Source organism: Gossypium raimondii, chromosome 11 (assembly GCF_025698545.1).
Source record: "Gossypium raimondii isolate GPD5lz chromosome 11, ASM2569854v1, whole genome shotgun sequence".
Classification (NCBI taxonomy): Eukaryota; Viridiplantae; Streptophyta; class Magnoliopsida; order Malvales; family Malvaceae; genus Gossypium; species Gossypium raimondii.
In genome coordinates, this window is record NC_068575.1 from 31,058,490 (window position 1) to 31,130,578 (window position 72,089).

The 72,089-nt window shown below is 32.8% G+C and overlaps 4 protein-coding genes across 15 annotated transcripts in view; 3 read left to right on the top strand and 1 right to left on the bottom strand.

The window, feature by feature from the left end:
• Window positions 1-5,840: 5,840 nt before the first annotated feature.
• LOC105804207 (wall-associated receptor kinase-like 22) lies at window positions 5,841-8,376 on the bottom strand. The gene is made up of 3 exons (XM_012636709.2): window positions 7,473-8,376; window positions 7,271-7,384; window positions 5,841-7,135 (listed from the first exon to the last, which is right to left on the bottom strand). Exons 1-3 carry the CDS (start codon window positions 8,368-8,370, stop codon window positions 5,934-5,936), a joined length of 2,214 nt encoding a protein of 737 aa, XP_012492163.2. The 5' UTR covers window positions 8,371-8,376; the 3' UTR covers window positions 5,841-5,933.
• A 12,156-nt stretch (window positions 8,377-20,532) lies between these two features.
• Window positions 20,533-21,108, top strand: LOC128034778 (ATP synthase subunit alpha, chloroplastic-like). The gene is made up of 2 exons (XM_052623621.1): window positions 20,533-20,644; window positions 20,732-21,108. The coding sequence occupies exons 1-2, from the start codon at window positions 20,533-20,535 to the stop codon at window positions 21,106-21,108; spliced, it is 489 nt and encodes a 162-aa protein (XP_052479581.1).
• A 19,563-nt stretch (window positions 21,109-40,671) lies between these two features.
• LOC105804205 (vacuolar protein sorting-associated protein 29) lies at window positions 40,672-47,590 on the top strand. 6 transcript variants are annotated; one of them, XR_008190984.1, is made up of 9 exons: window positions 40,672-41,100; window positions 41,242-41,571; window positions 42,077-42,191; window positions 45,073-45,104; window positions 45,188-45,342; window positions 46,311-46,448; window positions 46,668-46,755; window positions 47,043-47,105; window positions 47,193-47,590. XR_008190984.1 is itself a non-coding variant. In XM_052623954.1 (6 exons), exons 2-5 carry the CDS (start codon window positions 45,211-45,213, stop codon window positions 47,045-47,047), a joined length of 363 nt encoding a protein of 120 aa, XP_052479914.1. In that variant the 5' UTR covers window positions 43,231-45,104; window positions 45,198-45,210; the 3' UTR covers window positions 47,048-47,105; window positions 47,193-47,590. The 6 variants fall into 6 exon arrangements, 3 of the variants coding, with proteins under 3 accessions (XP_052479914.1, XP_052479916.1, XP_052479915.1); XR_008190983.1 differs by having other exon boundaries at window positions 42,077-42,183; XR_008190985.1 differs by having other exon boundaries at window positions 42,077-42,183; window positions 45,198-45,342.
• Window positions 47,591-68,169: 20,579 nt separating this feature from the next.
• The window catches only part of LOC105804206 (MADS-box protein SOC1), a 4,039-nt gene continuing 119 nt past the window's right edge, over window positions 68,170-72,089 (top strand). Inside the window, exons 1-5 of one of the 7 annotated variants that reach the window (XM_052624406.1) lie at window positions 68,170-68,433; window positions 69,855-70,053; window positions 70,977-71,055; window positions 71,322-71,445; window positions 71,882-72,089. The exon at window positions 71,882-72,089 is cut by the window's right edge and continues 119 nt beyond it. In XM_052624406.1, the coding sequence (XP_052480366.1) occupies window positions 69,872-70,053; window positions 70,977-71,055; window positions 71,322-71,444 (384 nt within the window). In that variant the 5' untranslated portion in view covers window positions 68,170-68,433; window positions 69,855-69,871 and the 3' untranslated portion in view covers window position 71,445; window positions 71,882-72,089. The other 6 variants (XR_008191266.1, XR_008191265.1, XM_052624405.1 and 3 more) reach the window with 6 other exon arrangements.

Sequence of the window (72,089 nt, forward strand, 5' to 3'; positions counted from 1 at the left end):
CCAGCCAAGCGACTTTGAGACTCGGTCTCGACAGTAGGTGTAGTCGCAGTCTTGTTTGTATCCAGATTTTACATACTGCCCAAAGAGAAAGACTCAGCTTGAGTCTCCCTACAGCACTATAAGCGCTCATTGTTTCAAAGTTTTTATCTACATTTCAAAATTTTATGTATCAGTTTCAGTGTTTATTAGCAAGTATGTTATGCTTCAAGTATTTATCAGAAGTTTTTAGAAGTTTTTTCCAGAAGTTTTAATCTTAACTAACTCAGTATAGTTTCAGGCAATTCTAACTACAATATTTATAAGTTTAGAAGTACTTACAAGATCGACACCGGATACTCGGTGTACACAGTTTACCTATTCACCAACACAATTTGCCAACATGATAAGTGCATATATTTCATTACATATAGTATATCGGGTAAGCAACATGATACAATGACACTCTTCATGTCAAATTCAATCGCATACCTTTCATTGATGCGGACTTCAATTATAGTAATTATTTCTTTCATTTCCCTTTATTTCTTAACTTGCCAATTTCACATTTCATATGTTTCATGTTACTCAATAAACATCGTAAGAGAACTCAAAACATAAGTACGCTTCACATCAAAGGCTAATTCAAGCTAATCACATACAAAGATTTTAGGTTACCAATCCGGGTTAAACCTTTATTGACATAATGAAAGCTTGGCTAGGGCTGAATATACATGTAAGGTTACCAGTCCAAGCTAAATCTTTAAAATGACATCATATCACCAGTCCAAGCTAAATCTGTGCCACATGTATCTTCGAGTCTGCAACAAATGTTGGATCTCAGAATCATCAAGAAATAATCTGTAACCATGTGTATGAGCCTTTTACTAAGTTCATCGGGACACTTTCATTTTGTAATTCCATTCACATTCCTTCGTAACACAATACAACATCTCTACTCTATAACTTTAACAAACCAAATCTAAATTACCAAATTTTAATTATACAGTTTAAAAATGAAAAAAGAAAGAAAGTTTAATAATTTTCATTTGTATGAACTTACTTGGCTAAAGATAACTTGACTCAATAGAGTCTACTAAACAACTTTTCCTTTCCCGTGGTCTTGACGGATTCAAATCTTGATCTATAACATAAATTTAATTTAAATTTTATTAACCAACACCATTCATCAGGTTATAAACACATAAGTCAGTTCATTTCCATCACTCTAGCTTCCCTCAAACCCAACACTTAAATAGTCAAACCCTTTATAGCAATGTTTATATAAATCTTAAGCTTATTTCAAAATGTCTCAATTTTAGTTGTTATTCGAAACTAACAAATTATAATTTTACCAAGTAATCTTTTTTCATAAGTTTTCATATAATCTAAACATTTAACACTAGAATTTCAAGCATTCAACAATGGTAATCTCAAGAAATCTTGAACAGTTTTGGAAAACATTTAACACTAGAATTTCAAGCATTCAACAATGGTAATCTCAAGAAATCTTGAACAGTTTTGGAAATAAACACCACTATTAGCTTAGATTGAAGCATGACAAATTCAAAAACACCAAATTCAAGCAAAACAAACTTGAATTAGCTAACCATGCAAGCACACAAAACTTGGCCAAGTTTTCCTAGCTTAACAAAGAAGAAAAATGGTAATGGAGAGGATAAAGAAAAGAAAAATGAACCGCTTCCTTCCATCCGCTAAGCTACGGTATATATATGTGTGTGTGTGTGTGTGTGTGTGTCTAATCTAATTATTAATTAAGATTTGCATCATTACAGGTAAGTTAAAATCAACACCTGTGTGGCCATTAACTACGAAAATGGTTGAATTATCTATTCAGTTCCTAATCGATTATCATATTACCACTAGCGAAAGAAATCCATAGTGGTTAACTTTTATCACATTTACGATTTCATTCTTATACTAAAATAGATTATCCAATCGATCAAATTAACAAACCAGGATTTCATATAACACTATAATAGGCTAATATATATTAAATATTAAAACTTACGTACTCCATCATTGATAAACGAGGTTCCGAAACTACCATTTCTGGTACCACTGAAAATGAATTGTTACAATAATTTTAATATGTTGTTCTTTCACCCACATTTTGGGTGTCAAAATGTAATATTTATAAAACAAATGTTTTATATTTATATATTAATACTTAAATTCTAATGATATCACTAGTATATATAGTACTTTTATTCTTATTTACTTAAAATTAACATTTTACTTTTCAAATTTCATTTTCAGTTCATTGGGCGACTATTTTGTTGAATTCATTTAAAATTAGACATAATAAAACATTTATCTCTCAAATTTTACAATTTTATTAAATTGTCCTTTCTTTTTTTGCTTTCACAACTTTTATTTTTATCAAATTGAACAATTTCGTTACAATTTAATGGAACCATTGGAAATTGCATCAAATGCAGATGTAATAGTGCATATGTATTTCATAGCTAGCATGACATTTTTTAATTTTATATGTCATATTAACAAATAATTTAAAAATATTAAAATTTTATGAAAATATATAATTTTTAAATTATGAAGAGTAATAACTTTTCAAAATTATATATAAGTACATAAAATTCGGTCTATCTACTATTCGAATCACATACTATTCAAAATCTTAATTTGGGGAAACTTTTCCAATTAACTCTTCACAATTAATATATATATATATATATATATATATTGGTATAGCCAAATTTTTAAAGAAGGTTATATAAATTAATTGAGTTAAAATTTGTATTTATATCATTTTAAAATGAAAATCAATTTTTTGAAGTAATGGATAAATGAAGCGATTGTCGAAGTTAAAATTTGAGATATTATGTAAATAAAAATTTAAACAACAGAAAGTATTTACCACCAATATTATTTTAAAAATACTAAAAATGCAAAATGCAGAAAACTCGAAATAAAGAATAACTCTTTTAATAAAGCTATATAATCTTGAAAATTGTTAGAGTTGTGTGATATGGATCATTGTTAAAGAAATAAAATACAGTGACAAAACAAAGGGATCTGTGTACGAATAATACTGCACAAGTAGAATTCATATAGGACTACACTTCTTCTATTTAACATTGATTACAATAAGGTTTTTTAACCTTTAAATAGATATAGTCGAAACTCCTTTTGTATCATTTGTTTTTTAACATTAGTGAAGTTCTCTTCCTCTACCCATAGTTTTTTCCGAAAGAGTTTTCACGTAAAATCTGTGTGTTTTTTTTATTGTTTTGCGATCGTTTTATACTGCCATTATCGATGTTTATTTTCACAAAAATACGAGAGAGAAACAAACCTATGACTGTTTTGGAAACTATTAATTAATGATTTTGGAAAAAGTAACAATAAATAAGCAATTAAAATTTATTATATAACTTATTTAATTTATTTTAAATTTTAATCTAACAACAATTACTAAATTATATTCAAGAAAAAGCAATTTTTTTCTGAAATAACGATAAAATGATCCTAATTATAAACTTTTGACGGATCCCATACGTAAATTAACCAAATTAAATGTGGTTAGTAACGTTGCTCCTACGTTCTTTTTGGATTTTTATATGTTCTTGATACTTACCTTTTCGATTTTTAATCTAAGTTTGATTTTATTTTGATATTTTATTTTATAATTTTTGGAGATTATTTGGTAATATTTAAAAAATATGTTTTTAAAAATCTAATAAATAAAGGTAATCGATAATTTTTATATGATATATTTTAAAAAAAATACTTTTATTTAGATTGCGTTTTAGGTTGTGTCAAAATCCAAGTTTATTTCCGAACGTCTAAAGCCCTAAGTCAAATTTGCGACTTGGACAAACTTTACGATCCTCTTTCGCACTCATCCATATCATTTGATATACGGAAGAGAGTGGAAGGATGTAACAAGATCATAAGTTGTCCAAGTTGCTGATTTGACTTAGGGCTCTAGACGTTCGGAAAGAAACTTGGATTTTGACTTAAAATAAGTAACTAAGATAAAAAAATAGAATAATAAATCAAATATTAGAAAATTAAAGAAGAAAATAAAGAAATACATGGAAAATATAGAACATGGCATTTATATAGACTAGTTAAATAAATCTAAATAAAACTCTTAAATATATTAGAACTCTAATTAGCCTATATAAGAAGTAGTTTTAAACTAAACTTTCTTTTAACTTAAAACTCCTAAATAACTTAAAATATTAATAATTATTAAATATTTAGAAAAAAATAATAAAATAATAAGAACTGATAAATACAATATTGATCTCATATATAATAAAAATTAAGTGTAAAACCCAAATTCAAATTCCCGTCCTAATCCTGTACAGAAATTCTACTTGCACAGTCTTCACTAAAACAATCGTAACTTGAGTTCCCAAACTTGAAATCAAGTCATTTAAAGCGTGTTTCGAAACTAATAGATAGGTCTTCGAATGCTATGAGACATCTTAATCCATAAATGTCTGGATCCCATACAAATATTTGTTGCAAGTTAACTAATCTTTTCAATTTGAAAATTAACAGCTTGGTTGGACCTTAAGGTAGTGTAAGCCCATCACATCCATGGGTCTGAAATTGAGCCTTAAAACTTGTATCAGAGAGCATTTACTCAAACACCATGTGTATATTATTTTCTTGTGGCTTTTCTGTTCGATTCGTGCTTCTTTGTCTTTCGAGTTGGCTTCCACTTTATTTTGGTGTCTTAGAGAATTTCCATTAAGAATTTTCATCTTTCAAGAGTTTAGTTGACTTATGCGGATTTAAGAAAAGAAAAGAAAAATCGGTCGCGTGGTTTGCGAGACAAATTCTTGCCCTGTGACATATATACTTCATACATTTTGGAATTCAGTCCCCTTTTATTTTCAATAATTTAATCTCTCTATTTTTTGGATTTAAAAATCTACTTTCAAATTATATATAATTATGTAATATTTTAATAAAAAAATTAACACTATTAATTACATTAAAAATTAAAATAGAGAGATCAAATCTAAAATTTAAGTATAATAGAAAGTCCAAAATTTAAATCGAACCATTTATTTATAATTAAAAAAACACGAGTTATATAAAAGAATAGCATAATAAACAGCAATATGAATGGAAGAAGTTACTTTGTACCTTCCTTTAAATAGAGTTATATATAGAGAAAAAAATAGCATAATAAACTTATGAATGCAGGAAGATTGGTTGCACCTTATAGAGCTATATAAATTATATAGATATGACAAGACATTTATACAATTCTACCTCTGTTTTTCTAACTAAATATTTGGTCTTCACATTACTTTTTCTTTTTTCAATTTGGGAAACGTAGAGAATCCTCCGATGCTAACGTTGGAATATGAACACCGGAAATGTGCTTGACTTTGTTTCTCAATATGTTCTGCTGCACTCACTGCTTGGGTGGAAAATAATTTAGTTTTACAAAATTAATTATTTTGACTCCAATGTTGAATATATTTTTAACTGATAATATATATAATATCTAAAATAAAAATTAAACACGTCCCATAGTTTTAAATTAAGACATGTGTCGTCTATTCAATTATTAGACTTAATTCAAAATATTTCATATAAGTAATACAATATTTTATATTTATTTGTTTATGCTTTTAAGCGATTTACTCTTAACATGTATGTTAAATTATTTATTAAATTTTATTGTTTTAATTTAACATTTTAATATATTTATTTTTGAACAATGATCAACCCAGAAGTAGAGTAATTGGGTTTATAAATTTCTTGGCATAAGATATCTTTAAGGTGCAAGTTGAATTCTTGTTTAAGATCTTATAAAATAAAGAACAAAGAAAGAAAAGAAAATTCGTCAATTGGATGTATATTAAATTTCTTATTCTAATGGATATCTACTTTATAATAAAAACATTTATAACAGTTACATATATAATTTGTACTGATTGAAATTAAACTAGTGGTTCCTTTTCTATGGAACAAATATTTCTAGAGAAAAAACTTGAATTTATTGAAGAAGAAGTGGAATCCCAAGGGAAAGGTAAATCCAATTTTAAATCGACAATCTCTTCCTGGTTGTGATGATGATCAACATTTGAATCCTTTAGCAATGGCAGAATCTGGTCTAACTGAATTGCAACCTCTTTCATTGTTGGTCGCTTCTTTCCACTCAAGCTCAAGCATCGGTATGCAAGTTTGGCTACCATCATTAACTCATCATCTTTTGCTTGCCCAACTACTCGAGCATCAACAATTTCCATCACTCGATTTTCTTCCATTGAAGAAATGAAATGTGTGGCCAAACTTCTACCTTCTTTTTCCCTTTCTAGAGAAAAAATTGGCCTTTCGCCGGTTAGTAACTCCACAAGTACAACTCCGAAACTGTAGACATCACTTTTTTCTGTGAATTGACTTGATTGGAAATATTCCGGGTCTAAGTACCCGAATGTACCCTGCACATGCGTGGTCAAGTGAGTTTGATCAATAGAAATCGATCTTGATGTTCCAAAATCTGAAACCTTTGCCTTGAACTTTTCATCTAACAAGATATTTGAGGACTTGATATCTCGATGATAAATCGGAATGGAGGCAGAAGAGTGTAAATACCAAAGGGCTTCGGCCGTTTCTTTGGCAATTCTTAGTCGTGTTTCCCATGATAATGGGAACTCCTCACTTTTGTCATGCAGATATTGGAAAAGTGTACCATTGGAAATGAACTCATAAACCAGTAATGGAACCTCAGTTTCCAAGCAACATCCTAATAGTTTGACCACATTTCTATGATTAACTTGAGAAAGGATAACAACTTCATTAATGAAGTGTTCGACTTCCTCTACAACCATTGCTATGGACTTTTTTACTGCTACGATCCTTCCATCAGCTAACATTCCTTTGTAAACAGTGCCTTGCCCACCTTGCCCAACTACTCTATTATTGTTGAAGTTATTTGTTGCTTTATCCAACTCCTTGGAGGTAAATATCTTGGTTTTCTCCAAACTACCTTCGTGTGAATACATTTGTTGTTGTAACAACAATCCACCATTTCGTTTAAAGAACTTTTTCTTGAGCTTCACATTCCTCCTTTTCTTTAAAAGCTTGTATAACCACCATCCACCCATAACTAAGGACAAAACTCCACAACCTACACCAACACCTATATATCGAGAATGTGGTCATGTTAATAACCTTTCTGTGTGTGTGAGTGGGTGGGTGGGTGTGGGTGTTAATAACTTCAAATTATGACGAGTGACAAAGAGAGAGAGAATTAAAGGGAAAGGTAGTTAATTACCTAAAGCAATAATCCAAGTTTTACTTCCTTCACATCGATAAAACCCTGGTACATTTACACAGGTTGCGTCCCCACAAGATATCTTGTGACGTTCTTCCTCACATTCATCAATATCTAAATAATATTTCCATTATTAAAACAAATTTAAGAAACAATCAGTTAGTCAAACATGGGAAGAGAAGAGAATTTATTCTCTTTTTACCTTGGCATCCAATAGGGAGATACGGATTCCCCCGATAACCATCACTACAAACATATCGCCATGAGATGTTTGAGCTTTCAGAAGTATACATAACATATGACTGTACACTTTCACTTGAAATAAGTGGTGTTGATCCATTGGGTAGTGCCCAATCAATCAAAGCTGGAACACTGTCCATATTCAGCAAATCAGAAGGGTTTGTTATATTGAAGTTCAACCATTCTTCATCTACCACAAAGGCTAACTTGCATCCTTGTGGCCCTGATGAGGTTTTGCTCTCAAAGCTGGCGTTGAATGTTTGGAGATACGATGGTATTACAGTCTCGCAGCATGTACTACCATTACAAGTTTTGTTAGGATTAGAGGTACCAAAGAGTGTATCGCCATTACAAGTTGATTCACACCCAACAATTCTAGGCTTAATTCCTGCAATTAAAGCTTTGTTGTTGCAACCTGCAGCTATAAATTTGTTCCTCCCTGAATAGAAGAAAGGGCTACCTGTTAAATGCACCGTTTGGTTTTTGGTTTCTCTTTCCCTGCCTGAACAATTGTGTAGAATCACTGGACTCTTCACGCGAAGGTACTCCCAACCATAGCCAAGATCATAAGAAAAATTGAAGACTTCCATATTTATTTTTTTCAAAATTGTTGGAGGGGTTGAAGATTCATTGCAAGAGACCTCAAACCAAGAATTCAGGAAACAATCGGGTCCAATTCCAAAAGGGTAGGGAACGCTAACATTTCCGCAGCTGTCTTTGCACCAATCTTTTGCTCCAGAAATAGCTGTAGAAGTAGTTGCTAATACTAATGCTATGTTGATAATTAGCAAAAGCAAGAAAGTGAAACTTGAAGCAATTATCACAACCATTTTTGCTTCTTTTGGTCCTATTTTGGTCATTTAACCCTATTTTATAGGGAAAACAAATGAATAACAAAGGATGTTTCTTTGCACTTTCCCAAGTTAATCACCTTGACTGACTTAAAAGTATTGAAATGTCAACTTTATATTCTCTTTTTTATGTATGTATTGTTTTATTGAGTTGGTACTAACACCAACCTTATTAAGAAATTACTTAAAGCTCTCTTTTAATAAAAATTTAATATCTATATAAATTTATATAAAATGTTTTATTGAAATTGGTATCACAAGTTAAATCGATACCGATTTAGTTAAAAAATTACACTTTAAAAAAAAAGAAATAGGGCTTGAGATTAAATACACAAAAACAGGAACCGGTACAAAAGAAAACAAAAAACAAAATAAAAAAGGAAAATGAAAGCCCAAATACAAGCCCACAATAAAACAGCTCCAAAAACAAAAGCAAGATCAACATTCGAAACCCTAAAATGAGTTGTCATCCAAACCCTCCAAAAAGAAAAGCATTCTCTGAAGGGATGTCGTCACTGATGAAACGAGAAGAATAATTCCGATGACCACAGAAGTCCAGAAAACCAGCTATGACATCCAAGAAGTGAACAAACAATGAACGAGAACCTGTGCTCCAACAAAGAAGACCAAAATCCAACCCAATCCCGTAAAGCCCACGAACTTATGGATCTCCCTCACTTCCCAAACCTCTTCAAAACAGATCTCTGCAATGACTCATCAGCTTCCGCGCATATCCGATTAGAAAGCACCCCTGTTATGGTACACCGCCGCCAAAATAAAGAGAGGCTCTGCCCATGACCGGTAAATAGAACCTCTATCCATGAGATGCGCAGATGCCAACAGATGGGCCACCTGATTTGTGATGCAAGGAATATGCACAATGTGACACCCGCGAAGCCGCACAACCATGGTGTTAATGTCGCTGATGTAAGGACCTAAAATCAATGCATCAGGCTGAGGAGAGAGGAGTTTCCGGATCACCATCAAAGAATTGCCTTAAAAAATGACCGACTGGAACCCTAGCCTCAGAACCAGTAGAACTACATGGTAGCAAGCCCCCTGCAGTGAACGGTGAAGGTACATGCTTATTGAGTACTGATCGGTAACCTAACACTAGACCTAAGTGATCTCGAATGAAAATAACCGCATAGGAAATGTTTTCAGATGCACGAAAAGCAGTGTCAAAGTTTACCTTAACATAAGGTGCATCTTGAGGCCGCCACTGCTCGACATCGATTAGACGACCAGGTAACCTCTCATTTACTACATCTAATTCCAATAGCTAAGCCTGGACTCGGCATACAATGACATGCATTTGGATAACAACATTATTATGAAACCTTCTATTTCGCTCATGCCAAATGAACCACAACGCATATCACTAGTGGACATTGTGAAAAGAAATAGTAGCTGATATTGTAAAGAGGCATTTGATACTTCATTTGCCCACATGATGTGTAGGGACACCAAATATCAGAAGTCGATAGGCAATTGTGAAAGATATGTTCCAACGTCTCAATAGAGATCAGGCATCGGGGGCACAAAGCGGAGGCTCGTAATATTTTGTTATAGAGATTATAATAGCTAAGAATGTAATTGTTAAAAACTCTCCAAACTGTAATTTTTACTTTTGCTGGAAGGTCCAATTCCATAAAGTAGTATAAAATATCCTGTAAGAGTCTGGAATTCCAGTATAACCCGAAGAAGTAAAGAGTCTATAACTAGTACAAACAGTGAATTCGCCTAAAGGCTCAGCACCCTAAACTAGGAAGTCATCATAGGCAATCCGAGAAAGGAGGATACACAACACACGATCCGCAATGTCTCAGCCCAAAACACTGGTAAGCTTATTTTCTTCCCACTGCCTTGAATGAGGGTTAATGAATTCTGAAATAAGTAAGGTTGGAAAACTAACACCTATGTGTTGCAAACGTTTATTAGGCAATCTTGGAATCCAAGCATCATCCTAGACCTGTATATTGGATCCCGTACCAACACGCCAACAAAGTCCTATAGGTAGCAACCCCTTCGCAGACCAGATACTCCTTCATAGGTAAAAAGGGTAAGTTCCTAAACTAGCATGCATAAAATCACAACATGAGTAATACTTAGTCTTAAGGGCATGTGCTAGCAAAGAACCTGGGTTGTTAATTAAATGCCAACCTTGCTTTGCCAACAAAGTAATGTTGAAAACCCAATCCACCATATAACTTCATAGCGCATAAAGTAGACCAATCACACCAATACATCGCCCCTACCCCTTACTGTTTCTTCCAAAAAATGCTTTATTATTTTCTCCAAATTAGCATAGAAAGTTGTAGGTAAAAGAAAGAATGGCATAGTAAAGGTAGGAATAGCCTATAAAACGCTCTTAATAAATACTTCCATTCCACCTTGTGAAAACAATCGAACACACCAATTCCCAATCCATGAACGCATGCAAGCCTTCAAGCCTTAAAAAGCTCACTTTTTAGCACATCTCACCATATTTGGCAAACCCAAATACCTTCCAGGTTTAGTAGAGATGCAGACTCCTAAACTAGTAGAAATAGAAGTTGCAAGAGACTCCTCAACATTGGAACTAAAATAAATAACAGACCTCTCAAAATTAACACATTGTCCCGATGAGCGTTCATACTCGTTAAGAACTTGTTTTAACACCAAAGCACCCCCTATAATGGCCTCCCTAAAAAGTATACAGCCATCAGCGAATAGCAAGTGCAAAATAGGCGGGCTTCCACGGCTAATACAAGCCCTATGAATCAAACATCATGGAGTGTTTATCACAAAAGGGAAGGCAACCCTTCACAATAGATAATAAATAGGTAGGGTGATACGTACTCGTGTTCATTGATTCGATTACAAGACGTTAAGCTATCCAATCGTCTAATGTTGTATCGTTTCGAAATTGGCCTTAAGATGAAAATGGGATTAATGGTTATTGTTTTGAAGGAAAGAATGATAACAATGTTGGATGGATAACTTGTATGTAGTGGACACCTAGAAATGAACCAACGATATGAAAGATCGTGACCCAATTTCTATAAAGTGAAGAAACGTTCAAGTTTGTAGGAGGAAAATTGTGACCCTTTATTTAGCAAAACAGGAACCAACAGTATAGGGTTTGATGCCACAAGGAAAACCTTGATAAGTCCAGCTAAGTTCTTTCAAGAACAACCATGAAATTAAATGCCTTAACTATGCATGAAGCACACGAATAGTCACAAAACTCTCATCTTGAATGTTGGCAATTAAAGGGACTTTAGCTAGCCAAATGGTCACTTAAGATGAATATGAACCCGTTGGTATTCTGTCCTTTAAATCTAACCAAGAAATATATGAATCCTTAGGTCTTCTTTATACTAAATTCAGCCAATGAATGCTTGTGTCTTTAAATCCCCTCTCCATTGAATACGTCTATTCAAGGCTGGAATTTTAAAAGTTATGAGTTTGCTGAACAGTCACTTGTTTTCCAAATGTCATGTTCAACTTCTATCTTGAATGCTTCATTAAATTCGTCCATTGAATCTCCATTGAATGATTGAATTTTTTAATCTTCCCTCCATTTATTTCTGGTTTGGAGATGAAAGGTCTTCAACAAAAGTAACTTGCAAAACACTATAAATAAAACTTCAATTCATAATTTAAATAAACAAATGCATAACCAAAAAAAATGAATGCAACAAAAACAAATAATGAAGCATAATTAAAAACACCGCTTTATTTATGAATGCAACAAAACAATTAATAAAACATAAATAAAGAAAACACAACTTTATTTATGAATACAACAAAACATTCAATGAAACATAAACACAACTTTATTTATAAATGCAAATATGCTTAAAAGTAAATATGCTTAAAATGCTTATTGAGCAATAGATAAAATGTTGCAAAGTTGATGCTTTTTGTTTAATTCAGATTGAAATGTAGATTGTTCCAATTCAGCCTAAATGGCTTGTATGAAAACATTGAGCACCTCTTTAAGTAGATTGTTCCAATTCAGCCTAAATGGCTTGTATGAAAACATTGAGCACCTCTTTAAGCTTTCTGGCCCTCGCCCTTGTAATTGGTCCAATAGGTACGTGCAACACATCTCCAAGTATTGGAACCTTCAAATTTGGAACTAAGGTCGTTCCCATGCTCACATTCTCCCCTCCCTCTTCGAGAGGATTTGTCATCAAATCAGAATCTGCATAAAATAGAGATAAATCAGAAACATTAAAACTCGTACTAACATTGTACTCACCTGGGAGATCTATCTTATAAGAGTTATCGTTAATTTTCTCCACAACTCGAAACGGACCATCTTCTCTTGGAAGGTGTTTAGATTTTTTTGGGTAGGAAACTGTTCTTTTCGCATGTGTACCCAAACCAAATCTCTTAGTTTGAATACAACTTTCTTTCGACCCTTGTTGGCATATTCTATATACTACTTCTTCTTTTCAATATTATCCCGAACCATCTTATGAAGTTTTCGAACAAATTTAGCATTTTTTTCATCTAAATTGACAAATTCATTAGTAGACAAAAGAATTAAATCCAAAGGTGTAAGAGGATTAAAACCATACACTATCTCAAAAGGAGAAAATTTAGTGGCAGAATGACACTTCAATTGTATGCAAATTCAACATGTGGTAAACACACCTCCCATGTCTTCAAATTACATTGAATGATAACTCAAAGTAGCGTTGACAATGTACGGTTTACAAGTTTGATTTGTCCATCAAATTGGGGATGACATGTAGTGGAGAACAAAAATTTAGTGCCTAACTTACCCCATAATGTCTTCCAAAAGTAGCTCAAAAACTTGGTATCTCGATCAGAAACAATACTTTTTGGAATTCCATGTAATCTGATAATTTCCTTGAAAAACAAATTAGCAATATACTTAGCATCATTAGTTTTTCGATAAGGTATAAAACGAGCCATTTTAGAAAAACAGTCCACCACAACAAAAATAGAACCTTTCCTACTACTAAACCTTGGTAATCCTAACACGAAATCTATTGAAATATCTATCTAAGGTTCCATAGGTATATGTAATAGGGTGTACCAAGCATGGGGGTTTACTCGTGATTTAGCCTTTTTGCAAATTATACAATTTTGACAAAGACGTTCGACGTCTCATCGCATATGAGGCAAAAAAATGGTCATGCAATACATCTAAAGTTTTTGTAACTCCAAAATTTCCCATTAGGCCTCCCTCGTAGGCTTATTTTACAAGTAGCTCTTGAACAGAACTCTTTGGTATACAAAGCTTATTTTCTCGAAAAAGAAATCCATTGTGCCTGAAAAACTTACCAAAAGCTTCTTTTTCACAAGCTGTAAAAATATTGCCAAAATTAATGTCATGTTCATACAAGTCCTTTATCTGCTCAAATCCAAGCAATTTAGCATCCAAAGTAGTAAGCAATACATACCGTTGAGATGATGTGTCAGCAACTATGTTTTCTTTACCATACTTGTATTTAATGACAAAAGGAAAAGTGTCAATAAATTCTACCCATTTGGCATGTCGCTTGTTGAGTTTGTGTTGGCTCTTCAAGTGCTTCAGAGATTCATGACTGGTGTGGATCACAAATTCTTTCAGCCAAAGATAATGCTACCAAGTCTCTAATACTCTCACCAAAGCGTATAACTCTTTATCATATGTAGGGTAGTTTAATGTGGCTCCACACAACTTCTCGCTAAAATACATAATTGGTCGTGCTTCTTATATCAAAACTGCTCTAATACCTATTCCTGATGCATCCATTCTATTTCAAAAGTTTTAGTAAAATTAAGTAAGGCAAGCAATGATGCATTAACCAAATTTTCTTTAAGTAAATTAAAATCTTTTTCTTGTGGACTTTCCCACTTAAATCACAAAGTTTTCTTAATGATTTTAGTTAAAGGAGCAGCTATGCTACTAAAATATTTAACAAACCTGCAATAAAAGCTAGCAAGACCATAGAAGCTTTTAACATTACTTACGCTCGTGGTTGTTGGCCAATCCTTGATTACACAGACCTTTTTGTCGTCCACTTCGATTCCTTTTGAACTCATGAAAAAACAAAAAAACACCAACTTATCAGTACAAAAAGAACATTTCTTAAAATTTGCATACAATTTTTCTTTTCGCAACACCTTCAAAACAAGTTGTAAATGATTAACATGATCTTTGAAATACTTATTGTAAATTAATAAATCATCAAAGTAAAATACACAAAACCTACCAATGAATGCTCACAAAACATGATTCATAAGTCTCATAAACGTGCTGGGTGCATTGGTTAAGCCAAACGACATTACTAACCATTCATAAAAACCATGTTTTGTCTTGAATGCGATTTTCCATTCATCGCCTTCTTGCATTCGAATTTGGTGATATCCAGTTTTAAGATCAGTCTTGGTAAAAATGTTGCACCCATGTAGTTCATCAAGCATGTCATCTAATCGAAGAATAGGGTGTCGATACTTTATCATGATTTTATTTAAAACACGAAAATTGATACACATTTTCCAAGTTCCATCATTCTTTGGAACTAACAAAACAAGAACGACACATGGGCTTAAACTTTCTCACACATAACTTTTTTCCATAAGCTTGCGAATTTGTCATTGTAACTCTTTGGTCTCTTCCGAGTGACTTTGATAAACAGTTCAGTTCAGAATTGTGGCTCTCGAAATAAAGTTAGTTCGATGTTCAATTCCCCTTAGTAGCGGTAGACCATAAGGAATCTCATCAGGAAATACATTTTGAAATCCTGCAAGAGAAAAACAATCAAACTAGGAATATTTTCATTAAGTTCGTTAGTGCTAAAATATGCCTCTTTGTACAAAAGTACAAGTAGTGGCTGGTAAGTTAAAACAGCCCTCTCAACCTCTCTACTTTTTGCATAAAAATTCAATTTATTTTTTCCTTTACTCACTTTTCTTACCACAGCCTGTTTTTCTTGTTTTATTTTTTCTTTATCGCTCTTTTTTTCTTTTCCCTCATACTCTTTTTTTTTTTGTACTCTCTCATGTTTTGTTATTTTTCTTTTGTTGTTACCTCATTCTCTTTTGTTTTTATTTTTCCACTCTCTTATTTCAAACATACTTGATCTTCATACACTTATTTGGGTGTTATGGGTACAAGTGTGATAAGTTTTCAATTAAATTTGAAAGAATAGTAGTTGGTGAATCCATCATGGATAACTCCCCGATCATATTGCCATAGATGACTGAGTAAAATGTGCCTCTCATGCATGGGAACAACATCACATAGCACCTCATCTTTGTACCTTCTGAAGGTAAAGGACAACATCACTTGTTTAACCATCTTGATCTTAACTCCATCATTCAACCATTATAGTTTGTATGGTTGTTGATGTTTAGTCGTGGCCAATCCAAGTTTTTCCACCAAAATCGAGCTTGCTACATTCGTGCAACTACTACCATAATAATCATGTTGTACATTTTTCCCTTAATGTGGCAATGAGTGTGGAATATGTTCTTCCTTTGCTCCACCTCTTCTTTAGCTTATGTGCTTAATGCACGTTTCGTTACAAGCAGCTCACCTTCAACTGGATACTTGACTTCACTCTCATCTTCTATTAGTGGCATGTCATCATCTATTTCACCCTTTGATTCAAACTCTCCCTTATCCTTGAGAATTATAACATTTCGATTTGGGCATTGGTTGGCAATGTTTCCTCTCCCCAAGCACTTAAAACATTTGATGTCTCAAGAATGACTTTTTTATTCTTCCACCTTGCCTTTATTTGAAACAAAATATTTTTTAGTATTTCCAAAAGTTTCAGATTTACCTTTCACTTGAGGCCTCACATCTCTTTTGTTTGCACTTTGGTTCCATGTTGAGGATGAACTCGAATGGTGTATCACCCTAGTAGAACCTTTTCTTTTAAGTTGCCTTTCTACCTTTATGGCCATGTGAACCATATCCGTTAATTCAACATAATATTGTAACTTAACAACGTTGGCAATCTCTTGGTTAAACCTGCCAATAACCTTGCGATTATGGCCTCACGATCCTCCTCTACATTAGCATGAATCATCGTAATTTCCATCTCTTTGTGATATTCCTCCACACTCTTGTTCCCTTGGGTAAGAGTTTGAAATTTTTGATAAAGGTCCCTTTGGTAATGGTTTAGAATGAACCTCTGTCTCATTATGGCTTTCATTTCGGTCCATGTCTCCACCGGACACTCTCCATTTCATCTCCTAAACAAGGTTAGTTGGTCCCACCAAATTATAGCATAATCAGTGAATTTAATGAAAACCAAATTTACCTTTTTCAATTCTGGATAGTTGTGACAATCAAACACCGATTCACTTTTCTTCTCCCACTCGAGATGTGCCTCCGAATAATTTCTTCCTTGGAATGGTGAAATTTTCAATTTGATAAATCCAAGATCACCATCAATTCGCTCCCGATCTCGTCTTTTTCTAGGCCTTTGTTCATTTCGCCTAACACTACAATCAAACGCTCTTTCATTATCATTGCCATAATATCCATCATTATCGGATCTGTCGGAAGCTTCACCTTCTCGAACACTAGGGGTTCTAAGTGATCTTCCTCTTCAAGTCCTCTCCTCCATACGATCAACATGTTCTCTAAGCTGATCAAACCCCTGTTGCAGTGTCCTTCACATCTCTTGCATCATGGCTTGCATTCGAAGATTAGGAACTCCACCTCTTTCACCTCTATTACTATTGTTAGTAGACATTGTTTAAAAACACACTAGAAAATTATTAGTAACTAAAAGGATAATTTAAAATAAAATATATACCTCACCAAATCAAACCTCATGATTTTCACTCAGAAAGGAAAGTCACTCCTTTCGTGTTTGCACACAATTCAGGCTCTTACCACTCGATTGATCTCACTCGCTTTTCCCTTTTTCCGCTCAAAATTCCTTTTAAACTCTTCAAGAACACTGGAAATGAACTTGGCAAAACTTGTAACCTTGTGGATGTTGATAAGATGTGACAACTTGAAGGAAATAAAAACAAACAGATGAAAATGACACAAATGACTTAAATACGAAAAATAAAAAAAATACGAAAGACTTGTACAACTTCGACAAAATGGACTCGAATGACTCAAAATGAAGAATGGAATGTCTTTTGGGTGTTTCGAACAAACTATAATTTTTTACACTATTTTTTTACTATTTCCAAATCTTACCAGAATGTGTAAGAAAGGTTTAATAACATGAATCAAATGAAATTTTTCTAGAGGGGTTTCTAGAATTTTTTTTAATCGCAATTCATTTTTTCTCTTTTTTTCATTTCCGCACTTCTCTTTTTGCTAAGGAATTTTTTTGAAGGTTTTTTTAAACCGAGAAAGAGAAATAAAACGATACCTATGAAGAACAATAGCTCTGATACCAACTGATACATGCTCGTATTCGTGAATTCGATTACAAAACGTTGAGTTGCTCAATCGTCTAATGTTGTACCATTTCGAAATTGGCCTTAATATGAAAATGGGATTAATGGTCATTGTTTTGATGGAAAGGATGGTAATGGTGTTGGATGAATGAATTTACATATTGTGAGATTTCTCTTTGAGTTCTTTAGAACATACAAACCAAACTTATCAAAGCTTTTTGCTTTGTGGCATTTTTCTTCATTTCCTATACCTTCAATTCTTAGTTCTTTCATAAACAACGAGTCGAGGTTTGTTCAATTCTAATTCTTGTTTCCAATTGTTTATCGTTTAGAAAATGGGTTACGTTTTTTAATGTAGGTTCTTTTCTCGTACAAACATTTGTTTTCAAGATTCCTATTTTATTTCTTTCGTAACAAGTACCTGATTAGAAAAACACGAGCATTTGAGTAACTTATAATTCTAAACAGATTACGAGCTCACATTATATGAGCTAAGAGGGTCACCCTGTCGAAAATCTCGACTCGAAGAGAACAGACGACCCACCTCCCCATTCATTTTCACCAAGCAAGTACCAGAGCGAACACAGTGAAGAAGAAGATGTTGGGAAAAAACGAGTTTGAAAAACACAGTGGAAAATAAATTTAGGAAAAACAAAGTTTTAAAAATTTTTCCAAAATAAGATATTTGTTGTGATATCTAAAATAATAAACACTTAATCAAAATTGTACCTTTTCGATTTGTCTAAGATGAGCACTTCGATCGAGTAGTCTTCTCCACTATCCTTAAGCTCACATCTACCGAGTGTAGACTTGCTTCGAATCAGAAACTTTTTCACAAAAATTACCAATGGGGTAATTTTGTAATTTCTTTAAACTTTTTGGTCAAGCTGTAAATAAAAAAATATCTGTATAAATTTTCTGAAATAATCTCTTCAAAGAATTTTCTCTACAACTTTCTCTTTAATTCAAGTGTGTGTAAAATAATAACCTAAGACTCTCTTTATATAGGGAGAGTTTAGAGGGTTCAACTATGATTAAACTTAATCACTTTAATATTAAATTTAATCTAATATTTATCATTAAATTTAATATTAAATGTTATTAAAATAATATAATGTTTATCTACATGATAAAAATTAAATTAAATTTAATATTAAATTAATAAAATACAATTAAGATAAGTATTAAATTTAATTTAATATTAAACTATTAAACTATTATTATTTTTAGAACAATTAATCTGAAATCAAATTCTCTGTTAGAGTCCCAGTAGAAGTATAACTCTTCCACTGTTCAACCACCAAAGACTAACCACCACCGGCTATCGAAACGCCGCCTTTGCAGCTGTTGGCACTGCCATGTCCGGTGATGCAGGTGCAACACCTTGATAGCACCCCGAGTCGGTTCGACTGCTGTCGGTTTGGTCTGGGTCAATGACGACCCGATCAGTCTGGTCTAGCCACCAGTTGGATTGTCAGCTTGGTGTCACATACCAGGACCGATTTAACTAGTTTTGGGGTCTTGGTCCCAGTTTTGAGCTCTCGGGCCCAATTTACAATCTCAGATCCAATTTTCAAGTTCAATTGCTCATTAGGCCAATTGCCTGACTTGAAAATTAATTTCCAAAAATATTATATTAATTTTAATTAATTTGATTAATTTGATTTTATTTGGTCAAAATTATATTTCCCAAAAGTCACTTAGATTTTCCAAATTAATCTTTCAAGAAAATTCTTTAATCAAATTCTCTAGTTGAATAATTCTCACGACCACCAAATTTAATTCCACATCGAATAAATCAACACAATTAAATTATTTCCAAAGTTGTAGAATTTTCTTCTGATTTAAATGCAGTCCGATCGAGCTTTTGTTGAGCTAGCAAGAGGACCAATCAGACATATACAAAATGTCTAGAAGCATTGTTCCAATAATTCACAATTACTTAATCATAGAGTCAGCCCACAAGAAGTACCATGATTGAAAACTCTTTATTGTATACTATTTACGAAAATAATTCATCTAACTGTTTTGTCCAATGACCTCGTCATGTGTGTGTTACCTCCGAGTGGAAGGGCTGTCGCTCAACGGATAAAAGTTACTCTAGGGATAAGAGGCTAATCTTCCGCAATAGCTCACATTGACGGGAAGGTTTGGCACCTCGATGTCGGCTCTTCTCCACCTGGGGCTGTAGTATGTTCCAAGGGTTGGGCTGTTCGCCCATTAAAGCGGTACGTGAGCTGGGTTCAGAATGTCATGAGACAGTTCGGTCCATATCTGGTGTGGGCGTTAGAGCATTGAGAGGACCTTTCCCTAGTACGAGAGGACCGGGAAGGACGCACCTCTGGTGTACCAATTATCGTGCCCATGGTAAATCTTTGGGTAGCCAAGTGCGGAGCAGATAATCGCTGAAAGCATCTAAGTAGTGAGCCCACCCCAAGATGAGTGCTCTCATATTCGACTTCCTCAGAGCCTCCCGTAGCACAAATTGAGACGGCAAGGGTTCACCGTCCTGGGATCAAGTGATGAAGTTTTGAGAATTCAAAAGAAGGTCACGGCGATACGATCCGCTTATCATTACGATAGGTGTTAAGTGGAAGTGCAAGGATGTATGCGGTGAGGCATCCTCACGACCCAGAGACTTGAACCTTGTTCCTACATGACCCGATCAATTCGATGAGGCACTCGCCATCTATTTCATTGTTCAACTCTTTGACAACACGAAAAATCCATTGTTCAACTCTTTGACAACATGAAAAAACCAAGAGCTCTGCCCTCCCTCTCTATCTATCCATGGGATACATTAGCTGTCCGCTCTCAGGTTGGGCAGCAAGGGTCGGAGAAGGGCAATCACTCATTCTTAAGACCAAAGAGTCGGAGGGGGGAAAGCTCTCCACCGTTCCTGGTTTTCCTGTAGCAAGATTCTCCGAAACCACAAGAATCCTTAGTTAGAATGGGATTCCAACTCAGCACTTTTTGAGATTTTGAGAAGAGTTGCTCTTTGGAGAGCACAGTACGATGAAAGTTGTAAGTTGTGTTCGGGGGGAGTTATTGTCTATCATTGGCCTCTATGGTAGAACCAGTCAGGGGCCTGAGAGGCGGTGCTTTACCCTGTGGCAGATGTCAGCGGTTCGAGTCCGCTTATCTCCAACTCGTGAACTTAGTCGAAGATCGGCAGCTCAAATTAAAGCTATGAAACAAGTCATTGGTAAATCAAAATTGGAATTGGCCCAATTCACCGAATTGGAAGCCTTTGCACGATTTGCTTCTGATCTCAATAAAGCTACTCAGAATCAATTGGCACGAGGTCAAAGATTACGTGAGTTGCTTAAACAATCCCAACACTCCTCTTACGGTGGCGAACGATAAGTACTATTTATACCGAAGCGAATGGTTATCTTGATTCATTAGAAATTGGACAAGTAAGGAAATTTCTCGTTGAGTTACGTACTTTCTTAAAAACGAATAAACCTCGGCCCAAGAAATCATATCTTCTACCAAGACATTCATCGAGGAAGTGGAAACGCTTTTGAAAGACGCTATTCGGGACCAAATGGAACGTTTTCGACTTCAGAACAATTATAAATAGAAAATTCTAACTTAATGGAATATAGAGAAATTGATTCTAAATTGCGTCCAATAGGATTTGAACCTATACCAAAGGTTTAGAAGACCTCATCCTATCCATTAGACAATGGACGCTTTTCATTACGATTTTTGACATTTTGACTTTTTTCTCTTGTTCGGTTTTTCTTTTCTCTTGGTTGGAAAAACTAAAGGACATGTGAAAAATTGTATTGTTAGAATTGCGTATTTATTAATTCAATTCAATGATGCTAATGCATCGTTGAATTGAATTAATAAATTTTCAAATAGATAGAATAGATAGAATTGAATATCGAGCGGGTAGCGGAATCGAACTCGCATCGTTAGCTTGGAAGGCTAGGGTTATAGTCGACGTTGATTCATTATTTTAGCGTCTCTAATTCAAAACCGAACATGAAATTTTGGTTTCATTCGGCTCCTTTATGGATGATGGATAAATAAAAAAAAGAAATAAAAAAATTGAATATAAATAAGATAAAGATAAGGCAGGAACGAAATGAAATAAGAATTCGGCCTATACCATTTATGTTAGCTTTTCTGTCTGAATGCATTCAAAACAATTCGCTTTCTAGATGATCCTTCTAGAAGAGTGGGATTAGATTAGAACAATTTTTCTAGTTACTTCGTTCTGATATCCTTGGTTCCTTTGAGTTAAATCCGTTCACTCAATATAATCTTATTTTATATCATTGTCACCATTGTGTCTTCTTAATGATTAATATGATCATTGTCAACAAATTACTGTGATAAATTATTTGTTCGAGAACAAGCAACACGTGGCCACGTTCTATATTTATCAATTCACATAATGCCAATGACAGGATATCATTAACTCTTTAATTGAGCTATGAGTTCCACTGTTGCTAGTAAAGCCATGTCATACACAAGCCATGTACTCAACATGCTAACTATAGGTTCGATCATCTTTAGAGCATAAGCCTCCACTTATATCAAAGCACATGAGTTGCATATGCATGATTAGTGACTAACTCAGGATTTAAGTAAATCATACCATGAACGTCACAAGTGAATTAATTCACAAACAGATTTAAAATTAATTCATCTTGGGTCTAGCCCAATGTATCATTCTACCAATGAGTACATTTATACCTCCACCCATGGAGTCAACTACTCTGACAATCATCTCCCCAATTGGAATTGTAGACAATATAATAATCCTTTTCAGTATTTGAATCAAATGCTCACTTCGATTCTTTTACGGGATTATGGGCTTATTTAGATTATTTACTGAAGTAGTCTTTCTTGCAATGTAAACTTTTTTACAATGCCACTTATTTTCAGTTTGAACTTAGACAATCAATGAGCTAATATTTGCTTATCACAATTTCGCTATGCATGCAAAATATAAAAGATACAAATTCAAAAGACATAATAGTGAAATGTGAAATTAGTTTTATTTATTTATTCATCTTTTAAATAAATATAAATTAGTTACATGTTTACTACAATATGGGCACATTTCCGAATAGAAGACTCACCCAGCAGTTGGAAAAGCCTATCCGCAACATCATGTGCTCAAGAAAGCCCACTCCACCCTATCGTAAGCCTTGGTCATATCCAACTTCAAGCCAAAGTGTCCTTCCTTCCCCTGCCGCTTGCGCCGAAACACATCAAGGATTCATAGGCCAAAATAATGTTATCTGTAATTAACCTCCCGAGAACAAATACACTCTGAGCCTCATCTACACACAAATGAAGAACTAGCTGAAACGGATTAACTAGGGCCCTTGAAATGACTTTGTATAAGACAACACATAGACTAATAGGTCGAAACTGTTGTATACAGGTCAAATTCGAAAATTTCAAAATCAGAACAATATGAGTACCATGAATTGCCACAAGAGGCATGCCCCTATTTAATACATCAAGACAGTAGTTGCTCACAACGGGCCCAACAATATGCTAGAATTTTTTATAAAACAAAGTAGGAAGTCCATCTGATCTTGAGGCCTTCGTTGGAGCTATGGATTTGAAAGTAGAAAGAATATCTTCACTCGTAAACCGAGCCAAAAGTGCAGCATTCATATCATTAGTAATCCAAGGAGCAACCCTTTCCAAGATACGGTGTGGACCACTGTCTCTGAGAAGAGAATAAGTCTGTAAAGTATAGAGTCACCACTTCAAGCATATCCTCCCTATCCAAAACCATTCAACCATCATCTTATATTAAACAACTAACTTTATTAGCCCTCTTTCTTTGTGTGGCAGACTGCTAGAAAAATCCTATATTCTAATCCCCCATTTTCAACCAATTAACTCGAGCCCTCTATTCCCAATACAATTCTTCCTTGTCAATCTCTAGATTCAACTCAAGTCTGGTGCTCAAAAGATCCAATAAAGAATCATCATCTCTGTCCTCTAAGGTAACAGTTGCTAGCCGAGAATGCAGGCGACGCAGATTGCCATTTCGACTAGTACCCAAACTGGCAACCCAACACTTCAAACTCTGACAAAGAATGAAAGACGATAAGGAATGTCACTCACACTACTTTCCCATAGATGGCGATTTTCAAAATCACAGAACTCCTCGAAAATCCACCAAGCTTTGAAACGAAAAGACCGAACACTAGGACCAATAGAGAGCACAATATCAATGAACAAAGGGCAGTGATCCGAAATAAATGTGGTTAGTAACATGAACCTCCCTGACATCCACATCAATATGGAACCAAAATAAGTCATTTTTCAGAAATCATTTTCTGAAAGTAATTTTTAGTGAAACAAACAAATTCTAACTTTTCCAAAGTAAATGTGGTTAGTAACATTGCTCTGACCTTCTCTAAAATTGGAGTTGATTTTGATTCCACTCACTTGAATTTTTTGAATTTTTGATATATAACCAATAATTTTTTTATGAGAATAACTCGTCATCCCTCCTCAATCATTAAATAGAAGTATAAATACACTTTAGCGCATTTAAACTCATGTCCTCTTACACTAGCAATAATGTTAATGTCATATGAGTTAAGACTCCATCAATAACAATCAATAACTCTTAAATGGTATTTTTTGAAAAAATATATTTTTATATAAAATTTTCAAGTTTTTTCACAATTTTAAATATAAAGTATTTATTTCACATAAAATTTTAAATTTATATATTAAATAAAAATAGAGTCTAATTCAATTTGGGTAACCACGATTTTTAATGATATTTAGCCCTTATACTTTTATTCTAGAATTTAGTCTTTCTAGTATTTAGATTTTAAAATTCAAATCTAACTTTTTTTGTTAAATTCAAGTTAGTTACAATGTTACTTTTTTTTTAATGGCTATCAATTGTGTGTTTTATTACAAAATGTCACATTAACAAATTTAACAAAATAAATTTAATAGTACCAATAGTTGACTAGAATTATAAAATCTGAAAATTAAGAGAACTAAATTTCTTAAAGTAAAATTATAGGAACTAGATTTAAAATTTTTAAAAATACATCAGCTTATAATATATTTTAACCTTAAAAATTAGCAAAAACTTTGGAAGAAATGAAGCAATATAAAACTCTTTCACATTATTTATTTCTAATTATTTGATATGGTAGTACGACCATGTTGACAACGATGGCGAAGGAAAAATTGAAGTCTTGTTTTTTTTGGCTACAAGTGAATTGCAAGTAAGATAAATTTATATCTAATTTTTTACTTTGGTTGGCTTACAAGTACAAAACACCTTTAACAAAAAGTGAAAACATCAAATTCGTGTACAATTAAATTTTTATATTATTACTTTTTTTATTTTGCCATGTTAATCGGTAAAATTATTTGATAGAACAGTCAAATAGCAGTACGTGGCAGGTTTTAATTTAATTTTATATTTTCTCATAGAAAATCATACAAATTATAAAAACACATAAAAATATTAAAATTGATATAAATTTATAACAATTATAAAACTTGTAAAAAATCATAAAAATTTCTACTAAATTCTAATAAATTAAAACATTTAAAATTTTATAGAAAATTTTAAAATTCATAAAACTTATAAATAATATAAAAAATTCTAATAAAATATAAAAGTTAGAAAATAAAAAATTATTTAAACCCTTAAAATCATAATCCGTGACATCGATTAACCATTGGATAATCTAGAAGCTAAAAGATGACTAGAACTAATGAAATTAAAGCAAAAGTACAACATTCCCTTCTTTCATGAACTTGATATATGATTCTTTAACCAATAATAATAATTAAGATCTCATCGGTTTCTTGACTAATTCTAATATGATATGACGAAGAACAAAGTAAAAGAATAAATGAGAATTGAAAAGAAACAAACTATATATTATTTCAGTTAAGTTCTATAAGCCATGACTAACTGATTAACTAACTTTCTTTAACTAATTAATAATGCGTGTTTGTATTTCTACAGTTTAGTATTTTTCTTTTGCTGATCTAAGAAAGAAAGTAAAGAACATGAAGATTGGCTTGGAGGTTCGTACAGAAAGAGACTAACCAAAAAGAAAATGCAAAGGTAAAGTACATACGAAATATACTATTTCAATCATCCATCATCAAGACATTTTTGTATATTTTAAAAATAATTATGATTTTTAAATTATTTGATGAGGTATGATATAAAATAAACCACGACTATGTCATTTATGAAATATTGATGGCCAACTAAAAAAACGAACGTAGGGGCTAATTGGTGGTTTCTATAATGGTTGAGGTTAAATCTATGATTATGATTAATTTTTAAAAGGGTAAATGGAAAACATTAACCAAATCAACCCCAAAGTGGAGAAACCAATTTTGAGTAAATAAAAATAAAAGGACCAAAATCATACCAAATCCATAAATACAGAGACTATCAGTAAAATTTAACCTATATAAATATATACCTAATATAGATATTGTACATAAATATTTTGTGAAAAAAGTCAAATCCAGATTGCAACGAAGAGTGAAAGTTCAAAGTAACCATAGAAAACGTGTATCGTAGACTGAAATAATGCCGACGCAAACTTGAAAAAGACAACAAAGAACTAACAGCTTTGAAATTTATGTAATTGGAAATTTTGGTACGTTTACTTAGTCACCTAAAATAAGTGTCTCTCTATATATATATTTGTATTTTTAAGTAGCATTTAGTTCTATACTCTCAACACGTACTATTTCGATAAACAAATAGAGAATTATAAAAGAATATAAATATAAATACCTATAAAATTTTTAAATATATATTATAAACATTTTAAGAAGATAATAGCATTCATTATTCCATCTTTTATTACAAATCTATTATTAGCGAGTAAAACATCTTTACAAATGAGTTTAAAATGATATCATGTATTTTTAAAGGATAGTAAAATAAAACATTTTAATCTTATACAGTTTTATAACTTGACCAATTGTGAATAATATATTTATTCATTTATTGAAATGATTTTGATTTTTTAGAAATATAAATTGAATCGATCTATGTAACACCTCAAACCCGGTCTAGACGTTATTGTTAAACTATATCAAGAAATGGAGAAAATAACAGAAACTTTATTAACCGAGAAGAATACATTTTGAAGATTTATATTCTGTACAGAGGCTACTCATGCTTTTATATAGCAAAACATGCTATCTACAGAGAACAAGTTAACATATTAACTAATAGCTAACTAATGGCTAACAGATTAATTGACTTATCAGTTACTCTAACATTCTCCCGGTTTCTTTGAAACTTGAACATTAAGACCAGCATCACTTGAAAGAACTCGAAGAGCATGTCGAAATGAGGCAAATTGTTTGGGTGTGATGGGCTTTGTGAGTACATCAACTATTTGTTTTGTTGATGGAACAAAATTAACCTGCAGTGTACCATCAAGAACTTTTTCACGAACAAAATGATGATCGATCTCTACATGTTTTACCCTAGCATGATGTGTGGGGTTTGTAGCCATTGAGACTGTGGAAGTGTTGTCGTAACAGACCACTGGTGACTGACAAATTGGCTTACCAATTTCACCTAGCAACTGTTTAACCCATAACAACTCAGATACGTAATTAGCTAAGCTACGGTATTCTGCTTCAGATGAGGACCTGGACACTACTGCTTGCTTCTTGGAACACCATGCAATAGGGTTAAGTCCTAGATAAACAACATATCCTGTGGCGAAACGTCGATTTTCAACAGATGAAGCCTAGTCAGCATCAGAGTAGCAGACTAATTCAAACTGACCTTTTGAGAAGTACAAGCCATGATCCATAGTTCCAATGAGATATCTCAACACTCGTTTAACTGCTTTCCAATGAGTGTCACTTGGAGAATTCATATATTGACTGAGTTTGTTAACATAAAACAAAAAATTAGGACGTGTAATGCACATATACTGAAGCATTCCAACTACATTTCGATACAAATGACCATCAGCAAATGGTGGACTACCATCTGAAGCAACCAATTTGGAAGTTCTTACCATGGGTGTAGGTGTGGCTGCTACTCCTATCATTCCTGTTTTGTGGAGTATCTCTAAGATGTATTTTTTCTAATTAAGTAACAACCCCCGAGGTATGTGTTGAACTTCAATACCTGAGAAAAAATTGAAGTCTTCCCATATCTTTAAGAGCAAACTTATTGTGAAGTTGATGCACCATGTTGTATATATCCTCACTTGAACTGCCTGTTATAACTATGTCATCTACATAAGCGATAAGCAATAAGAAATTTCCTGAAGATGCTCGAATGAACAATGAAGGATTAGCTTTCGACGCATGAAAACCAAGTTGATCAACTAGATATTGTTTGAGAGTGTGAAACCATACACGAAGAGCTTGGCATAGACCATACAAAGCTTTGTTCAATCTGCGAACAAGCTTTTGTCCATTGTTACCTGACACTTCAAATCCATGTGACTGATCCATGTATATCTTCTCAGTCAAATCCCCATTGAGAAAAGCATTATTGACATCAATTTGCCGTAATGACCACCCCTTCATGACAGCAATAGCAAGTGCAGTCCAAATAGTTGTTGCTCTAACCACTGGACTGAAGGTGTCTCGAAAATCAAGTCTAGCATGCTGAGAAAACCCTTAGCCTCCAATCGTGCTTTATACCTTTTCCACAGTCCCATTAGCCTTCTTTTTCACCTTAAACAACCATTTGTAGTCGATGGCCCTTCGATTAATAGGAAGTGAACAAAGACTCCATGTGTTATTGTGAAGAAGAGCCTGTAACTCACTATGCACTGCTGCTTTCCAACACTCATTACACATTACTTCATAGATGTCAGCAGGAGTATCATTAGAGAAACAAGTTGCTTTGCTCAGGTATGCCTTGGGTTTAAAAATGCCAGCTTTGCTACGTGTAACCATAGCATGAGAGTTAAGTGGAATAGAAGGTTGATGATGTGGCTGGTTTGGCATATCAGTACTAGATATTTTAGATGTAGAGTTATCACAAAGAGAATGTGCTGGACTAGGTGAGCTGGACAAAGGGCCATCATTCAAGAAGTTGACTCGAGAAGTGGTTGAAACAACAGTTGTTAGATTAGCATGTGGTATATGGCTTGGTGACAAGACGAGCAGTTTAGAACTAGACTGTGGAGAAGGCATGGAGGGAACAAATTTTGAGCTAATGGTTTTAAATGGAAACACAGTTTCATGAAATGTGACATGATGAGAAATATACACTCTACCATCATTATCTCGACAACGATACCCTTTTTGTAATGGGGAGTACTCTAAAAACGTGCATGGGGTTGATCAAAACTGTAGCTTGTAGGTGTTGTAGGGTCTAAGATTGAGAAAGCACAAACAGCCAAAAACTCGAAGAGATGAATATCTTGGTTGAACCTGAAAAAGTTTTTCATACTGTAAGATGTTGCCTAAGGGAAAAGAAGGCAACTTATTTATCAAGTATACTGCACTGCTGAAGGCATCATTCCAATAGGTTAAGGGCATAGATGCATGAGCCAGCATGGAAAGACCAGCTTCAACTATATGTCTGTGTTTGTATTCAACTAGTCCATTTTGCTCAGAAGTATACAGACACGTAAAACGATGCATGATCCCTTGTTGAGATAAGTACAACTTCAACACTTGAAATTCTCCTCCCCTATCTATTTGTAAAGCTTTAAGTTTGTAGCCAAGAGCTATTTCAGCTTGCCTATGAAACTGTGGAAAAACAGTAAGCACCTCTGACTTTTTCTGCAAGAAATAAACCCAAGTGTATCATGTATATGCATCTGTGAAAGCAACATAATAACGAAAACCATTGGAAAAGACAAGAGCTGGTCCCCAAACATCAACAACCACCAGTTGAAATGGTGTAGTATACTCAGATAACGACTTATGAAATGCCAGCTTATGTTATTTTCCTAAATGACAAGCAACAAAATTAAGAGATTCTTTATCTGTACCAAATGGTATGTTACAATGGTTTTGAGCCTTTGTAAGTGTGGCATTACAGGGATGCCCTAACCTAGAATGCCATATACTTAAAGGAATTATTATATTAACAGTAAAACACTGAGCTGAGCCAGAAGGCAAGACAGTCTTGGAAGAGCCATTTAAGTGAAGTTTGTACAACCTATTATGCACTAAACCTCGAAGAAGGATCTCCCTGGTTTTCGGATCACGAACCTGACACTGTGTAGAAAAGACTCAAATATTACCTTATTATCTTTTGTAAACTTGGACACATATAAGAGGTTTTTGGTTATACCAGGTACAAACAACAGTGATATCATGTATAATGGTCATGAATGAGTAAGTAAAGACGATTGACCAATAGACATAACAGGAAGTGCAGTACCATTACCAACATACACTTTACCTGGACCATTGTAGGAAGTACTTTCACCTAGTGAAATGGTGTGTTGCGCCAGAGTCAGGATACCAAGCATTGTTACCAACTATTTCAGGGGTTGCAAGATAAGCCTGAAGTTGTGGGGCTGCTAAAGTAGATGCACTAACATGCTGCGGAGAACTAATAGTAAATGGATTAGTCTAGGTAGGAACTGGGGCAGGTGGAAAGAACCAACCAGGTTGTGAACTTGAACAGCAGAAGGCGTCATGAGCATAGATGGTGGCACCCAGGATGCGATAGGAGATCCAATTCCGAACATACAGATATTCACTTGTGGGGAAGGAGGTGGTATGTAGCCTGCACTCTTATATGAGGCATGAAACCGATAGTAACATCGATCAACAAGGTAACCTATTTGTCCACACAATTGACATTGAATACCTGATCTAGATGAGCAACCACACTGACGACCTCGAGCAGCTGATGAGGGACGATAAGCTGGTGTAGGCGCACTGTTGACAACAACATCTGCGGGTTGATGTGAGACTATATTAGCTGAACTAGGAGCCTCAAGTATTGTAACTTGTTGTCGTGCTTCAACATCAAGAAGTATGGTAGTGACACCTTGAACATTGTAGGGTATTTGGCTTGCAGTGATAATCGTAATAATAGATTCATACTCATGCGACGACCCATTAAGAATTGTAGTAACATGTTCATGCTCACTAATAACTTCTCCACAACTAGCAAGATTATCACAATAACCCTTAATTTTCATTAAGAAATCTTTCATAGAAAGATCACCCTTGCACTGAGAGTGTAAAGCCCTTTTGTAAAACATCAACCGAGAGGTGGTTTTATTGTCGTACAAATTAACAAGAATATTCCAGATTTGAGCACTAGTATCCAGACCAATGAGATGTGGAAGAACCGCTTGACTCACCGACGGCAGGAGCTACGATGCAAGAGCACTATCTTGTTGTTCAAACCGACTAAACTCAAGATTCTCTTTAGGAACCCCATTATCATCCAGAATCAATTGAGGAGGAGGTATAGTACGAGAGTCAAGAAAGTTTTGAAGCTTATACGTCTTGATCGCCAAAAGAACCTGTTGACGCCATAGCAAGTAATTATTATCATTAAGAATAACACTGATTTTCTTGGTGGAAAAGAAATGACTCTCAATAACTCCATTAGTAAGATTAGAAGCCATCACTGGTGTAGTAGATTGAACAGCAGACAGACTAGAAGGAGGAGCCATGAAAAACACAGGGATTCAAGGGAATAACTCTAGAAAGAAATGGACATCTGATATCATGTTAAACTATAACAAGAAATGGAGAAAATAACAGAAACCTTATTAATAAAGAAGAATACATTTTGAAGATTGATAGTCTGTACAGAGGCTGCTCATGCTTTTATATATCAAAGCATGCTATCTACAAAGAACAAGTTAACAAATTAACTAACAGCTAACTAATAGCAAACAGATTAACTGACTTGTCAGTTACTCTAACAGTTGTGACCGAATCTTGAAAGTTACATTAACTTTCTAAAACTTCAATCATTTTCTTTCAAAACATATCTTATTCACGTATCAAACATTTTATAAACACTTGTCTAATGTATTATTAAAACTAATCTTGATAGTTGTTAAAAGTGTGTATTTCAAAACGTTGAACATTTTTCAAGTTTATTAAAAGAGTCATGTTATTAATCTTTGCTTATTTCTTTACTAGAAACTTGATTTATTGTTTAACATTTGCAGCGAAAAAATCGTTAGCTCATTTAATTTGAAAACGATCATTCAAATTTAGTTTAAGAAAAATCATCTAATGTATAATTTCAGCTTATTAAAACCATTAATGCCAACCAAAACCCAAAACATTAATAATGTCCAAAAACTGATAAACAGTCCCAAATAAAAGTCCATAAAGTTTATGCAATAGTTCATTTTTCAGTGGTGTCATAAATAGTAGTTTTAGGGTCACAAATCTGACGAGTGAGTCTATAAATATTATTATTTAATATTTACGAGTCAAAAATAGTATTAAAATAAATTTTGATTTGATAATTTATGTTGTTTGAACTAAAGTTTAAGTGCAAGTGACTTGTTCCGAAAGTCAAGTTATTTTGGAAAATGAGGTATTGAGACCTCATTTCTATAAATCGAGCCCGTAAATAGTTATTAAAATATTACCAAAGTGTTATTAGGGTTATATTAAAATTTGGTTCTGAAATTTTAACATTCGATAGTAAATTTAGTAAAAGAACTAAATCGTAAAAGTCACATAAGTTAATCATTATTAATTTATAAGGGCTAAATGGGTTAAAATAACTTGTTGGATGCTTTTATTTGAAAAATAAGCCATATTCATTTATGTTGGATGGTTTATTAATGGTTTAAGTATAAAAATTATAAGTTATATTATAAGTTAATAATATAAAAAGGTAATTAAAACAAAAACAAGACAAATGGCCATTTCATTATTTTTTTATTCACTTTCTTCAACCTTCATTCACCAAAAGCCATGGTTCAAGAACACCAAAGTTTCCGCCATGCTTAAAATTAATTGCATGGTAGGTATTTTTATCCCATTTTTAATGATATTTATGTTTTTGAACTTGTATTAGCTTAATCTAGCTAGCCCAGGGGTCAATTTGTAGAACTGTTAAAGGTTTAGGGATTTTCCATGAATGATGTTGTGGTGCTTTCTATTTTAATGGATGAATTATTAAAGTTTATAGCTAGATATAAGTATTTTGCTAAGTGATTTTGAATGATAGGGATTAAATTGTTTAAATGGTAAAATTAAAGGAAACGATTGTGAATTAATGATAAATATGAGCTATTATAATATTAGGTAAAAATCAGCTAGCATGATTTACGGTTAAAAATGGTGAAATTGTAAGTTTCGAGTTTACGGGCTAAATTGCATAAAAGGTAAAGTTTGAGGGAAATTTCATAAATTTCCATCATTGAGGATTATAAGCTAAATTGATTTTTTAAAATGCTGGAACGAGATTAATTGAATAAAAATATTTATTTAGATCAAGAAACGAGTTAAGCGGATCAAAACCGAGGAAAAGCTAAGTGTTGGATTAGTCGTCGACTTCGTTTTTACAACTGTTTTTGTCGAGGTAAGTTCGTATAGAGATTAAATTTGTCATTTGATGTTCTGGATGAATTACTATGTATAATTACGTGAACTAGAATCTTGATTTGATAATTGATATTATGGATATTGTTGGAAGGGTAGTTGACTTAATGTTGTAATTTATAAATGTGAAATTCATGATGGTATACAAAAATGTTATAATGCGATTGAAATAAATGATTAGAAATGTAAAAGTCACGTTTGAACCTTGTGAATACTTAGGATACGAATGATATGTCATTAGGGTTATACGGTTTTGGGTGTTGGTCTTGAATGTCCTACTGATGGCTAAGGTCCTTCATTTGTTGTAGATACTCCACAACTCGTGTGAGCAACATCGTGTAGCTAACATTCCGACCCACAGCTCGTGTGAGCACTAATGGAAAGGAAATGTTACAGTTACATGAAAAGGCACACTATGTGTGAGCATTCTCGAGTATCCAATGTTATTCTATACGGTTCAACGGGTAAGTAAAGGTTAATGGAAAAACATGTATAAAAACTTATTGTTGGTAATGATCATATGAAATAGAAAGATAGGTATGTGTAAAGGAAATAAAAAGGAAGAGAATTTATCATGTGATGAATGATAGATGTATGGAATTCATTTCATAATATATATTATATTTCATGGATGTTATATTTTCAAATTATCTACTAATTATGTGGATTGTGATGAATAGGAAATATAATGTCTAAATGACTTAATGAGCATGATTGAAAAGGTATGTATATGAAATGAGTTATGTCTTTGGGTTTATGAAATAGAAGTTTTAATATATATAAATGGTTTGAAAAGGTAATTAATTGATTATGTATTGGATGATTTACAAAATGAAATTCATTACATGTTATGTTCCCTTTTCACGTATAAACGTGTTCTTAATTATATCTACTAACCTTGTGAGGTGTTGTGGATAGGAAGGAAAAGTATCCTTAAGATCTCATGAACTATGAATGAATGAGTTAATCGTTTTATGTTTGGTAACTTTAACTTCCTGTATATAAGCTTACCAAACACTAGTTGCTTACGTAATTACTTTGTCTGTTTTGTAGATCATCGGAAGCTCGAATGATTGGAATCAACTTCTGAGTACGATCACACTATCCAATGATCCATTTTGGTAACTTTTAAATTTATTGAAATGACTATAAATGGAATGTATAGGTTGGTATGTTAAATTGGTATGTTTTGGGTTGTGCCAAGTTTTGGTATGCCTTAATACTTTTCTGTTAATGGTTGAGATGGTCTTTTCATATTAGGAAAGAAATGGTTGATTGATTTGTGTGTGGATGATTAAAGTGTGAACAAAATGTTCAAATGAAATATGTGAGTCTGGTATGTATAAGGCTTAAATGTAATAAAGGTTGTGAAAATGTTATTTGGCCAACTTGGTATGGTTATGTCTTTTGAGTATATGTTTGGTTGGACTTGTAATGGTTAGTAAGTACGTGTCTTATGGTCACTTTTGAATGATAAGTATATATATGACATGATATATGTTTATATGTGGTTGAAATGGTTGAAAGGTTGTGGTTGTAATGATGTACGTTTGGATTATATTGTAAGGTTGAGTTGGTATGAATTGAGGTGCCTTTGAGTGGCATATTGGTTAGAATTTATAGGTTGTTTGATTTGGTATATTTTGAGTGTGTTTAGAGAGTGTTATGGTCAACTAAATGCATATGTAAACGGTGCATTTTTTTGTGCAATGATAGGTATTGAAATGACTTGTTTTTATGGTCAAATTGTGGAGCAGATGATCTGGGACACCTATCACACGACCTGGCTATACAGTTATGTGTCACTTAATATTTCAAGTCAGTGAGTTACACAGTCTAGCACACGGCCTGCGACACGGCCATGTCACCTAACTTAGTGAGTTGGTTTAAGACACGCGCTAGGACACGACCGTGTGTCCCTTTGTTCGAAATCCACACGGTTTGGACTATGTCACACGGCCGTGTGACCCCTATTTTTAAAGTTTTCAACTTTTTCCCAAATTATCTTAATTCTTTCAAATTAGTCCCGAATTATTTCTAAACTATTTTTAGGACCCCGAAGGCTCGGTTTAGGGCCCAAATGTATATGTTTGCTAAGTTTATGATGAGTTTTATGTAATTATCACTAAATGTCATTGTTGTTCTGATTTTTTACGGTAATGCTTTGTAATCCTAATTCGACGTCGGAGACAGGTTATGGGTGTTACATTTTAATTTAAAATAAATTAAATCATCTTATGAGTATGATCAATCCGAGCTCTCAAATGTCGCCCAATCCTAAGTCTACGGATTAACTGAAATGATAAAATAATTGAGTGAGCTAGAAACTCAGTGTGCAATTTGGCCCACAACTATAACAGATAGCAGAAAAATTAATGCATAGATACAACATAATAGAACAGATACAGATGACATGACATGTTTAGCGATGCAAAAAGTCAAACAGAATAATTTTTACCCCCATCCACTACACACCATCTCCATCCCACCCAACACACCAATTAGGGTAATTAATACCCATCCAACCCTACACACCAATTTAGGGGACTTGAGCCACTGAAAAATCATGCAGTCGAGCTACCAAAAAGACATAATTGCAGTTTAACTGCTAGAATTAGATATCACGGGTGAACTGCCAGAAATACAGATCGAGGTCTGCCGGATCTTCTTCCATATCATATTTAGATCTCACCCCAATGCACATGCAACATCTCATCATATACATAAATTTATTCAAACTATGCGTGCTCTTTTATAAGCTTATTAGATCAAAGATGCGCTAATTAAGTATATGGTTTCACAAATCAGAATTGCACACAATATCCGAGTCAGAGTTACGAAATAGAAACATGCTCGTGCAAATACTGATATAGTAAAATTACGAGTTTGAAAAAATCCATTATGCTCACAGAATGTTTGCATCTAACGTCATGTAACCTATTAGTTTTAACATATATCAAACATAATCACATAACCAATTATAGAGTTTTACAAATTGCATGTTCGACCCAGCTTAACTTTTAAAAAGGGCCAACACGCCTTACTTGTCCAGCCCGTGTGGCCTACATGGCCAGGCACACGACTAAGCACACACTCGTGTGGCTCTGACTGCCAATTTTAGTTTCATGTAGTTTCATAGATTTTTCTCAAGTTTGAGTCACACACCTGATGATTTTCTGAATAGCGACACTACATCACACTTCCAAATCGTACATACGACATCCAAAACAAAGCCAATTAGCAACAATACACCAAAATCAAATCACTCATTTCGCCCCTACTCGATTTAGAGTATTCGGTCAAGGAAAACAACATTAGTCCCTAAGGCATACAGTGCTTACCCTTAATGTCAAGATCACCTAAATACTCAATTCGTTAGATGAGAGTTATACGAACTCGCTTCACCTAACAGAAACACAAAGACAATTAGACCAATCCCAACTTACCCACTCAAATAGACTACTTACCTCTGTGAAAACTGAAAGAATGAATCTACATCACTGAAAGAACGTACAAGCAATAGTTACCGAGATGTAACTGGCAATGACAAGGGATGACAAAAGAGATCTAAGAAGAAGAACACCAGCTTGCCAAATTTCATAGGGACTTATAACAACTCACTTAAACCAACATTTCATAATTTTAACATGAAATTTTACTATTTTCATAGATAAATCCCTAAATGCAATTTCATAAAAAATCACTTAACAAAACATGTTTATTTAACAACCAAAGTTAATAATTTATCAACTAACATCAAAACACATTAAAAAACATCCATGGCAAGTTCTTCAACTTTTAAAAATTTTGCAAATTAACCCTAGTGCTAGCTAGACTAAGCTAAAATGAACTCAAAAACATAAAAATCACTAAAATCGGGGCTTAAATACAAACCATGCAAGTGAAAACAATGCTTAGAAAAACCCTAGCTATTCTTCCATGGATGAATCGGTTATAAAGAAACAAATATGAGGAAGATGATGATTTTAGCCTATTTGATTTTAATTTTATTTACCATTTTACCCTTATTACTAATCAAAATTTTTAATAAAACCTTGTCCATAACTACCCACTAACTCATTAAATGCTATAATTACTATCTTAGTCCATTACTTTGATATTTCATAGTCATTTGACCCTTTTAACTAATAGAACTCAACTTTTTCACATTTTACAAGTTAGTCATTTTTACCGAATTAACCATTTAAACATCAAATTTTCTCGATAAAACTTTAACACGACCTTAATATAATCCCGTAGACATTAAATAAATAATAAATAATAATTCACTCACCGAAATTGTGGTCCCGAAACTATTATTTCTAACACTACTGAAAAAGGATTGTTACACTATGCGAAAATGGCATTCCATTTTGTTTGATAAACCTATCCGCCTTATAACCACTAACCCCAGTTTCAACAAGAACCACAATCTCTAGGTCATTCTCTCTCAAAAACTCCTTAATAATCCTATGAAAGTTAGGGTGCCCCGTACCTTGACAGTTTCATACCAGAATCCTTGAACATAAAAAAAGCATCAACAAAACTGATTTATGAAGCACATACCCTGATAGAGACCGAACAAGAAGCTATCAAGCTACCTATTGGTCCGATAACGCGAGCTAGAGCTAAACGATTCAAAGATGCCATCTCAGCAATGGTGGAACAAGTTGAGGAAAATGATAGCAAAGAGCTTAGAGACGAGCTGAACATTTTCAACTTCTTTGAAGTTGAATTTCGTTCCAGCTAATTCATTTGCTGCTGAAATTTTTGGACCATTTAAATAAGCATTTAATTAAGTCTTACTACAGCTTATAAATATGTTTTTATTTAGTACAAGTGTTTAATATGTTACTAAATGTGTCTAGATGTCATTTAATTGGTCTGAACATAAGACATGCTTTAATTGTGCCTAGCCGAATTAATATGTCTTATTTAGTTTTAATTTAATTTGTTCTAATGTTAATTAGTATGTTCATATTATATTCAGTTGAATTGGGATAAATTAATGAAGTTCATTTGTTTTGTTTAGGTTCAGCCGAATGTGAGGATGCATGGGGAAGGTTGGCCAAATGTGGAATGCATTAAACAAGATGCATGAATGTTTGATTCAATGCACCTAGCGATACATGCATGAACTACATTAAAAATGGTGTGCTGATTTTTGGAGTTCTTTAGGTGACCATTCGGCAAAAGAGATGATTTTTCATTCTTCAAAGCTGCTATTTACTTCTTTCACATTGCTGGAAATCTTTTGGCTATACGGATCATGGTGTTCACACTCTAAGACTCTTCAAAGCTTTGCTTTCACACTCCAAATGGCTGCTCATGTTCCTATTAATTGCTGGTCATTTTTTCAGCCAAAAGATGCAACTTAAATGAGTCTATTTATGCTCATTGACCGAACCTAGCCCATTCATGCACATCCAAGATGTTCAAGGTTCATTTTCCCATCTAGAAGATGACCATTGGAGCTCTCATTCAGCCGAACCTACCTTGGACTCCATTCATGAAATTAAAGCTGAATTTTAGTTCATTGTTTACTTAGAAATTAAGTCTTGAACTTGTCCATTCGGCTACTACTAGTAAAGACTATAAATAGTTGTTGAATTTCTTGTAAAAGGACTTTTTGACAATTTTAGTGAGTTAATTCACTCTCTTTATTCTCCAAAGCTCAAATTGACTTATCTTCAACGAGTGGCGTCAATCTGACTTTGTTTCAAACTTATCACCGTTGGTGTGGCGTTCTTCATACCGTAAATTCCTATTTTGCTAAATAGAGGGTCTCGGTTATTATCCTAATCCCTTTTTCTTTCTTTTAAACCTTAAGCCCGGGTCCTTATTTGCTAATAAGGGTTCGACTTGTTTCATCGAATTATCCAGCAAACAACACTCTATCAAACTCCTTTGTTTCCAAAGCCATTTAATTTTAAACACCAAAACTTGAATTTGTTTCAAAACCGTCACTACCTAATTTCGATCGGGAAATATTACGACTCGTTATTTCTTACGAAACGAGCTCGTATCATACCCGATCCTATATGGAATCATCCATACCAACCGTACCCCTTTCATCACTTTGGCCCAAATCCATCATTTCATCTGAATGCTACCCATTTTCCAACCGGTCAACACCAGTACCACTTGATTTTCCACCAATCAGACATTATTTTGACCCTCTGCCTCCATTCGCTTCACAATGCCCTAAACAACTTGCTGAATAGTAATTGAAAATTCTTGTTCGACAGATAAAATCGCTCCTTCACCTAAGCTGGTTTTCAAGGCATATTTGGTTATTACTTTTTTTTCAATGAAAATGGGATAATAGAGGGTGGAATAAGATTTTTAAAATCCAGGTTGTTATTCTGGTTTCCTGTGTTTTCAGAAAAAATGTTTGGGTTTTTGTTCTCCTTTAGGTTCACCACAGTCTGCTTGTTTCTATTTAAGAACTTTTGATTCCCCTGAACCCAACGTATCTGACCCTTTTGTTAGCCTGCAATGTGACAGCCTATCCTAGTTTCTCCAAGCCCATATTTTGTCTGCTTATGAATCCTTGTTTTGAAAAACATTGCGCTTTTCCTTACACCCTTTCCCTTACTTTAAAACCAATTGACCCATTTTCTGTCACTACTGCACTGGATTTTCCTCCATTCATTTTCCTCGAAACTTCCGCCTTGGATGCTGCGGTCGCGGTCGCGTTTTCTGTCGCGTCGCGTTTGTCGCGGTCGCGGACATAACGGACGCTATTGCGATCACTGCGGGTATCGCAGTCGTGAATTTTTTTAAAATTCGCACAACTTATTGTAAAACATAGTAATTATAATTATAATTATAAAAAGTCACTTTTAATGATTTTTAGAGTGTTTTCTAACACTTATGAACTTTTATTAATATGATATGAGAACACAATTTTTATAATCATTAATTATTCTTACATTTATTTATTTAATTTTCTAAGAATGTTATATTAACTAATAACAAATTAAAAAAGGAAATATTAAAAAAGTAAACATCAGTAACATGGAAAATTTAAATTTATTACATAATCCATACATAAAATTTAAATTTATATTTAGAAAAATAAGCAACTCATTACTTATATTATCAACTCATTACATAATTTATTGCAAACTAAAATCAATAGAGATTTATCTAATATTGAATTGAAGTCATCTATCGGATTTGATAAAGAAAACACAATGAATTAATTTGTCACGGACGTTATAATTTTTCATTAATTTTGTGTGTAACCCTAAACAAACCTTAAGTAATGAAAGTTATGAAATTTTAAAATAATAATAAATAATAAATAGTTATCATTATAAATCATAATTACAATATTAATTAAAAATAACATATAAACTAAAATTATAAATCTAATAACATATAAAGGAAATGAAACGTTACCTTACCTGTTACCTCTATTCTGTTTCAAACCTTTTGTTATTAGAAATCAAATCCCTAACTTCTCAATTTGCTAGAGCCCTAGACAAACAAAACAGGAATAATGTTTTAACCTCGTGGCCCGCCTTTGCTGTTTTCAATTTTCACACAAATTTTCCGCCACTGCCGCCTCCTAATCCACGCCGGCATGCCCCGATGGCAAACCCATTCAACCCCGACGGCTTTTCATTTTCTTTTCCTCTTTCACTGTTACTCAACATCTCAGCCAACTTCTTTTTTTTCCCCTTTTTTTGTTCACCCAGATCTCTGCTAACTGCTAAGTGCTTCTGCTGCAGTGCTGCCTACTGCTACGGTGCTACCCATTTCTCCTCTTCAGTTCCTAAATCCTAATGGCAGATCTTAAGTTTTCTTTCGCTGAAACTTTTCTTTGTACTGCTTTTGCTCTGCTGCTTGTTTATTTTCTAATTTCTATTGCTGTTGAGTTTTGAATCTTTGGACTTTGATTGCTTTTTGCTATTGATTTGGGCTACTTTTTCCTTTTTTTTGATTGAAAACCCTCTGATTTTGTAGGTGGGGGAATGATTTTTTGTTTAGAGGAGATGAATTTTTTTTAATTTGCTGTTAACGGAAAATAATGGGAATAGTGGCCCGTTATTGCCGCAATTGGCCGTTACCCGTTAAATTGCGGCCGCGATCCACCGCTATCGGTGTGACTCCACTTCACACCGCTATTTTCAGCAATTGTGGTTTCGGACGGCGTCGCTACCGCTATATAACGTCCGCTATTTCAGTAACGGGCCGCTATTTAAATCCCTGGCTGAAACCTGCTCCGTTTGTTTACCAAACATGAAGGGGCCCAAAATCTCACCCCCATTCTCCTCCTCCCTTTCACCAATTTTGGTAAGTGAATTAAACCTTGACCCCATTTGATTCTTACCGAGAGAAAATCTCGTTTCCGGTGGTGCTCTGCCTTGACTACCTCTGTGGCGCCCTAAACCTCACCAGGACAGTCTAACCCGAATTTCGAATGTTACATTAGCCACCAAAATGACTTTCCATTAAAACACCAAAAACAGATTAATCAACCATGCACATCACACATATGCAAAATAAATCACATTAAAAATAAACCTATTTGCATGTTTTTCTAAACACATCATAAAAAATGAAGCAGAATAATTTAGGTTTTAGCTACTTGCAAACCCCCCATTGAAAACCTAATAGCTCACTACAACTTGGTGAGCACAGCTCGCGACCTACCCACGAACCTAGCTCACAATTTGTCCCACAAACCCACTGCCGAGCATACCAAACACCTACCCTGCGATCCCTAAGACTGGCGACTGACCTGCACTGGCAGACACCTTTACTTGGTGAACTCATGATTTTTGGCGAACTCCTTCAGGTGGCGAACTCTACACCATGGCGAGGCCTATGTTTTGGCGAGCACTAGCCTTGGCGAATCCTCTTTTAAACCCTTGCGAGACCCCCAGCTCATACTACTCCTACATGGTTCGCAGGTTTTTATTTAGCATATTATTACCTTTAATTGCATGCTTACTAGGTTATTTACTTGCTTCAACATACATAAAATGTAAAGGCCTACCTTAGTTCTCGGCGATCCCTCTTGGTTGCATAAGCTCATTAGTTTATCGAATTAATAACAATCAATGTGTATAAAAATTCAGTCATTCAAACACTCAACAAGCAATTATAAAAGTCCAAAATCCCTAAAACTAAGCAGTCCGTGATGTTTGTTTACAATAAAGTCTAAGTCTAGTTCTAAACTCATAGGACAGTCCCACATTGCCTTCAACTCGTAGGTCATTTATGATGTCATAGTTAATTTATTTTAGATTGAGTATATATATTTGAGATATACATTGGTATATTATATCTGTGTTTTTGTCATATTTAGTTTATTTTCTTTTAACTTTTACTTTTGATATCAATGTTTTTGTTATTTCTGTGAAATAATTTGACGCAGCCTTTTTCTTAAAATATATGATGACTAGACTAATTTTTCATGCCATTAAATAAGTCAAAAGAAAGAAAATTTTATCTAACCTTGGTCTAGCTGTATTATATGCTATAGCACCTCATGTATAAAGATTTAGCGGTATGATATCAATTAAGCCATTTAACTCAAAAAATAACCAACTAAATCCATTGACTATTAATTCGAATAGCCTGGTCACTAAAAGCTGATGAGTCAACTGATTGGTAACACAATCTCCTATATGTGCTAATTTCCTAACGGGACACTTTTTGTATAACTTGCTACATCAGCATAAAAATAGAAGTTATTAAAATATAAAAATACCAATAAAATTATTTAAAATAACTATTTTTAAATCATGTGATGCATGTAATTATGTTTATATTTTAATAAATTTATATAGAATATAAAATTTAAATTTAAAAATAATGTAGATATAATTATAAAATAATTTTTATATAATTTTTTAATTTTTATATTTGAATTATTTTTCAAAAATTTAAAAACTCTCTAAATACATATCATAAACTAACTTAATTTAGAAACAACATTGTTTTGAGGATAGCCAAAACCTCGAATATAAACTTTATGGATATGAAAATTACAATATATATAATAAAATAACTAAATCTTTAAAATAGTACTAGATAGTCCATTCACGCTTTGTGATGGGTTGATCATTTGTTTATGTCAAATTACAGAGTAAAAATTTGAAGATTAAAATATACATGAAGTAAGACTTTCAAAATTGGACCAATGGTTGAACCAATTAGGCCAATGGTCCATACAGTTTGATTAATAAATCATAATTTTTAAAAAAAAATAGAAAACTGGTTGAGCCGGTGTTTTAGCCTAGTTCAACCCATCCATACCGATTTGTGGGTCAATCGATCTAACGCCTCTTTCCAAACCATTACCTTGACAGATTTTCGATTCGGTTCAAACAACCATGACTCGAAGTCTCTATACACTTCGTACATATTAGAATTTAGTCCCTTTACTTTTATTTTCAATAATTTAATCTCTCTAGTTTTTAGATTTAAAAAATCGCTACAAATTTTATATAACCACGTAATGTTTTAATAAAAAAGTTAACGATATTAACTATTTGAACTAATTAATAATATTATAAAATATAAAGACTAAATTATATTAGAAATTAAAGTACAAAATTAAATATCAAATTTAAACATAGAAAGATTTATTTATAATTCAAAAGAAAATAGTCAATGTAGGAAGATTCTTTTATATAGAGTTATATTAAATAAAAAACGAAGAACAAAATAGCATAATAAACTTACGTATCAAATATGAATGCTGGAAGGTGCTTTGCACTCCTTTTATATAAAGTATATGCATATGACAATTCTACCTCTGTTTTTCTAATGTTGAAAGGGCCAACTATAGAAAAGTAAACCAAACATTTGGTCTTAACATTTCTTCTCTAGAATTTTGGAAAAGTAAAGCATCCTCCCGTTGGAATATCAACACTGGAAAATAATTTAGTTTTACAAAATTAATTATTTTGATTTCATATTTTTAGAATTATTCTGATTTTAACTACAAATATATATTATCATAACCAAAGCTTCTAATAAAATTAATATATTCCTTGTTTAATAGCAATTTGAAGAAACATTTTAGGAAACTAATCTTATGTGTCACGGTTACATATTCCTCATTTATCAATCTAAAACTCAAATTCGTGTAATTATGGAAACAATTTTCATTAGGATTCTTATTTAATAAAAAACAAATATTATGAAAATAAAATTCTCTAAATCACATAATATTGCTTGCAATACATAATTATCATTTAAAATCAAAACTTACCAAAAAATTAATTTACATATTTAATAAAGAAGTAAATTGAGCACTTAATTAAAATAATATATAATTTCATTTTTGATAATAAATAATTTTAAATTAATATATTATTTTCATCTTCTTAACACACTAACACCATGTTTGGTTGCGTGTATTAGCATAGCCAATACACCCCTAATCGGTGGGCCCCACTTAAGCTCCCTTTATTCCGTTGTTTGGTTCATGGTAATGCTATTACGGGTGTAATACGTTACTGACCTAATCGGTGAAATCCACCGATTTCTAATCCGTCCCTTTTGCTCAGTTTAGGTGCTGCTTCACTTTACCCTCCCTGTTTTACCCTCCCGATCGGCTTCCCCTTTGCCTCTTCTGTTCCTTCCTTCTAGCTTCTGCCGATTTGCTCAGTTTCTGCCGATTTACTCCCTCTGTTTCTCACAGTTTTCCCGATTTGCTCAGTTTCTGCCGATTTGCGTCTTCTGTTTCTTTTCTTTTTCTTTACAACATTACGGTTGGCCTTCTCAACCAGTCAACCTTTTCTTTTCTTTTCTCTCTGTCACTCTTTCGATTGCTCTCAGTTGGTGGGTTTCCAAGTTACTGCAATTGAAAGGTAAAGGTTTCTAACAATTTCTTTTCATGCTCATGTTTCCTTGTTTGGGTTTCTTTCAAAATTTTTGAATCAAATTGGTGTAGTTATTGGTAGATATTAGAAGAAGATGGTGCTGGTTTTGGCTTTGGGGGATTTGCATATACCCCATCGGGCGGCTGATCTCCCTCCCAAATTCAAGTCCATGCTGGTTCCTGGAAAGATCCAACACGTCATTTGCACTGGTAATCTTTGCATCAAGGTATCCATCTTTCTTTTCCTTTCTGGATTTTTTTTTTGGTAGCTGAAATCATAGTTGAATTTGGTTCCACTTCTTTAGCACTTTGGGTTTTATGTTTCTCAGCAAGCAATTGACTATATTAATTTTCTCTTCCTTTTTTGGAACTATGGATTGTTCATTCCTTTGTAGTAGTTATGCTAAATTTATGCCTAATTTAATCTGGATTTCATGTTTTTGCCCAATTATTTTCTCTTTGAGCTGTAATATGCGAAGAGATATTATTTCCTAGTTTGAATTTGGGAAAAGCAGCAGAAGCTACCTGAATTATTAGTATTCTAAATGATCGCCAGCAATTGTTTTATTTGATAATTGTAATTTTGATCCGAATAGCCATTGCTGCTACCTTGCATTTATACATGCAAAGAACGATTCCTGTCATGTTTGATCTGAAATGCATATAATCACGTGTCAGATACTAGTTTGTGCCCAACTCTGACATGAGTATGTTCAAAATTTCTGAAGCTTTTCCGTATATTTGAAGGATTTTATCTCAATCCTCTGAATATGTGTAGGGCATATGTGCCACTTTTGAGAAAACGAGAAGAGTCCGTGTAGCATAGCATTAAGTAGGATTGAAGTACATATTCGGTTGAACTTAGAAACATGTAGGATGTTAGTCACTAAGGGCTAGTTTCTCATTGCTTTTGAAAAGTGCTGCAAAAAAATGCTTATGAAAAATGCTTTTGAAAAGCTTGGTCTAAAATTTAAGAGTTTACTATCTGTTTAGTATTGCTTATGGCTCTAAAAGCACTTTTGAAAAGCTATTTTTCTCTTATTTGCATAGCCAACAACAAATCAAATGAACCTGATTTGTTAGCTTTAGCTTTATGGAAATTATGCCATAGTATTTCTACCAATTGAACTTTTACGATTTTTGTTTATCTTATTAAAATTACCACTGGCCCAGCTAATTCGGACTAAAATTTCAGGAAGTTCAAGATTACTTGAAGACACTTTGTCCTGACTTGCATATTACCAGAGGTGAATATGATGAAGATACAAGATATCCCGAGACCAAAACATTAACTATCGGACAATTCAAGTTGGGATTGTGCCATGGCCATCAGGTATTATTTTCTTCTTTCCGCTGGTATATAGTATTGGGCTCTGCATTTTAAATCAGTAAGTAGTTTGCCATTGATGCAGATTATAAATTTATATTGAAGCATGCATCTCCTGCTGTGAAAAATATGTGATTTCATGCTAATGGTGTTAAATAAATATAAAAATAATCATTCATGCCTTACATTTCAAGTTAAAATATGTTCTGTTTGGAAAACTTGTAGACAGAGATCTTGCTCTCTTTTTCTGAAGCTGCTAAAGGATGCACAAAGGATCTACAGTTTGATGCATTTGTAACTTGTGATTCTTGCGGTAAGTAGCGCCTAAAATTTGTTGGAATCATGTTGTGTTCAAGAACCATACAAGCACAAATGTAATCCACTAAATGCATAATCCCTGTAGTACTCAATTTACATTTGTTTAATATGTACTCTCATAATCTCGTTACTGCTAGAAATCAATTTTTGCTTAATTTGTTGCAAATATTTTCCAGCATCTTTAAATAAATGTGTTTGTCTTCTCTTTCCATTTGGATTCAATGTTGCCTTCAACTCCGAACATCCACGTCAAATAAAATGGGGTCTGTGGGTTGTTCACAGGCTAGTGCTGACTGCTATTTATGGCTCCATACTGTTTATGTACCATTCCAAGTGGAGAGAAAGGTAACCTGGTATGTTCATCTAAGTTACTTACATTTTTTGCAAGTTGATTAATCATAGACTTACTGTTGCTTCTTTGTCCTTCTGCAGCAAGACCTGCATTCTACAAATATGTTGCCTTCATGTTCATCTTGAATGCCCTAGAACTGTTTGCTTTACCTAGAGCTTCTTCCTAAAGATCAATATACCGATATTGCTGTGGGAACATATCCAAAAATGTAGAATGTGCTTTACCTAGAGCTTCTTCCTAAAGATCAGTTAGTCCTTGATTTTTTTTCAGTATGTACTATGTGTTATCAAGTAGATTTGGAGTTTGAATATCTACATCTAAATTATTTTCATTTCCAAGCAAAGATCTTTTCTGTTCAATTTTCTTGTAACAAAATAAATAGTATCATTGTGTTTGTTATTGTAGAATTACAAGAGTCTTGTACTGATAGAATTTGATGGAGTTTGAATGGCTCATAGGTTTGATGGAGTTTATTTTTAATTCTTTTTAATTTTTAATTATGTTCAATTATAATTAACACTACAAAAATTATCTCAACAAACTAAAAAAAAAAAAAAGAAGTAAAATGCTACAAACAAATCATGTTTTCTTTTAAAAAATAAAGGAAGATATTTAACACACTATATTATTCAAATGGGTTTTTTAATAATAATTATTAAGTCATCAATTAATCAAATCCACAAAATCAATTATTTTAGATTATATTTTATAGTATTATATATTATGATTTTAGTAAATTCATATAAGAATATTTAATATTAAGAATTTTATTAAATTATATATTTTTATTAAATTATATTTAATAATAATTATTTTAGATTATATTTTATAGTATTATATATTATGATTTTAGTAAATTCATATAAGAATATTTTAATATTAAGAATTTTATTAAATTATATTTTTTATTAAATTATATTCAATAATTATTATTTTAAATTATATTTTATACTATTATATATTATAATTTTAGTAAATTCATATAAGAATATTGATTATTAAGAATTTTATTAAATCATATATTTTAATTAAAATGTATTTAATAATAATTATGTTAAATTATATTTTATAGTATCATATACTATGATTTGAGTAAATTCATATAAGAATATTAATTATTAAGAATTTTATTAAATTATATATTTTAATTAAAATATATTTAATAATAATTATGTTAAAATATGATTAAATTATTTATTATTGATATTAATAATCTTATTAAAATTTAATAACAATAACAATAATCATTTACCTAAACAAATTTCTGCTAAGGGTATTTTAGTCATTTTAGTTTTTTCCCTTATGCTATTACACCTCCATTCCATTCAACCAAACACAAGAATACTATTACGCCTCTATTCCATTACATTCAACCAAACAATTGATTTGCTATTACGTCTCTATCCCATTACGCCTCTATTCAATTACGCCTCTATTCCAATACAGCGAACCAAACGTGCTGTAAGTTTGTAACATCTTATAACAAGACCGATCACTTGATCCAAGCTATAATGTATTACAACTGTTAAACATTAATATCATTCAATAACTTAAACAATCAACCATTCCATATTACAATGTAAATACAATTATCCAATTATATTCAATCAAAATCGAGCCTCAATCGAGCTGACTAAGCTCTTAAATAACTCGGGAACAAATCAAGACTAATCTGAAACTTTTATGAAAAGATAGGTAAAAAGTGAACACAGGGGTCACACGGCCATGAGGCCAGGCCGTGTGACAAGGCTGAGACCGTGTGGTTCTATGACATGTTCGTGTTGCCTAGCCGTGTAACAGACTGATGTCGTGTAAATCATGGTCACATGACTATGTCGCCAGGTCGTCTAATAGACTATGGCTGTGTGGATAAACTTGCACCTAACTTCAATAGACCACAAGGCCGTGCCCTCAACCGTGTATGTCACACGGTCGTGTGGTAGGCTGTGTCATAGACCATGCATGCCTAAAATGCCTTCAAAATTAAGAAATCTCACCCTAGTTCACTTATACCACAAGCCATGCAATACACCAACCATTTAACCTAATCAAATGCACCAAAAAAATTTCCAAAATACACCATATAACATACAACCTAAGTACCTAACCAATGTGTCATCATTGGCACCACAATTCAAACATAAAACATTAACCATTCAAGCCTAAACAAGCTTAACATTTTATGCTTATACATTACCAAATTAACATTATTTATCAATTACATATACACAAATGAAGATCACCAAATGACCATATTTTTATGCATCAGTTCTTCAAGCAAAATAACATTATAGGCACTAACCATGCTTACCAACAAAAGTCACAACCAACAACCATTTTAACTTACAAGTTTATAAACTTAGTTCAAATACCGAATGGTACCAAACATAAACAAATTACATATAAACATAAAATTTCAAAACCCTATTTACATGCCACTTATAACCGACCAAAATAAGTAAATAGCTACCAAAAAAGTTGACAGATAGTGTGATATCCAAAAGCAATCCAATTGACAGCTTGAGTTTGACAATCCCTAAGGAAGAAAACAAAATGAGGTAAGCTTATTTAAAGCTTAGTAAGTTTGTAGAAATTAAACATCACATACTTGTCATTTTAAGCATATAATTTGAGTTTAACATAAAACTAGAATTATATGCCTTGTTTCACATTTCCTAACATACCAAATGGTTAGAAATGTATATATAACATTAGCAAGATCTCAATATACATTTTTCACATGCCAATTTACAACTCATAAGTATATAATCATTCATGCCATGAATTTCCTTTCTAAACTTTTCATTAGCTATTTTGTCCGAAAAGCTATAGTAAATTAACTTTGGATACACGAGGAAATAATGCTTACACAAGCTGACAATTGAGATATTAGCCATTACACGATGTTGCTTACACAAGTTGACGAGAATTTGCAACAAATGATAGATTCCAGTCATCGGTATGGTATCCACCATCGATACATAGTACCTGAAAACATATTACCAACACAGAGTACCTGAAAGCTGTAATCATCGGCACCTAGTGTCTAGAACACCCTAATGACATACAATTTGTATCCTAATCATTCACTAAGCTCACACGGGCCTTAACTTGTATTCCATAATCTTTTCATTTTTATAACATTATACCATGATCAATTTGATCACATACATTCCAGAAAATAACATGATTCAACTCAAACATGTACAATTGCCATACTTTACAATTCAAACCTTTATTTCCACTTTCAAACTTACCTCAATTAACCATGCTCACTATACACCCATACATATACACATATATAATTAGAATTCAAACCATCAATAAGCATAACAATTCTAATACAAACTTACCTAAACAAAATAGCAACAGACACCACACCGAGGACTACTTGATAACTTTTCATTCCAGTGGTTATCGACCGGTTGATCCGTTTCTTGATTTATATATAATAATTTAGCTTAATTAATCAATTCAATACCTTAAAAATATCTAAATTCATGTATTTGACTCTTTAATGAAATTTTACATTATTATCTTGAATTTTTACCTCTTATTCAATTTAGTCTGTAAACCAAAACTTACACATTTATCACAATTAAACTAAAACCATGTTGGAAAATTGGGTTTGGAAAATACAGCGGAAAATAAATTTAGGGAAAAACCATATTTTTAATTTGTTTTTCCAAAATAAAAACTTGGTTGCGATATTTAGAGTAATAAACACTTAATCAAAATTGTACATTTTCAATTCGTCTAGGATGAACGCTTCAACCAAGTAGTCTTCTCCGCTATCCTCAAGCTCACATCTTCTGAGTGTAGGCTCGCTTCGAATCAAAAAATTTTTCACAAAAATTACCAGTGGGGTAATTTCATAATTTTTCTAAAATTTTGGGGCAAGTTGTAATCAGAATAATATCTCTAGAAATTTTCTGAAATAATTTCTTCAGAGAGTTTTCTCTTTACAACTTTCTCTTGAATTCAAGTGTCTGAAAAATAATGACTCAAGGCCCTCTTTATATAGGAAGAGTTTAGAGAGTTTAGAGAGTTCAACTATAATTAAACTTAATCACTTTAATACTTAATTAATATAATATTAAATTTAATATTAAATCTTATTAAATTAATAGAATATTCATCTACAAGATAAACACTAAATTAAATTTAATATTAATATAATCACTTTAATATTAAATTAAAAAACACTATTAAGATAAGTATTAAATTTAATTAAATATTAAATCTATTAAAATAATATTATTTTTGGAATAGTTAATCTGAAATGAAATTCTTTGGTAGAGTACTAGTAGGAGTGTAATTCTTCCACTACTCAACCACCAAAGACCCACCACCGCCGACCATTTGTTGGCCATCTAAATACCACTATCGCAACCATTGGCACCCTGAGCTAGTTTGATTTTTGTTGGTTTAGTACGGGCCAGTGACGACCTGACCAGTTCGATCCTGCCACTAGTTGGATTGTCAGTCTGGTTTCACATGCCAGGCCTAGTTCAACCAGTTTTGGCAATTAGTCTCGGTTTTGGGCTCCCAAACTCAATTTACGATCTCAAGTCTTATTTTCAAGATCAATTACCCATTGGGTCAATTGTCTGACATGAAAATTAATTTCCAAAAATATCATATTAATTTTAATTATTTTGATTAATTTAAATTTACTTGATCAAAATTAACTTTTCCAAAAATCACATAGATTTTCTAAATTAATTTTTCAAGAAAATTCTTTAATCAAATTATCTAGTTGAACAATTCTTACGACCACCCAATTTAATTCCACATCGAATAAATCAACTCAATTAAATTATTTCCAAAGTCGTAGAATTTTCTCCTGATTTAAATGCAATCCAATGGAGCTTTTGTTGAGCTAGCGGATGGATCGATCGGACATATACAATTAGGCTCTAGTAATTGCAATTATGTCCAGAAACATCGTTCTGATAAATCGTAATTACTTAATCATGGAGTCAGTCAATAATAAGAACAATGATTGAAAACTCCTTATTGTATACTCTTTACGAAAGCAATTCATCAAACTGTTTTGTCAAATGACCTCGTCATGGGTGTGTTACCCTCATATGATATCCTTGATTCTTTTGAGTTAAACCCATTCACTCAATACAATTCTATTTTATCCCATTGTCACCATTGTGTCTTTTTAATAATTAATATGATCACTATTAACAAATGACTATGATAAAGTGCTCTTTCGAGAATAAGCAACCCATGGTCATGTTACATATTTATCAATCCACACAATACCAATGAGAGGATACCGTTAACTCTTTAATCGAGCTATGAATTCCATTGTTGCTAGTAAAGCCATGCCATACACAAGTCATGTACCCAATATAACAACTATGGGCTTGATCATCTTTAAAGCATAAGCCTCCACTTATATCAAAGCATATGAGTTACATATGCTTGGTCACTGACTAACTCAGGATTTAGGTAAATCACACCACGAACATCACAAGTGAATTAACTCACAAACATATTCAGAATCAATATGTCTTGGGTCCAGTCCAATGTATCATTCTTTCAATTAATACATCTATGTCTCTACCCGTGGAGTCAACTGCTCCAATAGCCAAGACTAATCATCTCCTCAATTGGAATTGTAAAAAAATAATAATCCTTAAAAGCATTTGAATCAAATTCTCATATCCGTGATGTGTTTGTTGAAACTTTTAGTAACAATAATCTTAGTAACGGATCTGTAAAGTTATCTTCAGAAGCTACTTTCATCACATCTACAATTCCTTCGGTTACAGCCTCTCATATCAAGTGATGCTTTCGATCAATGTGTTCGTCCTCTTGTGACTTCTCATTTCCTTGGTATTAGCTATTGCAGCAATGTTATCACAATAAAATATTATAGTTTTTTCCATACCAGGAATAAATTCAAGATTGGTTAAGAACTTTTGAAGCCATATTACTTCTTTCAATGCCTCAGAAGCAGCCACATACTCGACATCCATAGTAGAGTCAGTAGTGCAAGTTTGTTTTACACTGCTCCAGGACCTAGGATGATTACATTTCCCGATATCGATTTCCTCAAATCTTTACAAGTTTGGAAGTTTAAGTTTGTGTATCCAATAGGTAAGGTTCTCCTATAATACACAACATATAATCTCTGGTTCTTTTAAGATTCCTTAATATATGCTTGACAGCTTACCAATGCCTAAGACTAGGACTCGCCTGATATTGACTAACCACTCCTACTGTGAAATATATATCTGGACATGTGCAAAGCATCGCATACATAAGACTTCCAACTGCCGAAACATATGGAACCTTACTCATATGCTCTATTTCTTTTGCTATCTTCAGACAACCATCTAAAGAAAGATAAAAACCTGATGTAGTTGGCTGAATGTCTAGCTTCACATTAGTCATTACAAACTGTTCCAGTACCTTATCGATGTATTAAGCTTGTGATATAACTATCGTTTTATTCTTTTGATCCTTAAGGATTCAAATTCCAAGAATATAACTAGCTTTACCCAAGTCTTTCATGCTAAACTATTGAGCTAACCACAGTTTAATTGATAACAATTCTCCTACATTGTTTCTGATACATATAATATCACCGACATACAAAATGAGGAAGACCACCTTTTTGTCTTTTATATGCTTTTAAACATAAAGTTCATCAACGTTTTGCTCAAATCCAAAAGTCTTGATCATTTTATCAAGTCTTGATCATTTTATCAAGTCTTTTATTCCATTAGCGGGACACCTACTTAAGCCCATAAATAGATATTAGTAGTTTGCAAACTTTTTGCTTATTTCCTTTAACAACATAGCCAGTGGGTTGAGCCATGTAAATGGTCTCATCAAGATAGCCATTCAAGAATGTTGTCTTGACATCTATTTGCCAAATCTCGTAATCGAGAGCAGCGACAATGGATAAGAGTATGCGGATAGACTTCAGCATGGCTACTGGGGAGAAGGTCTCATCGTAATCGATACTTTTTTTTTCTGTATATAGCCTTTCTATACAAGTCTAACTTTGTATGTTTCTACATTCCCTTCCACATTTCTCTTCTTCTTGTAGATCCACTTACACCCTATGGGTTTAATCCCAAATGATAAGTCTACAAGTTCCCATACCGTATTGGATTTCATAGAATCTATCTCGGCATCCATGGCTTATTTATAAAGCTTGGAATCAACATCTTGTATAGCCTCCTCGTAAGTGAGTGGATCATCATCCTCATGATTGGCTTTCGTATTATAAATACTACCATCATAAATGAAGAAGTCTAGTTTCTTAGATACTCTCCCATTACGACGGATACCTCTATGTTGTTGATTGTTTGTAAGTCTTTCTACAATGTTCTCGAGAATTAAACTGGGTGATTGTTCTACAACTCTTGAAAGTTCCTCTAGTATAACTTTACTTTGAGACTGAAAGCTATCCATGTAGCTTTCGGGGAAAATAGCATGAGTAGAAAATTTGATCATATTATCTTTCGAATTGTAGAATAATTCACCCTTTGTTCCTTTCGGATATCCTACAAAAATGTACAATTCTGTCCATGCATCTAATTTCTTTGCATCATTATCCAAACTGTGTGCTAGACAACCCCATATTATAAAGTGATTTAGAGCGAGTTTCATTCCATGCCACAGTTCATAAGGTGTCTTACAAGCAGACTTGGTTGGCACATCATTCAGAATATAGCAAGCCATTTGTATCGTATATCCTCAAAAGTATGTACGAAGTTGTAAATAGCTTAATTTTGAATGAACCATGTTAAGTAAGGTTCTATTCCTTCTCTCAACTATGCCATTTTTTTTGTGGAGTGCCTGATGCAGTCAACTGGGATAAAATCTCATTCTTTATGAAGCATCCTAAGAACTTGTCAGACAAGTATTCCTCATAATGGTCAGATCGAAGATTCTTTATGGATAAACCTAATTATTTTTCCTCTTCCCACGAAACTCTCAAAATTCATTAAAGGTTTTGCTTTTGTAGTGCATTAGATACACATATCCATGTTGAGAATAGTCATTGATGAAATTCACGTAATAATCTTAACTTCCTCAGGTACTGATGCTCATGGGACCACATACGTTACAATGCACAAGTTCTAAAGGTTGGTTGGCCCTTGTTCATTTCGTATTAAGAGACCTCTTAGTCATTTTACCTTTCAGGTAAGATTCACATTGTGGAAGACTAACTTCCTTAAGCATACTTAAGGGACCATCTTTCACGAGTCTAGTGATTTTTTCTTGGTTAATATGAAAAAGTCTTAAGTGCCATAGGTACTTTACTAGAGTGAAAAGTTTAAAGTTTTTTATTCGTTATTTCAGTCGGAAGCATCCAGTAGTTATTTCATTTGATAAAATAAATGTTTTTTTTCATTCATCCATTACAAATTAAAGAACAATTTCTATGAATAACAATCTTTTTATGGAATGTCACGGTATAACTGTCATAAAATAAACAGGATACAAAAATTAAATTCCTCTTAAAATGAGGTACATAAAATACGTTCTTTAAAATAATTTTCCTAAAATTATCAAAATGTAAAATAACTTCTTCCATTACTTCGGCTAAAATATTGCTCCCATCTCTGGTTTGCAACGAGAGGCTCATATCACGCAGACTTCTCGTTTTGCTGAATCCTTGTAAAGAAACACACATATGTTTAGTGTCTCCAGAATCAATAACCCAGTTTTCAATTGATTCTTCCACTAAGCAATCTTCAACCATAAAAAGTTTCATACCTTTGCCCTTTTCAGCTAGGTAATACAAATACTCCTTGTAGTTTGATCTGAAATGCTCTTTCTTGTTGTAGAAGAAACATTTAACCTTTTTAGGATCTTTTGACTTCTTAGCCTTCTTCCTATCCGCATGAGGTGGAACCGAAGACTTAGTCGGTTTCTTCTTTCCCTTAGCTTTCTGTTTCTCCTTAAAGGACGAGGTGGCCTATAGCTAAGTTTTCCTCAGGTTTCTCCTGAACCGGCTTACCACCATTCAGCATTAACTCATAGGATTGTAATTCCTTTATAAGCTGAGTCAAGGTAAGCGTCTTGTTTCCCAAGTTGTAAGCGGCCCAAAAACCAGCAAACTCTTTGGTTAATTATTTGAATATTATTTAAATCTAAATGTTCATGTCTAGTTCAGCCTCATTGTCCTCTGTTTCCGCAAAGAATCTCATAAGCTTAAGCATATGCTCTTTGATCGGAGTGTCAAGTTTCTGTTGAGAGTTCAACAAATTTGTAATAGTGGATTGCCAAGCCAATGCGACTTGGCCGTTGAGTAAATCCTCCAAATTTGTCATGATCTCTTTGGCAGTACAAAAATTCTCGTGTTGCTTTGCAACACACTACTCATGCTCGCTAACATATGACATCGAGCAATCGAGTCAGAATCTCTCCAGTGATTTCTCGCTTTGGGTTGATCTTTAGGAGGGCACGTTTCGTCAAGAATGAATTTGTGTTTTTCACAACTGAGAACTATTAGCAAGTTCTATTTCCATTCTAGAAAGATGTCCCCATTTAATTTATTTTTAATTAGAATGCTAATAAGAGGAGTATGAGACATATTTGAGCTAAAAAAATTCACTAATTACTATCTTTGTATTAAAAAATATTTTCATTTCAGCAACATATCAAGAATGCAGTATGATGTGTTAGTCCTGTACTAAAACCTTGAAAAAATAATTTTTCATTGCTACAATCATTCTCACACCCATTAATCATGTTGCCTTGGGGTCTCATGATTAACTAGCACAAACATAGATTACATCATATTAGTTCGTGAATCTTAATTCTTAAGACTTCATATGAACCAACGACCGTTTAACGTTTGATCATCATCTCTAGCTTAAATATCATTTCTTGGGAAACTATTTAATAATAGATGATCTTGAGTGTGTAACCATTGACTCAACACCCATCATGAACATGCTTTCATTTGTGAGTCATGTTGGGACAATATCTTTAAGAGTCATGCATGACTAGTTGTCCTTAAAAGGAGATCTCATCCAGTGAACCCACATGATAAAATTTACCTTGGGTGTAGCCATGGTAGGATCTAGCTTGAAACTTTATCATGCTATCACTTAGGGACCATCAATAGAGGCCATAGGTCTTGTTCAAGGACTTTTTCTCACACAATATTTTAAAAACATGCAAGATTTTTATCCCAAATTTCAAGAATGATCATACAATAGTCCTAGTGGCGTTCTTACCTAATCTACATGACATGCTTCCAATATATGCATGGCATGCTATGACAATTTTATAATATTCATTCACAATAATCAATCAATCATAAAAACAAACAATTTTGATTCTCCACAGTTTTTCTTTTAAAAGAAAAATCGGAGAAGTAAATGTGAATCGTGCACCAGGTAGGGTCTGAGGAAAGGGAGGTGAGTCAAATTTAACTGCTTAAAAACCAAGTCTTTCCTAGCCAAAGCCAATCTTATACATGCACATTCTCATTACCACACTTCTCACAACAATCGAATAACCTAAACAAGTGAATGGAACAATACAACACATGTATTTTCTCATGACCACACTTCTTATTCTTTAATCGATCAACTGTGGATCATCTCATATATATATATCACAATTATAACATTACATAATATAAATATTATAAACAATTATAAAATAGATAGATAAGGAGATAGATAATTAAAATAAATTTTCCAACCAATGTTTCCATGGTTAAATTTCTAGAAAATGAATGAAAAAATAAAAATAAATAGTTTTTTGCCACAAGGCATTTCTTGGGACTTCTATCTCTATCGCTCCATCTTCTCCTCGTCATGTACTCCTCTAAGAAAAATTACATTTAAATCCAATGTTCGTTTCTAGCTCACAAGAATTCTATGAATTTTAAAAAATAGTCCTACGTCTATTTCCTAAGAATCATAACCTCGACAATAAAAAATAATTATATAACAAATATATAATATCGCATCCATTCCTATATATAACTCAAAACATGCATAAGATCTAAAGAATGTCACTTTCTATGTAATCAACTCATTCAAGAAGAAGAGAAATATATTTTGATTTTTTTTATACTTATAGATACAACACAACCTGACTCTGATACCAATTGTTGGAAAATCGAGTTTGAAAAACGCAATGGAAAATAAATTTAAGGAAAAAACCAAAGTTTTATTTTTTTCAAAATAAGAGCTTGGTTGTGATATCTACAGTAATAAACACTTAATCAAAACTGTACATTTTCGATTTGTCTAGGATGAACGCTTCGACCAAGCAGTCTTCTCCGCTATCTTCAAGCTCACATCTACCGTGTGTGGGCTTGTAACAACCCAAACCTTGCCTAGACGTTATGGTCGAATCTAGGAGTGTCACGAAGGGTTTTGAAACTGATGATACTTCAATAAAACGTCCAAGTTTAATAAAACATATTCATTTATATATTTATTACTGACTGTTACATGTTATCATTTAAGTTTAACCAAATCATTTCGCAGTGGAAGTTTAAAAACCCGTTTAAATCAAAACCATGCTCGTGTTTTAAAAAAATAACATCTGTTCGCATAAAATTGATATTTTGTCGAATCGTCGCAGTTTAGAAATCATAACGCAACCAAACCAAAAATTTAAGTCAAACAGTCCAAAAAGATCAGAGAGTCCAAAAATTACAAAACTCTCACGAAAGCCAGAATTTCAGTGAAAAACATTAAATTATAATAATGAAAACAGTTTCCCATCAAGTGGTCACCGCTGAGCCTCCGTCACACCGACCAGCCTATGCCTGTGGATTACCTGAACAGAACAGGCCAACAGATGTGAGTTTTCGTAAACTCAGTGTGTAACCCAACAGAAATATTCATGTAGCATACACAATATTTCATATACAATCAGATATAGATTCGAACTTAAGCCTATAAAAAATATAGATATCAGAGTTAGATTAACAGAACAGATATATTGAATCCTACCCCCATCCTCTACACGCCATCTTCGACCATCCCATCACACCATGTGGGGTTAAAAACACCCACCTATCCCTACACACCATATAGTGTCGGTGCGACACATAACAGGTAATATGAAGTCAAGCTGCCAGAATATAGGCAAAAGGTCGTCGTACAGATCACTTCCTCCACATATACAAATCCTACCCCAAACACAGATACATAATACAGATGCTAAAATAACAGAATAAACATGCTTAACATGCTCGTATATAGAAAAATACATACTTAACAGTACAGTCAAAGATACATATCAATTTCCTACGCAAATCAGTCTATAAGAGTATCAAATCACATGAAATAAGGTTTGGTTAGCCCTTACCGACCCTACGGTAGTCCCACAGTCGATTAGAATGACTCGTGTGACCCTAGGGAAAATTTCAAAATTTTGGGCCCACACGCCCAGAATGGCCTTGCTCTTGTGGCCTACAAGCGCACGACCACACCATCGTCAGTCACACGACCGTGTCTCGCACACGGCCGAGCACACGCCTGTATGGCATCGATAGTGCCTATTTTCAGCTTTCATCGATCCTTAATTTTTCATGTTTAGGGTACACACCTGGTTTGATTTTAACGTGTAAGCAAACTCGAGCCCACCAGAACCTACAAACGACATTACACGCTCATTACTTACCCAACTTCATGAACAAACCCGACTACGATTTTGTAGGAGATGAATTTCGTTCCCCACAATTCGCTGCCAAACAACCCAATATCATAATATTGAAAGGACCAGAATTGGTATAGAACAGTTAAAACAATTACCCCCAATTCGAACAAAACTCACTACCCTCACTTACCAAACATATGAAGAGTTCAAAAATCGTATCATCGCGATTTTGGAAGAACAATTTTGGCAAAACAAAGGAAAAAAAAAAGAAATTTTGGATGGAAAGAAATCACAGAGAACAAGAACGTCAAAAACTGGAAAAGGGAGAAATTTTTGGGAAAAAAGAATAAAATGAAATAAAATAAAAAGATTAAGTCAAATCCCATTATATCCACATCCCTTAACCACACAACTAACTTAAAATTTCACTACACCGAACCACTAACAACAGCCGTCGCCAAAAATTATCACCTACGCTCACGCAAGAATTTGAACACAAGACCTCTAACAAGCTAACTCCTTACCACTCAAACCAGCAGACTCATTTTAATATAAATTTACAAACAATACTACATAAGCCTACCCAACAGGGATAAGACTAGGATAAAAAATAACAAAATTTGTCAAAAGTGATATTTGAACCCAAGACCTCACACACACACCTAGAACACTTAACTACTAAAGCAGATACTTGTTTGTGCCAAGATTTACAAAAACAGAAAAAAATTATTCTTGGCGTTACAGGGCTCGCTTCGAATAAAAAAATCACAAAATTGCCAGTGAGGTAATTTCGCAATTTCTCTAAACTTCTGGGTCAAGTTGTAAATCAAAAAAAATATCTCTAAAACTTTTCTAAAATAATTTCTTAAAGTTTTCTTTCTACAACTTTCTCTTGAATTTAAGTGTGTGAAAAATAATGACCCAAGGCTCTCTTTATGTAGTGAGAGTTTAGAGAGTTCAACTATAATTAAACTTAATCACTTTAATATTAAATTTAATCTAATATTTATTAGATTAAAATTAATATTAAGATCATCATTTTAATATTAAATTAATAAAATACTATTAAGATAAGTATTAACTTAAATTTAATACTAAATTTATTAAAATAATATATATTTTTAGAATAGTTAATCCGAAATCAAATTATCTAGTATAGTCCCAGTAGGAGTGTAATTCTTACACTGCTCAACCACTGAAGACCAACCGCTGACGACCATTTTTTAGCCATCGAAATGCTGCTGTCGTAGCCGTCGACACCCCGAGCTGGTTCAATTTCTGTTGATTCAGTCTGGGTTAGTGACGGCCCAATCGGTCCAATCTAGCCGTCGGTTGGATTGTTAGGCTAGTTTCACATATCAGGCTCGATTCGACCAGTTTTTGGGTCTTGGTCTAGATTTTATACTCTCGAGCCCAATTTACAATCTCAGATCCAATTTTCAAGTTCAATTACCCATTGGGCCAATTGTCTGACTTGAAAATTAATTTCCAAAAATATCACATTAATTTTAATTAATTTGATTAATTTAATTTTACTTAATCAAAATCAATTTTCCCAACAATCACTTAGATTTTCTAAATTAATTTTTCAAGAAAATTTTTTAATCAAATTATTTAGTTGAACAATTCTTACGACTGCCCAATTTAATTCTACATCAAATAAATCGACTCAATTAAATTATTTCCAAAGTCGTAGAATTTTCTTCTGATTCAAATGCAGTTTGATCGAGCTTTTGTTGAGCTAGCGGATGGACTGATCGAATTAGGCTCTAGTAATTGCAATTATGTCCTGAAACATCATTCCGATAATTCACAATTACTAAATCATGGAGTCAATCCACAAGAAGAACCATGATTGAAAACTCCTTATTATATGCTTTTTACAAAAGCAATTCATCCAACTGTTTTGTCGAATGACCTCGTCATGTGTGTGTTACCCTCATATGATATCTTTGATTCCTTTGAGTTAAATCTATTCACTCAATACAATCATGTTATATCTCATTGTCACAATTGTGTTTTCTTAATTATTTATATGATCACTGTCAACAAATGACTGTGATAAATTGCTCTTTCCAGAACAAACAACCCATGACCACATTACATATTTATCAATCCACACAATGCCAATGAGAGGATACCGTTAACTTTTTAGTCGAGATATTCCATTGTTGCTAGTAAAGCCATGCCATACACAAGTCATGTACCCAACATACCGGCTATGGGTTCGATCATCTTTAGAGCATAAGTCTCCACTTATATCGAAGCACATGAGTTACATACACATGGTCAATGACTAGCTCAGGATTTAGGTAAATCACACCATGAACGTCACAAGTGAATTAATTCACAAACAGATTCAGAATTAATTCATCTTATGTCCAGTCCAATGTATCGTTTTTTTTCAATGAATACATCTATGTCTCTACCCGTGGAGCTAACTGCTCCGATAGTCAAGACTAGTCATCTCTTTAATTGGAATTGTAGACAACAGGATAATCCTTCTAAGTATTTGAATCAAATGCTCACTTTGATTCTTACTGGATTACGGACTCATTTAGATTATCTACTGAAATAAGTTGTCTTTCTCAGAATGTAAACGTTCTTACAATGCTACTTATCATCAGTTTGAACTTAGACAATCAATGAGCTAATATTTGCTTGTCACAATTTCGCTATTCATGCAAAATGTGAAAGGCAGAAATACAAAAGACATAATAGTGAAATGTGAAATTAACTTTATTTATTTATTTACCGTTCAAATAAATAGAAAACAGTTACATGTTTACTACAATATGGGCACATTTTCCAACAAACCAAGCTAGCCGAATTCTCTCCTATACATTTACAAGTCATAATTATTGAAATTTCACAAGAATTTCATGCTTAATTTACTATTTTTCATTTTATCCCTAAACTTAAAACTAATCAAAATTCATTTACAAAATAGTCCTAATTAACAACCATTCTTGTAAATCTTTCATTTAACCTCATGAACAACTAAAAATCATCAATAAAAAATTTTAAAACCTTTAATAGTTTTACGAATTAGTCCGTAAGTTAGTTAAATTAAGCTACAACGATCTCAAAATAAATAAATAAAAATACTAAAAACGGGCTTCAATTTCATACCATGCATGGGAGAATAGCTTGATCGAAAGCTTGGTGTTCTTCTAGCTATGGAGTTTCGTTGAAAAAGGTTGAATAAAGCGGAAAAATAAAATATTATCTCTTTTTCTTTATGTTTTAATTCATGTTTATTTTATTAAACATTATTTTATTAACAAAATTTTACTTAATTAGCTATCGAAATGTTAAAATTACTTAACCAAAATTTAATACAACACTCCAACAACCTTATAAATATTAAATAAATAAAATTTTACTAGATCACTGGTTGAATTTATGGTCCCGAAACCATTACTTCCGACACAACTGAAAAACGAACTGTTACAATATTAATTAAAATTCTAGAGTACGGTTAATAAATTTTATTGAACTAAAAATATCATAATGATTGTTGAGGCCAAAATTATTTCAGAGAAATTTTCATAAATTTGATTGAATTGATTGAGAATTTAAAGGAGTCAATTTGATTTCCATAAATTATTTAGTCCTAATTTATTTCACAAACATTTTAATTGGATTTATTTTATTTTCTTTCCATATTTCTGTAAGATATAATTTTAAATGATTCTTTCCATATTTTTTTATATTTATCACACATTATATAAGGTATTTAATAATCGAAATAGTGAGGTGATGATGATGATAGTGAGGCGAGTTATTATGCAATTGAGAAGATTTAAAGATATCGAGGGTAAAATTGATGATGATGAGTTTGAGATTCAAGTTGACCTATCAGGATGAATTTATCTTTATTTATTCTTTAAAGGAATCTCTGTATTAGGGTCTTGGTTTATATAGAATTATATTTTGTTCATGTTTCTTAATAATGAAAATTATTATTGTTATTTGTCTTAATATACTCATTTTTACACTTATATATTTTAAAAAAAATTAAATGATTGTAGTCATCTCTCTAGCTTTAGCATAGGAGGTTGTGTCTTGGAAAGATAAAAGGAGACAATATGTCCGTACCAATCTTCAAATTTATGGTGTGTCCGCAACCTATTTGCCATCTCTTCCCAAACACCCAACTTCACAAGTTACCCAATGTTTAATAGGTGTAAATAATATTTCGATTATCCGATTAAAATGTTGTATTCATGCTAAAAAAAATAAAAGCATGAGTTTGAATACTCATTTTCAAACCAACAATTTATATATATTACGTTAGAAAACATAACATTTTAAATTATTATTATGTTAAAAAGATGTATTTTAATGCTACAATCATTAACCTAACATTAGTCGATTGAGTCTTAGTTTAGTTAGCATTGACATTGTTGTCAATGTAGGAGGACGTGAGTTTAAGTATATTGAAGCGCATTTATTCTCCTATTTAAGGGTTGGGAAAAGGTTATGAGTAGTTATAGGCTTTTGTATAATAATAAAAAAAATCTAACCTATTGTTAATGTAGATTTATATAATTATATTATTTTCAGCTTTTATTTTGTGTAATCATTTTGTATCTTTTCTTGTAATTTATAATTTATTTCATGAATGGAACCATACAATTTGGGGAAAAATAAACAACAAACACCTGTCTTAGGCAGTGAAGGACAAACTCCACCAATATAACAAAAGCTTTTGCCTCAGCATCAATAGAACATTATATGGTACGTTTACAATTAGCTTTGCCACAAGTCAAGCACGACATATCTGAAGTGATTACAAGCACTTAATACGATAAGGAAATCAATCTTGGATTGTCCAAAGCGGTAGGCAAAAATCGACAAAAGAACCGAGTATCCACCAAACTAGAAAGGACGACGGCAAAACCATTACTTGCAAAAGCAAGACTACATGCATAAGTAAGACTAAAAAAGTGCTACAAGAGCAGACAAAAACTTCTAAAAGTGAAGACTTATTAAACAATAGAAAACAAATAAAAAGACATATAAAACTTACACGAGTCCAAACCAACTTGTAAAATCATTTATTATTCTGAAATACTCTCAAAATAAAATAGATTAAAAAGTCGACGATGATCCACTCACTTTCCAAGAGAAACTGCACTGGCTGGTAGAGTTTCAATGGCAATAGGCACCGTCATCTATCCATCACAACTTGTGAAGGTAGTAAAGATACCGACAAAATAGACTTACAAACTGAAATGAGAGAAAGTACATGGAGTAAATGAGGAGAATATAGAAAGAAAGAGAGGGCTAGTGGAAGGGAGAAAAAAGGCGGGCGGTAACCAACCCAAAGACTGACATCATGCTGGACAAAACAAAAAAGAAAAGCAAACAACTTTGAGAAAAAAAGAGAAAAAATTTAAAGTATTTAAAATAGGCATAATTATCAAAAATACCCTCAACGTTTATGGGCTTTTGGTTTTGTGCCATTTACCTTTATTTTTTTGGATTGAGGCACTCAACGTTATATTTTTTCCACAAATCAACCCAATTTTAACAAAAAACGTCAGTTGACCGTTAGTCAAACACCGGTTAACAAAGTAACCTATGTGGCATGCTGACGTGTCAAAACTAAAGAATTAAATATGAAATTTTAAAAAAATAATTTTAACCCTAAAATTAAAACCTATCATTAAAACCCCTAATCTCTTATTCCCAAATCATGGAATTCCTAAAACTTTTCATCGACGATGAGTTTCCAACGGCTAGAAACACAAGAAGAGTGGTAGCGTAAGGAGACAATGATGGAACAAGGACAAGACTAGCAACAACCATTTGTCCATAGGTTGATTATGAGAATGGCTATGCCCACCCTTTCCAGACAAAAACAACAGTATATAGCTATGGAAACACGAAAATATACACTTTTTCATGCCCTTTTTAACTCAAATTCATGCAATTTCGTAGTAATTCTTGTCGAAAAATATATAACAATTATAAAATAATTAAATTGTACTTAAATTATTAACATGTTTAATTTTAATTAATTTTATAATAAATTTTGATTTATTTTGATTTATTTTCGACAGATTTGCACAAAGGGCAAAAATTGGCTTGGCAGACACTCCTAGAAGCGCAAAACCGAGCAGCAATTTTTGAAGCATCGAGGCGAATTAATTTTCAGCCTAAGACGGTCCAAATTATGAATATTAATTCATAATATAATTGATTTTAATTTTAATCCAATTTATTTTGGGTTAAATAATTATTATTAATTAATTATGAAAAGAGGCCCAATTGTGCTAAATCGAGAGACTGATCCAATTGAGCAACTGGCACTACAGCAAAACAGGCTTTTAGCAGCATTTTTAGCGGCGTTTGGACAAAAAACGCCGCTAAAAATCAAGCATTAGCAGCGCCTTACGTAAAACGCCGCTAAAGATCGAGCATTAGCGGTGTTTTTTGGAAAAACGCCGCAGAAAACCTATGCCCAAAGGCATCGTTTTCTACCTTTCAGGGCTTTAGCGGCGTTTTTAAAAAAAAGCACCGCTAATGCTTAGATCTTTAGCGGCGTTTTTGAAAAAGCGCCGCTAATGTTCAGATCTTTAGTGGCGTTTTTGAAATGGCGCTGCTAATGCTCGGGGCTTTAGCGGGTTTTTCAAGAAGCGTCGCGAATGCTCGAGGCTTTAGCGGCGTTTTTGAAAAAGTGCCACAAAAACATTTTATCTGTCTATTTACTATTTAATTTGTTTATTTATATTAATTAAAATTCAATTTATTTTTAATTGAATATTTGTTAAAAATGGATAAATTTGAAATAATGACACGTAGAAATAATTTGAAATAAAAATAGAAAAATATTTGTTAAAAATGGAGAAATTAAAATACATTATTTAAAATAATTTTAAAATTTTTTCGTACATGATTGATTGATTTTAATTTATATATTAAATAATTTCAAATATAATTGTAAAAGATACGATAGTATTAATTTTAAAATATTTAATTTAATTATCATTATAGTTTAGGGTATATATATGGTTAATTTAGGATTTAGGGCCGGTTTAAGAGTTACAATTTTAAGGTTTATAGATTATGGAATTAAGGATTATGGATTAGGGATTCTGATTTAAGGGTTGTGATTTAAGGTTTATGGGTTAGGGGTTAAAGGTTAAGAGTTAAAGATTTAGGGTTTATGGATTCGGTGTTAGGTTAGGGTTTAAGGTTTAGATTAATTAGTGTGTTTTAATTTATATATTAAATAAGGTTTAGGGGTTAGTGGTTAGGGGTTTGGGGTTAAGAGTTAGTGATTTAGGGTTTAGAGATTCAGGGTCGAGTTAGGGTTTAAGGTTTAGATTAATTAGTATTTTTTAATTTATATATTAAATAAGTTCTTATATAATTGTAAAAGAGATAATAATAAATTGTAAAGATTATTAATTTAAAATTGATATGCAATATACAATAATTGAATATAAAAAATTGTAAAATATGCGAGCTTTGGCGGCGTTTATAGCAAAAACACCGCTAATATGTATTAGAATTTTCCAAAACAGTGTCGTTTCATTACAAGAATTTAATTTATTAGTGGAGTTTCTTCTGTAAACGTCAGAAAAGGTAACATTAGCGGTGCTTATGACTAAAAAATATTTAATCTAAACCGTTTGATATATTTAAATATTAGATTTAAAAAAATAAAAAAAAATAAATGTAACAAATTGATACGGATAGGTTACTATCTATTTTGGATATATAGGACCAAATTATAACAAATAAAAATAAAATACAAAAACTAAAATCATTCCACATCGAACATCTAGCAAAATAATTATATTTTAGTTAGGAAGAAATATCTCTAATAAAATGGAGATTAGATCGAAATGAATAATATAAAATCATGATTAACGCCTCAATCTTTAATAGAAATTTGATATGTGATAGATTAATTGCTTACATTGGATAATTCTAACTTAATAATTAATTACAACCATTTAATCATTTTTTTCTTATTAAAATATACGATATTTATTTTGAGAGTACTTGATTTTTTTATAAAATTCAATTTATAAAAAATAATAATAAATGTTTTATAAAATCACTTAACTAATAATTTTTAACAGACAAAATAAAAGATTTTTAGCATAGCAAAACAGTGTCTTTTATTCCAAATGAAATAATTTTTTTGCGACGTTTTTATGAAAAACGCCACAAAAGATAAACAATAGCGGCGTTTTTATAAAAAACGTCACAAAAAATAAATTTACTTTAAAAAAATAGCGCCATTTTATATAGCAAAACAATGTCGTTTTATTCCAAATGAAATAATTTTTTGCGGCGTTTTTATAAAAAAACTCCCAATATATAAGCAATAGCGGCATTTTTATAAAAAAACGCCACAAAAATAATTTTATTTTAAAAAAATAGCGCCATTTTATAAAATCCCCTCCCCCCGAAATCCCCAACTTTCCCCCCTAAAATCCCTAATTTCCCCCCTTGAAACCCCCAACTTTACAAACATACCGTCCTTTAAAACTTTGAGGACACATCCATTGCTAGTTTTCGTATAGTCTCGACTTTTAGGTTGCAAAGTCGATCAATCCTAGTGAATGAGTATAATTATAGAAATTATTTGCTGTGCTTCTCGAGGTCGTTTATTTTAGGGATTTAGTTAATGATTTTTTTGACTGATTGTTTTTTTTTTAGGTGCAAAATCTTCTTCAACAAATGGTGAGTTATAACTGGACCTATTCTATAGTTGTTTGAATATATCTCAGTAATTGACAAACATTTCATTTGCAGCAATCCAAGTTTCAAACAATGTCGGAGTCCATCATCACAAAGAATATTCTTTTCGTATATTTTTTAAATTTCATTGGAACATGTTCTTTTTGTAAGATAGAAATTGTTGAATATATGAAGTGTCATTAAGTTGCTTCATTACTTAGATGATAATTTCGTAGAAAAGGTTGTCTAAGGTAATCTATACTTTAGTATCAAATTTGTCAACTTGTTGGGAAATCTTGGACTATGAGGTTAAGCTTTACGAGATGGTCTTTTGCCGGCTGAGTATGAAATAAGTTAGACCCTTTGTTACATTTCGCAGTATCATAGCATTAATTGAAATATAAATAGTTAATTAGTTACTTTAGTATTACTCTGAATTGTGTGACATCTATCGTTTACTTAACTTCAAAGCACTTGATGAAATGGGAGACCGTATAAATGAGCTGGAGCAGAGCATCAATGACCTAAAAGAAGAGATGGGAATGGAGGGCTCTCCATCCCCTTTAGCCCCACCTAAGCAAAAGTCAGACGGAGCGAATCAAGAGGATGACTCTGCATAAAACTTGGCCAAAGATTGTATTTAGCGGTTAATTGTGAATGTAATTCGTTCTAATTTGGTGATATCTTGTTTCGAAACTACTTTCGTGCAAGAGAGAGCAGGGACATTACTATGTGTCCCTGCTTTCCCCTTTTTTTACATGTACCAAGTTTTTCTTCTGTGAAATGGGTTGTTTTGGCAATTTATAGGGGGAATTTAATGAATTTGAAGTTTTTACTGTGCAACACCGGGCTTGGTTGAGATGCTGTTAACCCTGAACCTTAATCTGTGGCAACCCCAAATCTAATATGCTAGATGATTTTTATTTTCTAAGATAATTTGTCCTAGCTTACATTCAATCTAGAAATACATTTCAACATTGTCTCTAGTTACTACTGATCTTATTAACCTGTCAATTTAGCAAGTTGTACGTTGGGTTTCTATGAATTGGGTTCATTTTGCTTCAACGTTTTAGGGTGATTTCGGTGTGGATTAGTTTTGGGTTTAGATGATTTCGATCTTAGCTTTCAGTTTTTTTTTAATTTGGGTTCTGAGGTTTATTTATTGGGTGTGGTTTTAGATCATTAGGGACACAGTTCACTTCAGAGTTATGTTAATTTGATTTTGAGTTAAATTTTGTATGATCCAATTGAGTTGAGTTAAAAAAGGGATTTCTGGGTTTTATAATTTGCTTATTTTATAACTGCTTTTCTTTTTTTTTTTTCATTTATATTCTTATGTTTTCCATGTGTTTGTTTTAATGCCTGTTTGGTATTTCATATATATATATATATATATATATATATATGTTTTGTTGGCTTTGAAGGTACGAAGATCCTCATCATGGTGAGGGGAAAAGCACAAATGAGGCACATAGAGAACGATACGAGCAGGCAAGTTACATTCTCAAAGCGACGAAATGGGCTACTAAAGAAAGCTTTTGAACTATCAGTTCTTTGTGATGCTGAAGTTGCTTTAATCATCTTCTCTCCTAGAGGCAAGCTCTTTGAATTTGCAAGCTCTAGGTAAATAATATTTTTCTTTAAACCCCCCATCTTTTTCAATTAATTTGCTGTTCAGCACCAATTTTCATACTTAGGGTTGTTTGATTCTGCCATAAAAACTCTCACTTACGCACATCATTACTCTCCACAACATTGTTCTTTCATGTGGGGTTTTTCCAAGAACCAAATTAAACTATATTTTATGACTAATCCCTAATTACTATAACAACTTAGTGACTAGAATGATGCCGGTTTATAGGACTAACCAAAAGTGAAACCAAAATTATTTAAACTGTACCTTGTCCTAAAAGATAAACTTGAAAAATTTCCTTGTATATGGTGTTGGCTTGAGAAATAATGTTTATTTGAAAGAAAGGGTACAATTTTCTGATAACCTTGCAGTACTATCCCTTTCATCATGTACTGGTATTATTGCGGTATAAAACAATGTTTTTTCTTAAACTATATTTCTAAAATAAAAGGGTGTCTTGGAAGTATCATATGGAAATGGTTATTTTATTTGTAGGTCTTTTTTAAAATCTATTTATGTAGTATTAGTCTTATTAGAAAAATATATAATTGGATGTTATTCATGTTTAAATCCAATAATTTCTTCAGAGAAAAGACAGCAACATTAGTCAACTTTGTTTACCTGATGTCTTAATGATCTACAAATGATTTCATATATGACTCTGATCATTGTTTGAAAATGTTTATGTCATGTTTTATATGTACATAGATATTTTCTTTCATCTTTTGAAATTCATTGTGGAAATGCTTAATGATACTGTTTAGTTAATCATTTTTTTTTCATTTGAGGTTTTTATTGCATTTATGCCTATATACATGTAGCTTCTGTCCCAATTAAAACATTGTTTGGTTTTTAATTACAAGCTTTTCCATGCATTGATTTGTGTTGCTATTTGGATATATCATTTATTTAGCATGCAGCAAACTATAGAACGTTATAGGCGGCATACAAAGGATAACGAAACCAATAAGCCAATTGAACAAAACCTGCAGGTTAGCATGTCTTTTTTTTTTGATGTCTTAATGCAATTAATTATAGATTTATTTATGATTTTCATCTCTTTACTTTATATAGATTCTCCTCCATTTGTTAGTAAACACATGAATTTGAATCGCTAGTTTTTGTTAATTGTCATGTATAAATTGGTAAGGTTTAACATTATTGTCCTATTGGATTAGTTTCATGTAAATATAAATTATATATATACCCTGCTTATTAATTTCATGTTTTTATGGTGCATATTGACTGAGAATGGCAGCATCTAAAGGCTGAATCAGCAAACATGTTGAAGACAGTAGAGGATCTTGAAGTTTCAAGAAGGTATTGGTCTTTTTATAAGATTCAACCCCCCACCAAAATATATATTGGGGTTAAAATATAAGGTAAGTCCATGTACTCTTAAAAATTTTGATCCATCTTTGTCTCTCACTGTGATGGACATTAAAGGCTTTCTGCTATGCAGCAATAAGCTCCAGTTGCAGGCTTTTTGGCATATGTAGAATTATCTCGGCACTCACAAATGCTTTTGCTTGCCAAGGATGTTTCTGGTCTACTTAGATGAACAATGCTTATTTGTTTTTTTATTTTCTTTTAACTATAATTGATAAGAATGGAGTCTTAATGACAATTATTATCAATGCTCTTTTACTCAGTTTCTAGTGCTGCAACTGTGAGCTAAGAAGAAAAGCTATTTTTTTTCTTGTTTGTAAAATTGCTAAAACGTGTGTGCTTATGATAGAAACGTGTGTGCTAAAACTAACTACTGCAAATATGACAACCAGCTCCTCACACTTTTTATGTCTTCGCTCTACTTCGCAGGCCTTGTTTCTACATTTGGAGCCTCCTATATTACTAGAAACAAAGGACGTTGAGCCAACATCCTTGTTGGTGCGGTCAGCTTCTTCCTAGGAGGAGCTAGCAATACAGGTGCGGTGAATATCACAATGTTGATCATAGGACGCATTCTTCTTGGTGCAGGCATCTAAATGTGTTTGGTATTTTAGGTATCCAACATTTATTGATGCAC

Excerpts from the sequence above, each read along its gene's own strand:
- LOC105804207 (XM_012636709.2), bottom strand. The coding sequence starts at position 8,370 with ATGACCAAAATAGGACCAAAAGAAGCAAAAATGGTTGTGATAATTGCT. Across the intron at positions 7,385-7,472 it reads TCTCCCTATTGGATGCCAAG|ATATTGATGAATGTGAGGAA; the intron begins GTAAAAAGAGAA and ends AATATTATTTAG. Across the intron at positions 7,136-7,270 it reads AACTTGGATTATTGCTTTAG|GTGTTGGTGTAGGTTGTGGA; the intron begins GTAATTAACTAC and ends CTCGATATATAG.
- LOC128034778 (XM_052623621.1), top strand. The coding sequence starts at position 20,533 with ATGGGATACATTAGCTGTCCGCTCTCAGGTTGGGCAGCAAGGGTCGGA. Across the intron at positions 20,645-20,731 it reads AAAGCTCTCCACCGTTCCTG|AGTTGCTCTTTGGAGAGCAC; the intron begins GTTTTCCTGTAG and ends GATTTTGAGAAG.
- LOC105804205 (XM_052623954.1), top strand. The coding sequence starts at position 45,211 with ATGGTGCTGGTTTTGGCTTTGGGGGATTTGCATATACCCCATCGGGCG. Across the intron at positions 45,343-46,310 it reads CTGGTAATCTTTGCATCAAG|GAAGTTCAAGATTACTTGAA; the intron begins GTATCCATCTTT and ends CTAAAATTTCAG. Across the intron at positions 46,449-46,667 it reads GATTGTGCCATGGCCATCAG|ACAGAGATCTTGCTCTCTTT; the intron begins GTATTATTTTCT and ends GAAAACTTGTAG.